Raw genomic sequence first — 72089 nt, 5'->3', positions numbered from 1 at the left:
TAACAGGACTGTTCTTTTTCTTTTTCTTTTTTTTTTTTTTTTTTTTGGTTTTTGGGCCACACCTGGCAGTGCTCAGGGGTTACTCCTGGCTGTCTGCTCAGACATAGCTCCTGGCAGGCACGGGGGATCATATGTGACACCGGGATTTGAACCAACCACCTTTGGTCCTGGATCAGCTGCTTGCAAGGCAAACACCGCTGTGCTATCTCTCCGGTCCCTGAACTGTTCTTACACTTAGTTCAATGACAGTAGTTATGAGAGTTTCTAGTTATGGTGTCTTACACAATATAATGTGATAATGGTTTTCCCAAAGAATCCAGCTTCATTTAATTTGTTTGAATGTGGCACAGAGTATTCCCTACATTAAAGGAATAAAGGCAGTTTTTGATTTTTAAAAAGGATGGAAATTATTACTCTATTAATTTATCACCAATGGTTGCTGTCATGATGAAGAAAAAAGTGGTACCAAATTATCATATATGTCCTGAAGTAAAGATATCATATAACTTAGAAATCTTGCAAGCAAAATTAAAGGAAACTAATAAAACTTTTAGTTCTATCTACCTATTTTCAGCAAATTCAAAGGAGATGAAACAGGTTAATTAATACCACAGAGATTCAACTAGAAATATCTAGACTTTAAGCTATTTAAGAGGATTGAAGCCTTGTTTTCTTTCCTTTTGTTGGGGGGTTACACTTAGCAGTGCTCAAGATTTTTTCCTAATTGTGCTCAGGTTTTACTCCTTGTGGTCTCAGGGGATCTTATGGGATGCCAGAGATAGAACTTAGGTTTGACACAGGCAAGAGAAGCAACCTACTGATGTACTATCACCCTATTAGACCCTACCACTTGTTTTCTTTTAAGTTACACACTGTAAAGAAAAAAATTAAATATCAAACTCATAAAGTATCTATCAACTCTATCTTGAGGTGTTGACATATAATTAAATTGACAAAAGATTGCTAAAGACGTGTTTGATGATTGAAGCATGAACCATGGGTAGAGGGAATAGATAAAGCAGCACAGGGAAATTCTGAACTCAGCTTCTCTCAAAAGCATGAAATATACAAGTATATATGCAATAAATCACTCTGGGAAGAACTAAAAGCACAACCAAGGTCAAATGGAACTCATTGTAATGGACAGGAGAAGAGACCCCACACTTGGCCAGAGCAATAGCTCAGCAGGGAGTGTGTTTACATTGCTTGCATACAGCAGACCTGGGTTCAATCCCTGGCATCCCATATTATCCCCTGAGCACCACCAGGAGTGATGCCTGTGTATAGATCTAGGAGATATTCCTCAATGCCTGTGGATGTTGGCCAAAAAATAAACAAACAAAAATTTTAAAAGGAAGAGATACCAGAGATATTGGTGCTTCTCTCCTCCATGTGAGGATTGAGAGAGGTCATGAAGAGAGTTCTCATTAGAATGTGACAATATTTCATCCTGGTCTTGAATTTAGACTTAAGTTATGAGAAATAAGTATTGATGTTTAAATGTCCATGACACATTGTTATGATAATTCAGTAGGTCACAGCTGTTATCTTTATTAATTCCATAACTACTAACATTTTTTTTTTTTTTTTGGTTTTTGGGCCACACCCGTTTGACGCTCAGGGGTTACTCCTGGCTATGTGCTCAGAAATCGCCCCTGGCTTGGGGGGACCATATGGGACGCCGGGGGATCGAACCGCGGTCCTTCCTTGGCTAGCGCTTGCAAGGCAGACACCTTACCTCCAGCGCCACCTACCCGGCCCCAACTACTAACATTTTTATTCTTTTATTCTCTCATCATTGATCTTGACTTCCGATTCTTTCCTTCATTTTTACATTCATCATTATTTTGATCAGTACTAGTAGGCCCCATGTTTACTGACCTTTTTTTAAACTCTCTCAAAAGAATCTTTATCCTGAATCAATCCCCCTTTCTACTTATATCTGTGTTTTAGAGTGATATTGGAGAGGATAGAATTTATGTAGCTAGTGATGTTGAACATGGGTAGTGACCAACACCAGTTGTGCCTCTAATATCACACATTCCTTTATTTTCATCACAAGAAAATACTTCCTGGTTTACAGAAAAAAATAAAATTAATTAAATGTAAACTTGTTCTACTTATCTCTATAAAATTCATAAACATACATTTGTTTATGTACATTTTTATCTTATAATGAAAGAAGAGTCCCTCCAGTATAAATCATCTTATTCCCTGCATTAAGATCCATCTGATCTCTATTTAAGGTGTGTACTAGTGCTTTGGCAATGTCTTTATACATTGTGTCTACAAATTTGTTCATTGGACTGAATGTTGAACCCATATCAACTTATAGTTTCAGTCATCCCATAGCCTTCATGATGTTCAAGTAAGTGACACATATACAGTTCTTTATCACCTCAGGATTGATAATTCCTCCTAAATTACACAATTACCTGAAACTCTTGAATATGTATCTGGGGAGCTAAAAATTAATTCCTAGATTTGGTGAATAAATAATACATAAGTTGAAAGAAAGAATATTGGGAAAATAACAGATATTGTTATATGTATTAGCAGGAGTTGATGTCCTTATTAATACATTATTAAAGTGCATATTCAGACATTCCATTTGTATTAGACTTGATGAAGACTTGCATTTACTTGCCTACAAATGAGGCATTATTAGGTTAAACAAGCCAATCTAATGTCTATACTATATAATGGAAGGAGACACCAAGCTTCTGAAGGTATTTTTCAAGTTTTCTTGTGAAAAGACAGAATTGAATGAAGGGTATATTGGAAGTGGTGAGTTAAAGAAGTTTGTTTTCTTATCTACAGAGATAAAAACTGAGCCACTAATCTTATAAACTGAGCTAAAAATCTGAGTAGTGTGAAAAAATTCTTAGGACCACCGGCATAGGTGAATAATAGTGTATATATTTTATAAATGTATAATTTATTTTGAATTCACTTATGTTTTGAATGAGTATCAATTAATAGTTAACTAGTAGCCCAATAAATTAGATGATAGCTGACAACTCAGTTATTTTCTTAATCTATACCTTTATATTAAGAGCATAAGAAATAATTTAGATTATAAAATGGCTGTATTTAAACAAAAGTAGCATTTTTGTTGTCTTAGGCCACAACAGAACTCAGGCTTTACTCCTGGCTCTGTGCTCAGAAATCACTCCTGGAATGCTCAGGAGAACATATGGGATGCAGAGGATCAAACCCCGGTTGAGTGCATACAAGGAAATGCATTACTTGCTGTGGTATCACTTTAGCTCCAATAAAAATAATTTTTATATTTCACAAAACTATATCAGATGTTGTGTATGTAAACATTTTTTATGGGATTATTATGTTACTGACCCTACCCTGATTGTGATTGTGCCCTACCCTAGGGTGTGACCTGGCATTCTGCTCCCACCCTAGGGTGGTACCTGATTCTGCTCCCACCTCTGGGTGGTATCTGATCTCACCATTGGGTGGTACCTGATTCTGGGGCATAAAAGCAAGGGTCTGTGGAAGGTGAGGAGCTTTTTTCCTGAGACCTATTCTTAGGCCTTTTGGCTTCGGCCTCTTCACGGAATAAAGAGCTGTTTCCTTCGGAAGCCTGACTGCCTGTTGGCTTTCTTCCTGCCGCATTCTCCTCAGAACCGCCAGCTGAACAGGGTAATAGATGCGTGGTCCGAGCTGGAGGAGAAAGGCCTCATCCTCCATCCCTCCATCAGTCAACCTCATCAGGGGCTGACTTGCAACATCAGATACTAGATCAGATTCATGTCATCATATTTAATATGCTATTATCATTTCCTGCTACATATACTTTCTTCTGCAGATATATAATATTGTCAATATAGTAAAATATAATTTATATAATATTTTTTGTTTCTGTTGTTGGTTTGGGGACTCACCTGGCTGTGCTCAGGGTTTTCTCTTTGCACTGTGCTCAGGACCTCTCCTGGAGCTGCTCAGTGAACCATCTGGGGTACTGAGAATTTGAACCTGCTGCATGCAAAGCAAGTGCCTTACCAGTTGCACTATTTTGCCAAACTCCCAGAAGATATGGATTTTAGAAATATCCAGGCAAAAAATCCTACTGTCTAATTTAATGATTGACATAAATTGATTGCAACATGGTCAGTATGTTCTAGTGAAGGGTAGACTGAGATATATTTCAATAAGTTAAGGCTTTCCGGACTTCTTTATGATATTATGATTGAAAATGGAATTCCTTTGGAAAAATCTTTTCCTTCCTGAAAAAACTTTTTTGCTGAAACAACTCCTGGTACATCCCTGGATTTACAGATAGAGTGGTGATGAGAAAGCTTTGTGGGACTTGAGTCCCAAGAAAGAAAAATCTAAAATCAGTGTGTGAAAACGTCAAAGACAATAAATGTGGTAGAAAGGTTTTGGAAAGTAGAAGCATGACTTTAAGATTTAGCTGATTTATTTTGGTGAAATATATAAGGGAATTTTGGTTTACCTGTCTGAATCTAGGAGTAAAAATGTTAATCATCTGATAATTTAATGGAGACACAGTGAGGCATTATTTTTTTCTGGATCACAGAAGCACTTTATTTAGATTTTTGTCATTCCAAACCATAATCTGGGTTGTTGGCACTCAAGTTATGTTGTGAAGCAATTTGGAAATTGAATGATGATTATAATAGGTTAGAATTCTAGTTTTCATTTCACGCCCATGATTCTTTAGTTACTTAAACTAATCTACTTAATCTATTGAACCTCACAATGAACTTTTTGTGACTGAAACCCAACTACAGTCATGTTTGCAATTATGGTGTTTAAATGAAGATATTATTTAAAAAACTCGGCTTATACAGAGTATATAGGTATCTTTTTCCTTTGCTTCTTCTGTTTCTATATTTACTTTATTACTCATATACAGTTTTTTTTAAAAGGAAAACCTAGCTGAAAGAACTGCCAAAAGAACTCCCCCCACTACACATGTTTAAAACTGTCACTTCCTAAAGTCCTTAAAAATATCCATCCTCAGCTACATGACATCCAGCTCCCTATCTTCCTTTCCTGGCAACTATTACTATTTTTAATTTCCCTGTCTCCTGAATTTAATTGTTTTGTCTTTCCCTTCCTACCACCAGAAAAGATCTACTAGAGAGTAGTAATCTTACCATGATCCAATTACAGAGCACTGACTTTGACAACCACAACTGAGCAGAACATTTCATGGCACCACAAAGAAAAACTTTCCTGTTAGACAATGAACAGGTCTGGAGCCTGTAGCCAGGCTTATGACAGTGTACTTTAATGGTGGAGACATCCTATATCCTCTTAGGCCAAGGGATTTTCTTTCTAATTTCCCAATACTTGATGTGCCTATGCAAAACAAAACAAAACAAAAACAAAAACCAGAGAGTAGTAATCTCATCTAACATATTCAAAGCTAAAATGTCATCTACCTTTAGAATCTTGTAAAGACTCTAATGGGTAAATATATTACCATTGGGTTGTAATGAGTTAGGAAGTACATTAAGTGTGAGGAGCTCTGATTTGTGAGAGACTCCCCTGTATCAAGTCACTCAGAGAATGAAGCTGATAACATCTCTGCCTAATTTTGTTGGTCTGTTTTGAATTTAATATATCTATTATTTTATCACCATGAGATACAGTTAAATAGTTGTCAATAAGTTGAGTTTTGATTGTACAATGTTCCAACACAAACCCTTTCCCAGTGTTCCTGTCCTATCAACAATTTTCAGTTACCTTCCAGTTTTCTTCCCCACCCCTCCAACATGTCCCTATCTATGACCTTTTTTGATGTCACTGTCTCCACACATGATTTCCAGGGCACATGAATCAGGGGATAGAGTAGAGATTTCTAGGCCAATACTTAACCACCCTAAAGTTAAGGAGAGATTTCTTTTGTTTCTTACTGGATTTCTTTGCCCGGAACTAGAATGCAGAGCCTTCCCTTAATGAGGAGATGGCTTTGAGACAAAAGAGAAATATTTGGAATCTTGAGAGTGTTGCCATCTCCACAAGGATTCTTTGATAGAGTCAAGGAAACTGAAGCATAAAGGATAAAAACAAACAAACACGTGTACTCAATGCCACAGTACTGGCAATTGGTGAAAATATACTAAAACTCAAGTTTCCTGACTCTTAACCCTGTCTTCTCAACCAAACACTGGGGCTACAATGCCACCAGGATATCATCTGAGATCCAAATGTTTGGCTCTGCCTCTAATTCTTTCTGAAAGTAGTTGCTTCTTTTGATTGATTGGGTAATAGTGTGTTTGTACTTTGATACTTTGGATGTTTAATCTTCAGCTTACTCTAACCAGACAATTCTAGTTCTGGGCAATGAAATCCGATAGATATTCAAAAAATCACTTTTTTTTAATTTTAGGATGGTTAAAAATTGACATACAATCACTCAGTAGTCATCTTAAAACAAAGGCCTGTCTTGAACAGAATGTTCATCGTGAAGAAATTGGTCAGGGAGGACAAAACACACCCTCTGAAACCAGGTTTTCCCTCACTCCTGCAGAGATTTTCCACATGCCCAGCAAATTTTCGCAAAAACTGAACAGGTAGGGATAGTTTTTTTTAAACAAAATTCACTTGAGAGTGGAAGAAAATGGTACTAGAAGTTGAGACCAGGACACTGAAGATTCCCTCCAGCAACACTCTCCAACTAAAAGCAAACAATTATGGAATGGAATTTTTTTGTCCCCCAATTCACAATACAGACCAGGCAAAGGGACTGTGTTGAGGTGTATATGGGGTGCATTTACTGTGCCTCCTCTTTCTATACAGTGTAAAGAGCACAGCCTGTGGTAAGAATTGGGAGGCCTTATCTTTTCTTTTTATTTTTTGATTATATATATAATCCTTCACCAGTGCAACATTCCCATGACCAATATTCCAAGTGTCCTTCCTCCCCACCCCACACCGGCCTGTACTCTAGACAGGATTTCTACTTCCCTCATTCAGTCACATTTGTTATGATAGTTCTCAGTGTAATTATTTCTGTGACTGCACTAAATGATCCCTGTGGTGAGTTTCATGTCAGGAGCTTGACCCTCCAGTCCTCCTCTATTTTGTCTCTGAGAATTATTACACAAATGTTCTTCATTTTTCTCAAAACCCATAGATGAGGGAGACCATTCTTTGTTTATCTCTCTCCCTCTGACTTATTTCACTCAACATAATAGATTCCATATCATCCATATATAGGAATATGTCATGACTTCATTTCTTCTAATGGCTGCATAATATTCCATTGTGTATATGTACCATAGTTTCTTTAACCATTCATCTATTGAGGGGCATCTAGGCTGTTTCCAGAGTCTGGCTATTGTAAATATGATGCTATAAATATAGTGTGAGAAAGGAATTTTTGTATTGTATTTTTGTGTTCCTAGGATATATCCCTAGGAGTGGTATAGCTGGATCGTATGGGAGGTCAACATCCAACTTTTGAAGAATAACAATATTCCCCAAAGCTTTGTACAGATTTAATGCGATCCCTCTAAAGATACCTGACATTTTTCAAAGAAGTGGATCAAAAAATTCTGAAATTCATTTGGAACAATAAACAACCATGAATAGCTAAAGCAATACTTGGGAAAAGGAATATGGGAGGTATTACATACCCTAACTTTAAACTGTATTACAAAGTAATAGTTATTAAAACAGCATGGTATTGGAATAAAGACAGACCCTCAGATCGGTGGAACAGGGTTGAGTACTCAGAATGTTCCCCAGATATACCGTGACCTAATTTTTGATAAAGGTGCAAGAAATCCTAAATGGAACAGGGAAGGCCTGTTCAATGAGTGGTGTTGGCACAACTGGCTAGCCACTTGTAAAAAAGCAAATTTAGACCTCCAGTTAACATCATTTACAAAGGTAAAATCTAAATGGATTAAAGACCTAGATATCAGACCTGAAACCATAAAGTATATAGAATAACATGTAGGCCAAACACTCCATGACATTGCGACTAAAGCAGGGCTCTCAAACTCGTGACCCGCGGGCTGTTTGTGGCCCTCCGTGCAACATTTTGTGGCCCACGGCCAGCCTTCAAATATCGCAGTATTCGCGATTATTTGCTTACTGAATAATCGCAATAAAAATTGCATTAGTAAGAAAAAAATCGCATTAAACATTTGTATACCCCGAGCAGTTCCGTTCAGGGTATGCAAATGTTTAATGTGATTTTTTGCGATTTTTTTCTTACTAATGCGATTTTTTATTGTGAATATTCAGTAAGCAAAATTCCTTATGCGACTTTGCCTCCTGCGGCCCCCAGATAAATTGAGTTTGAGACCCCTAAACTAAAGGTATCTTTAAAGAGGAAACTGTACTCTCCAAACAAGTGAAAGCAGAAATAAATAAATGGGACTATATTAAGCTGAGAAGGTTCTGCACCTCAAAGGAAATAGTGCCCAGAATACAAGAGCCACCCACTGAGTGGGAAAAACTATTCACCCAATACCCATCAGATAAGGGGTTACTATCCAAAATATACAAGGCACTGACAGAACTTTACAAGAAAAAAGCATCTAACCCCATCAAAAAATGGGGAGAAGAAATGAACAGACACTTTGACAAAAAAGAAATACAAATTGCTAAAAGGCACATGAAAAAGTGCTCCACATCACTAATCATCAAGAAGATGCAAATCAAAACAACTATGAGGTACCATCTCACGCCACAGAGATTGGCACACATCAGAAAGAATGAGAACAAGCAGTGCTGGCGGGGATGTAGAGAGAAAGGAACTATTATCCACTGCTGGTGGGAATGCCGTCTGGTCCAACCTTTGTGGAAAGCGATATGGAAATTTCTCTAAAAGCTGGAATGGAATTTTATCTAATGTAACACCAGTGCCAATTTAGTATCTACATAACTGAATGTTTTGTGCAAACTTTACTTTGTGCAATTCTTTCTGTGACTTCTGGATCAAAATTTATTAACAATTCCCTTTTGACAGATGCGAACAATGTCAAAAAAAATTAAAGAATGCAAAGAACTTGCCCAAAGATACTCTTCTAAGTAGATGAACCAGATATTTAAAATATCAGTAGCCACACCAATATTCCACAGCCTGCACCATATAAATAGGCCAGCTTCATGGCTGCACAACTAATTTCAGAAGAGACATGTAGTCCACAAAACTCATAACTACATGGGTCTTCAGGCTGAAAACTCTGAGGCTTCTTAGGTGGGGACCAAACTGAGAATTATCCCAGTTCTATAGATCCGGACCTGCTGAAGTGAGGAATTGCATACTCAACTACAGAAATCTACAAGTTCCCCAGAGTGACAGTCCGATAGTAGCATAGAAAATTAATGGCAAAGTAGTATAGAAGCCATATATTCCACAGCAAAAATAATAACACAAAACAACTCAATTAACAATAAACAATTCACAGAGCATGAAAACCAGCAAGACTTTGCAAAAGCCGGCTCCCTGTGTGTGACACCAGGCGGGGAAAATCCATGAAAGTACACCAGCCCAGTGGGGCCCAACTGTGAAAAACTGTGAGTTTGACCTGTATATGTCTGTCTAGTGTCCTCTTGCGTGAAACTCTTACGAGTGGGGCAAAAAGAGGCTCCAGAAAACTCGCTCGCCCAGAGGCCATTTTCAGGGAGGGACTACAGATCATGAAAACCGGCAAGACTTTGCAAAAGCCGGCTCCCTGTGTGTGACACCAGGCGGGGAAAATCCATGAAAGTACACCGGCCCAGTGGGGCCCAACTGTGAAAAACTATGAGTTTGACATGTATATGTCTGTCTACTGTCCTCTTGTGTGAAACTCTTGCGAGTGGGGCAAAAAGAGGCTCCAGCGGAGCCTCTTTCTAAGGAAAGAACACCATTGCAACAAGAAGGAAAAATTACACTAAGAACGGTGCTATATCAGAGAAGCAAACATTTCTCTCCGGACTGTCTTCTCTGTTGCATGCTCGAGCCTAAGATTTGACCCAGTGTGAGGCTTCATCCACGGAGGACTCCCCTCCTTTAGAGGCAAGTCAGCCCATCCAGAAAGGGAGGAGCCAGAGGAGTGTGCTGCCTGCATCATATAGACAATGAATACCACCACAACACGTAGAAAAACCCAAAATACAAGTGTGACAATGGGGAAACAACGCAGGCCAGCATCAGACATAGAGAATGAAAATGACAATTCTGAGGACCAGATAATGACCAACCAACTAATCAACCTCTCAGATAAGGACTTTAGACTAGCAATATGGAAGATGCTCAACGGACTCCAAGAAACCATGGATCGAGTTGAACAGAACACTAATAAGAACCAAGAAAATATGAAGACAGAAATCACAAAACTCCAAACTGAAATAACATGTCAACTAACAGGACTGAAAAAGTCAGTAAACTAAGTGAATGACAAAATGGATAAGCTCTGGGACAGGGTATCAGAAGCTGAGAATAGACTTAGTGCTGTGGAAGATGAGATACATAACAATTCCATCCAGCAGTAGAGATTGGACAAAAAACTTAAAGAAAATGAGCAGACAATTGAAAAATTAGTCAAAGAATGGGAACAGATGAAAAGAGAAGTCTATGATAATATCAACAGAAACAACTTAAGAATCATTGGAGTCCCAGAGACCCAGGAAGAAAATTTCCAGGAAGAATCAATGGTCAAGAACATAATTAAAGGGGCCGGAGAGATAGCATGGAGGTAGGGCGTTTGCCTTTCATGCAGGAGGTCATCGGTTCGAGTCCCGGCGCCCCATATGGTCCCCTGTGCGTGCCAGGAGCAATTTCTGAGCCTGGAGCCAGGAATAACCCCTGAGCACTGCCGGGTGTGACCCAAAAACCACAAAAAAAAAAAAAAAAAAAAAGAACATCATTAAAGAGAAACTTCCAGAGCTAAAGAATATATGTGATCAGATCCTGCATGCCCGAAGAGTACCAACCAAAAGAGACCCCAGAAAAACCATCCCAAGACACATCCTAGTCACAATGAAAAATCCCACAGATAGAGACAGAATTCTGAAAACAGCAAGATCAAAAGGGGAAATCATGTTCAAGCAAGCTTCCCTGAGATTTACAGCAGACCTGTCACCAGAAACACTCAATGCCAGAAAGCAGTGGTGGGATATTGTGACAAGACTGAATGAAATGAATGCTTCACCCAGAATACTATATCCAGCAAAACTCACTTTCCAGTTTGACGGAAGAATACATGGTTTCACAGACAAAAAACAGCTCAGAAACTTCACAGACACAAAACCAGTCTTAAGAGAAAAACTGAAAGACCTAATCTAAGACAAGACTACCCAAAAGACACACCAAATTTCGAAATAAAGATGGCGTTAAATCCCAGGACAATTCTTTCTCTCAACGTCAATGGACTAAATGCACCAGTCAAGAGACACAGAGTGGCTAAATGGATCAAAAAACTCAATCCAACCTTCTGCTGCCTACAAGAAACGAACCTGAATAGTCGAACAAATATAGACTCAAAATAAAAGGCTGGAGAAAAATTATCCAAGCAAACACCACCCATAAAAAAGCTGGAGTGGCCATACTAATATCAGATAATGCAAACTTTATACTCAGGAAGGTTGTAAGGGACAAAGATGGACATTTTATATTAATCAAGGGGTACGTAGAGCAGGAAGAATTCACTCTCCTAAACATATATGCACCGAATGAGGGGCTAGCAAAATATTTAATACAACTGTTGACAAATCTGAAAAATAATATCAACAACAACACAATAATTGTGGGGGACCTTAACACGGCTTTGTCAACACTGGATAGGTCAACCAGACTGAAACCCTACAAGAATATACTAGACCTGAGGAGAGAAATGGAAGAAAGAGGCCTAGTGGATATATATATATATATAGGACACTCCATCCCCAGAAACCTGGATACATATTCTTCTCCAATGTACATGGGACATTCTCCAGGATAGACTACATGCTGGCACATAGAACATACCTCCATAAGATCAAGAGGATAGAAATTTTGCAGACTACCTCCGCTGACCACAAGGCTCTGAAATTATTTGTGAACTCCAAAGGGACTCAGAAGAAACACTTTAACACCTGGAAGTTAAACAGCCTCATGCTCAATAACCAGTGGGTCCGAGATGAAATCAAGGAGGAAATCAAAAGGTTCCTGGAAACAAATGACAATAAAGACACAAACTATCAGAACTTATGGGACACAGCAAAAGCAGTACTGAGAGGAAAATTTATAGCTTTGCAAGCACACATCAGGAAGGAAGGAGCTTACCTGAGTAGCTTAATGACACAGCTAATAGAACTAGAAAATGCTCAACAAAAGGACCCAAGAATAGGAAGACAGAAGGAAATAACAAAGCTGAGAGCAGAAATCAACGAAGTGGAAACCCAAAAAACAATCTGAAAGATCAACGAAAGAAGAAGTTGGTTCTTTGAAAAAATAAACAAGATTGATAGACCACTGGCAAACCTAACAAAGAAAGAGAGAGAGAGAAACTTGATAACTCATATCAGGAATGAAAAAGGAGAGATCACTACTGATATGACAGAGATTCAAAGGGTAATCAGAAACTACTTTGAAAAACTCTACGCCATTAAAAATGAGAACCTGGAAGAAATGGATAAATTCTTGGACTCTTATAATCTTCCACGGTTGAAGGAAGAGGATGTAGCATATCTAAACACCCCCATCACCATTGATGAAATTAAAACAGTAATCAAATGTCTGCCGAAATAGAAAAGCCCAGGTCCAGATGGATTCACTAATGAATTCTATCAAACTTTCCAAGAGGAACTACTGCCAATCTTGGCAAGACTCTTTCATGAAATTGAACAAGCAGAAACACTTCCAAATAGCTTTTATGAAGCCAACATCACCTTGATACCTAAACCAGACAGAGATGCTACGAAAAAAGAAAATTACAGACCAATATCGCTGATGAATACAGATGCAAAGATCCTCAACAAAATCCTGGCAAATAGGATTCAATGCCTCGTTAAGAAGATCATCCACTACGATCAAGTAGGTTTCATCCCAGGAATGCAAGGCTGGTTTAACATCCGTAAATCTATCAACATAATACACAACATCAACTACAAGAAAAATAAAAACCACATGATCATATCAATAGATGCAGAGAAAGCATTTGATAAGGTCCAACACCCATTCTTGATCAAAACTCTCAGCAAGATGGGAATGGAGGGAACCTTTCTCAATATAGTGAAGGCCATCTACCACAAGCCAGTGGCAAATATTATCCTCAATGGAGAAAAACTAAAAGCCTTCCTTCTAAATTCTGGCACAAGACAAGGCTGTCCTCTCTCACCACTCCTATTCAACATAGCACTGGAAGTACTAGCTATAGCGATTAGGCAAGAAAAGGATATCAAGGGAATCCAGATAGGAAAGGAAGAAGTCAAGCTCCCACTGTTTGCAGATGACATGATACTCTACTTAGAAAACCCTACAGACTCTATCAAAAAGCTTCTAGAAACAATACACTCATATAGCAAGGTGCAGGCTACAAAATTAACACACAAAAATCAATGGCCTTTCTATACACCAATAGTAATAAGGATGAAATGGACATTAAGAAAACAACCCCATTCACAATAGTGCCACACAAACTCAAATATCTTGGAATCAACTTGACTAAATATGTGAAGGACCTATACAAGGAAAACTATGAAACTCTGCTCCAAGAAATAAGAGAGGACACACGGAAATGGAAACACATACCCTGCTCATGGATTGGCAGGATTAACATCATCAAAATGGCAATACTCCCCAAGGCATTATACAGATTTAATGCCATCCCTCTAAATATACCCATGACATTCTTCAAAGAAGTGGATCAGACACTTTTGAAATTCATTTGGAACAATAAACACCCTAGAATAGCTAAAGCAATCATTGGGAAAAAGAATATGGGAGGAATTACTTTCCCCAACTTTAAACTTTACTACAAAGCAATAGTTATCAAAACAGCATGGTATTGGAATAACGACAGGTCCTCAGATCAGTGGAATAGGCTTGAATACTCAGAAAATGTTCCCCAGACATACAACCACCTAATTTTTGATAAAGGAGCAGGAAATCCTAAATGGAGCAGGGAAAGCCTCTTCAACAAGTGGTGTTGGCACAATTGGATAGCCACTTGCAAAAAATTGAACTTAGACCCCCAGCTAACATCATGTACGAAAGTAAAATCCAAATGGATTAAAGACCTCAATATCAGCCCCAAAACCATAAGATATAGAGAACAGCACATAGGCAAAACACTCCAGGACATTACAGACATCTTCAAGGAGGAAACTGCACTCTCCAAGCAAGTGAAAGCAGAGATTAACAGATGGGAATATATTAAGCTGAGAAGCTTCTGCACCTCAAAGGAAATAGTGCCCAGGATACAAGAGCCACCCACTGAGTGGGAGAAACTATTCACCCAATACCCATCAGATAAGGGGCTCATCTCCAAAATATACAAGGCACTGACAGAACTTTACAAGAAAAAAACATCTAACCCCATCAAAAAATGGGGAGAAGAATGAACAGACACTTTGACAAAGAAGAAATACACATGGCCAAAAGACACATGAAAAAATGTTCCACATCACTAATCATCAGGGAGATGCAAATCAAAACAATGATGAGATACCACCTCACACCCCAGAGAATGGCACGCATCACAAAGAATGAGAATAAACAGTGTTGGCGGGGATGTGGAGAGAAAGGAACTCTTATCCACTGCTGGTGGGAATGCCGTCTAGTTCAACCTTTATGGAAAGCGATATGGAGATTCCTCCAAAAACTGGAAATCGAGCTCCCATATGATCCAGCTATACCACTCCTAGGAATATACTCTAGGAACACAAAAATACAATACAAAAACCCCTTCCTTACACCTATATTCATTGCAGCACTATTTACCATAGCAAGACTCTGGAAACAACCAAGATGCCCTTCAACAGACGAATGGCTAAAGAAACTGTGGTACATATACACAATGGAATATTATGCAGCTGTCAGGAGAGATGAAGTCATGAAATTTTCCTATACATGGATGTACACGGAATCTATTATGCTGAGTGAAATAAGTCAGAGAGAGAGAGAAAAACGCAGAATGGTCTCACTCATCTATGGGTTTTAAGAAAAATGAAAGACACCCTTGTAATAATAATTTTCAGACACAAAAGAAAAAAGAGCTGGAAGTTCCAGCTCACCTCAGGAAGCTCACCACAAATAGTGATGAGTTTAGTTAGGGAAATATCTACATTTTGAAACGTCCTAATAACGAGAATGTATGAGGAAAATGGAGAGTCTGTCTAGAGTACAGGCGGGGTTCGGGTGGGGAGGAGGGAGACTTGGGACATTGGTGATGGGAATGTTGCACTGGTGATGGGTGGTGTTCTTTGCATGACTGAAACCCAAACACAATCATGTATGTAATTAAGGTGTTTAAATAAATTAAAAAAAAACAATAAACAATTCAGTAAATCCTCAGTGACTTTAATAAGACAGTTGTGAGATATAACAATTTTCACAAAATTTTGTTTATTGACCTTTTTTTTAGCATTCCGATAACAATTTTGTTGTAATAAAAATATAAAACAGATAATTTTTGCCCTTTAAGGGAGTAGGGTGGGTGGGATGGATAAAACTGAGACATGGTGGAGGGAAAGTCACACTGGTGGAGGGATTGGTGCTGAAAGAGTGAATGCCTGAAACAATTTGTACACTATTATGAGTTTTAAAAAAAGCTAATAATAAATATATTAAAGAATATAAAATCAAGCTTGTGGCTGAGACTCAACATTTTAAAATAATGAAGTACAAGCAAGGAGAAAATTGAATCTATCAAATCTATCTCTATAACATGCATGTGTTTTCTTTCTTTTTTTGTGTGTGTGTGTGAAACCATTTTATGGATTGTGTTAGGGTCCCTTATCCAAAAGACTACTCAAGGCAATACTCTTTTCAATAAAGTGTTTTACTATGTACAAATAACAAATCAAACAAGCATTGATGCTGAGTGGTCAGGGCCATGCTCTTTTGGAGGAGATCAACTTCAGCCTTGGGTAAGGGGCTTCTTCTTCTTCTTCTTCTTCTTCTTCTTCTTCTTCTTCTTCTTCTTCTTCTTCTTCTTCTTCTTCTTCTTCTTCTTCTTCTTCTTCTTTTTAGTTTTTGGGTTACACCCAGCAACGCTCAGGGTTTTACTCCTGGCTCTATGCTCAGAAACCGCTCCTGGCAGGCTCGGGAGACTATCTGGGATGCTGGGATTCGAACCACTGTCCTTCCGCATGCAAGGCAAACACTTTACCTCCATGCTATCTCTCTGGCCCCACGGGCTTCTTTTTATACTCAAAAACCACAACTCACAATTTCCTTATGACCTTTACAATAATTGGTTAGATCCAATACCCGGATAGAATTTAGTTTATATATTCTTGAGAACAGTCAGACCACCTGTTCCCTCCAGCCTTTTTGATGGATTGGCACTTTGTTCAAGACATGGTTGGGAGGTTTATAACATGGTGGGGAGATGATTACAAAGTTAATTCACTCTGTCTGCTTGCACAAACCCCCATTCCAGAGAGGGGAGGGTTTCAGAATACGGTAGGGGTCAGCCAGTGTATATACAAAATGGCTAATATCTTAAGATGGAGGAACTTATGCTGAGTCTTAATTTAGGATGGTATTACAGTTGTAAGTGTTTGATTTATCAGTGTATAAAACATGGAGTTTCTTACTCTGTAAACAAATTATCTTCAAGAGCTCAGATAACAAAGTCTGCAGTTTTCTGATTTAGAAAAAATTTTTCTTAAGAATATCAAATGTAACAAACAACAACAAAACAATCAACAATGGCTACATAAAATATTGTTCTTTACGCAAATTGTATCATCTAATTCTGAAAACAAGACATGCACAAGGATTACATTGATGTAATTTCCATTTCACAAATAAGAAAACCAAGGCAGAGAGGAAGGGCTTAAGGAATGTCAAAGAGATGATAAATAATTTAATACCAATATATCTTCCCCCAAAATATGTACTTTCAATACCAACTCTTGGTTCTCATTTGTTTTATTTTGTTTTGAGATCAGGCCCACAAAATCTCAGTGGTTACTCCTATCTCAGGTATGAATCCTTGAGGCACTTGGGAGACCATCCAAGATACCAGGGTTCCACCCACAATGCAATGCAAATCTCCAACCTACTATGCTATCTCTGGCCTACATTAAAATGAAGACAGTGGTGGGATAGTGCTCGGAGAGTGGATCAGGTTAGCCACAGAAAGCTAATTCTCTTTTGAAGTTGCCTGTTCGAATCACAAATCATCCTACAAAAATTATTGGTGACTTTTCATGGATAATTTTCTGTATCTATTCAGAAGCCTGTAATTGATTTCTTATCAGTGCACCTAAACAACTCCTCCCACTTCTGGATCATCTGATTTTCACCAAGTTTTCAAAGTCACTTATATTTAGGAGCCAAGCTCTCTAGTGTGCACAGTCCTGGAACTTTAATCTGCAGATACAAAGTCCGGTTTTCTCTAACCAGTCAAGTCCTACATCAACTTTTTCTAAAACATCAGGTAAGATGCAGGTAAATGACAACTTCTGCGTGTGTGCGTGTCTCTGCATGTGTAATATAGTTACCTGGGATACTAAAGTACATGAAGATATTTGAAATTAAAAGATAAAAGTCCAAGCTCATGTTCAATTTCACTCATGGATTGGCCTTGGGCTTACTGTTTAACTTCTCTGAAACACTTTTTTTTTTACTTGATTGAAAGCACAGGAAGATATGTGGCCTGTAGCTATGATATAATTAGATGAGTGGGAGGTTCATAGAAACTAATCAAAGTGGTTAGCAGCTCTGAATGAGGTATTTGTAGGAAAATAAAGGTGTCATTGATATTCAGAGGTGAGCATTTTTAAAGATTCTTATGGAATGTCTTAATTTATACCAGCCTGTAGAAATTAGATACATTATAAAATGGGATTGACTTCAATAAAGAAAAAAGTAATAGCTATTTGGGGATTAATTTCAGGGTTTGCTAACAGTTAAAGAGCACTTGACACTTGTGAATTGGAGATGGTGTTGACTAAATAACTGATGCAGATTAGTTTTTGCTATTTCTTATGTGAAGACAGATGATAAGCAACATTGCTGTGTGGCCAAGTTCACAGGCAAAAACAGAGACCAAGACCACCCAGACAGTAGAGACTGAATTCACCATTCCCTAAGATTCCCCTATGAGGATGAGTTTATTGCATCATAAAATAACTTTTTCAGATCTGAGAGTTTTGGACTTTCCAAGGCATTGTGTACCTGGGAATTTAAGCCAAACCCGGGCCTTCAAAGGCTGCTGAGTTATATTGATTTCAAGACATTTTAAATCACTTCAATATTTGTCCTTCAAGTATTTTTAGGCTCCATTTATTTATTTGTTATTTTTATTTTGTTTTGGTAAGATAGCTACATTAGTGTTAAAATCCTCATGTTCAAATTAATGGCAGCTCACCAATATCAAAGACACACAATTTTATACCACTGTCTCCATGTCAATACTAATCTGGTTTTCATCCCCCACCCTCACTTCTTTGTATTGGTTTTAGAACTAAGGTCAAGGATCTCTGATTATTTACTATTGCCCAATTCCCTGTTTTGTCTCTCTGTATGCCACAGGTAATATTGTTCATTATTTGTCTTGCTTCTGACTTATTTTGCTTAACATAATACCCTCCAGTTCCATTGAACTACTTTATTCAACTTTTCTTATGGTTGAATAATATTCCATTGCGTACTTGTACCACTTATTGATCAACTTATTTGTCACTGATATTTTGTTTACTTCCATATTCTGATTATTGAGTGCTGTAATGAATATAGTACGAAAAACATATTTTTAAGTAAATGCTTTTGTAGATGGCAAGAACTGAAATCTCTGAGTTCTATGAGTTTCTATTTTTACTCATATGGTAGTTAGACTTAGACATGCCCCTTGTTTACCTTCACTGTAATTACTGTAAACCTGCACATGACCCTGGGAAACCCTTAGACATGCCTTCTATCATAATGGATAAAAGAAAAACTTGAACTGCTGAGGAGGCACCCAGAAAAGTGACCAGAACAGTGCTGTTGGTTTGCTGGGGGCCAGAGAAAAAGCATTTGAGAAATGCTGTCTGCTTTGTATCTATTTTTTGTTCTATCATCTTTGAACCCGGAACAAACCATCCACCTCTGGCCAGTGACTTTCCATCTAACTCTTCCTCCCTCTCTCTGAAACCCCTGGGTGGCTGCAGGAGGCCTCAGACTCCAGGAGCAATGAAAGGTGTTCTTAGGTTCTCTCCTCTCTTCTTTCTCTGTCCCAGGTAGGAGGTTGCTAAAATTTGGCGTCACTGGGAGGGCATGAGGCCCCACACAGCAGCTGGGACCCCATGAAACACTGAGAGCCTTACAGCACTGGGCCCTGAAAGCCTTGGCCTCTGCATCATACAGCCCTGCAGCTCCTCCAGTCTTGAGCGCCTTGGGCTTCAGCAACTAGCTCCCAAACAAAGATATTAGTTTTGAGATGAAAACAAAAAATTAAGTAATATTCTTCTGTGTTCTGTGAGCACCATTGGTAAGGTAAAGTTCATTGTGTTCTCCAATATCATACTGTTTTCCACTAAAATTAGGAGAATAGACTCATCAACAGTGAAAGAGTATTTCTTTTCCACTAATCCCCACCAACACAGATTTTTTTCTCACTATTTTGGATATATGCTATTCTCACTGCTATGAAATATTATCTCATTGCTGCTTTTATGTTTATTTTCCTGATAATCAATGAGAATGAGCTCTTCTTCGTATGCCTAATAACCATCTCTGTGTCTTCTTGGGGAAATTTCTGTTCATTTCCACTCCCCAGTTTTTAATGGGATATTTGGATTTTGTGTTCCTGAACCTTATTGTTGAACCTTTATATACCATTTATAACCATTCATAAAGTAGTTTCTATACCCATGCCTTTGAAAATATTTACTTTCATTAAACAGGGTGTCTTCTAATTTTATCTTAGGTTCTCTTTTCATGATTTTTTTCTTCATCTGTTTGCTAGGACTTCCATTAAAACAATCACTTAAGGAATTAAAAAAAGATGTTTAGTGATTCTAGAAGTGAACAATTCAAAATAAAGATGTTAGAGGAGCTGTACAGATAGTAGAGAGGGTAGTGCTAGCTTTGCATGTGGCTGACCCAGGTTTACTCCGACACCTCAAACCCCACAAGGAGTGATCCCTGAGCACAGAGCCAGAGAAGGAAGCACCTGAGCACTGCTGGGGTATGGCATCCAAACAGACAAACAAAAAATTAAAACAAACAAAAATCAAAACAAAATCAAGTTGTTGTCAGAACTAATTCTTCCAAACTCAAGTACTTCCCTGGGGATGGTTATTCACATGACCTCACCCCCCCCCCCGCATGTCTTTTCATATGAAAACACAGTCAGAATGGAAGTTGTCTTCTAATTTATTTCTTAACACATCTTCCTTCGAGGGCCAGGGAGGTTACTTAATGAGCTATAGCACATGCATGTTGGATCTCGAGGTTGAACCACAGAAGTACATGATTCTTTATTCATTGCCAGAAGTTATTCCTAAACACCATGAGTAGCCCTTAGTAAGCTGATGTATACAAAACAAAATATAAAAAGATCCTTTCTCCAAATGTAACTACATTGATGAAATCTGGAGTTCAGACTCCGTTATATGGGATCTTAAGGGGATATACAATCAAGTCTATAAAGAGTTGAATAATTTATCCATTATCTACCTTCCTTTGTTATTTAACCACTATACAGATATAGTTCACTTGATTGTTCAACTGATTATTTTAAAGATTAACCCCTGGTTCTTCACTTAATTATGTTTAAAATAACAGTGGAGCCTGAATTTCTTATTTTAAAGCAGCCTATCTCTGTGGTACGTGTTGGAAAAAGTATTAGGAAAGACACGCATCTAAAACCAGTTACCAAAATTGACCTGCAACTTAAATCAAATTCCTATTCCTTCTGGAGTGTTGTCCAAGATCAGGTACTTTAAACAGCATGTCCACAGAAGTTGCATTGAGCAGTTTGTAGCAGGTGGGTGTGACATAAAGGGAATGGTTAGTTAACTCAAGTCAAATAGGAGAGCATTTTATTTAACTAAAATAGTCAAATCTCAGCTCCATCCAGTTAGTGCCACTTAAACACAGGCAGTGGAAGTAGGTGGGAATAAAATGAGGGGCTTCAGTGAAGGAAATTGTACACTGGTGAAGAGTGTTATACACTATATGACTGAAGCTCCATCATCAAAAACTTTGTAAATGTGAAAAAGGACAACTGTATGAGAAACAACCATGTAAACATTGATGTTTAAATAATTTTTTTTTATAAAAAGGGAGTTCAGATATTGAGAATCTATGTAAGATTTTTATAGAAATATTTTTTGTTTGGTTTGGTTTTGAGGATGGGGTCACACCTGCAGTGCTCACAGTTGGCTCTGAGCTCAAACATCACTTCTAGTGATGCTCTGGAAACCATAGGGTTTGCCAAGGATTGAACCACGGTTGACTGTGTGCAAGGCAAATACCCTATTCGCTGTTTATCTCTCCAGCTCCATCTATAGAAATATTTTATTATATTCTTTTATAAAAATAAAATCTTCCAATTTTTTGTCTTTGATAAGAATAATTTCATTATTTAAGCATCATGGTTAGAAACATGTTCCTAAGTGGATATCTGCTATATAACGCACACCTCCCTTCACCAGCCAACTTTCACACCTCCAATGTCCTCATTTCCCTCCTATTTTCTTTTTATTTTTGCAAAATAATATCTTTAAGCACCATGATTATAAACATTATTGTAGTTGGGTTTCAGTCATAAAAAGAATATACCCCCCTTAACCAGTGCTACATTTCCACCAACAATGACCTCCCTCAACTCCCCACCTCCTGCCTGTATTTGAGACAGGCATTCTACTTCTCTCACTCTTGAACATTGTCATGATAGTTGTTAGTGTAGTTATTTCTCTAAATGCACTCACCACTCTTTGTGGTGAGCTTCATAGTGTGATCTGGTCCTTTCAGCCCTCATCTCTTTTGTCTCTAGGTCTTATGATAAAAATGTCTTTTATTTTTCTTAAAACAAACAGATGAGTGAAACTATGCTATATTTACTCTCTGTTTTAACTTATTTTACTCAGCATAGTTGTTCCTATTTCCATCCCTATATAGGAAAATTTTATGACTGTATTTTTCTTGTCAACTGCATAGTATTCCATTGCAAATATGTACCACAGTTTCTTTAGCAATTTATCTGTTGAAGGGAATCTTGTTTGTTTTCAGATTCTGGGTATTGTAATAGCATTGCAATGAATATAGTTGTGTAGAAGGCATTTTTTTGTATTGTGTTTTTGTGTTCCTAGGGTATATTCCTAGGAATAGTATGTTGGATGATATGGGAGCTCAATTCCCAGTTTTTTTTGAAGAAACTCCATATTGTTTTCCATAAAGGCTGAATTTTATAACATTCCCACCAACACAGATTGTTTCTGTTCTTTGTCATGTGTGCCAGGCTCTGTAGCCTGAGATGGTACCACATTGTTGTTTAGATTTGCATTCCTGTTGATTAAAGATGTGGAGCGTTTTTTTATGAATTTTTTTTGTTTTTTTGTATTCCTTCTCTGAGGAAATATCTGTTCATTACTTCTCCCATTTTTTATGGCTTTAGAACTTTTATTCTTGTTAAGTTCAGTCTTTACCTTGTATATCTTAGATATTAGGCCCTTATCTGGGGGTGTTGGGCAAATAGTTTCTTCCATTCTGTAGGTGGCCTTTGTATATTAGTTACTCTTCCCTTGGAGGTGCAGAAACTTCTCAGTTAATATAGTCCCACCTATTGAATCAACACTTCCACTTGTTGGACAGTGCTGTTTTCTTCTCGAAGATTCCTTTAGTCTCAATGTCATGGAGTGTTTTACCTACATGTTGTTCTATATACTTAGGGTTTTGTGTCTGACACCAAGTCTTTAATCCATTTGGATTTGACCTTTGTGCATGATGTTAGATGGGGGTCTGAATTAACTATTTTGCATGTGGCTGACCATTTGTCCCAACAACACTTGTTGAAGGGGCTTCCCTTGCTCCATTTTAGATTTCTTGCCTCTTGATCAAAGATTAATTGATTGTATGTTGGGGGAATATTCTCTGAATACTCAAGTGCCAGTGGTCCTCAAACTATGGCCCGTGGGCCACATATTGTATTTGTATCTGTTTTGTTTCTTTGTGCATACGAATTCGTTCATAAGTTTTGTTTTTACTATAGTCAGACCCTCCAATGGTCTGAGGGACAGTAAACTGGCCCCCTGTTTAAAAAGTTTGAGGACTCCTGCTGAAGTCTATTCACTGATCTGAGGGTATGTATTTATTCCAATACTATGCTGTTTTAATGACAGACACTTTGTAATACAATATAAAGTTTGGGACAGTGATGCCACTCATATTTCTTTTCCCAAGGGTTGCTCTAGCTATTGTTGGGTGTTCATTATTCCAAATGAACTTTAGGAGTGTTTGATCCACTTCTTTGAAGAATGTCCTGGGTATCCTTAGAGGGATTGCATTAAATATGTATAATGCTTTGGGGAATACTGCCATTTTAATGATGTTAATCCTCCCAATCCATGAGCAGGGTATGTGTCTACATTTTTGTATGCCCTTTTTTTGTTTCTTGAAGCAAGATTTTGTAATTTTCTTTGTATAGGTCCTTTATGCCTTTAGTTAAGTTGAATCTAAGATATTTGAGTTTATGTGACACTAATGTGAATCTAATTGTTAATTTAATTTAATGTCCATTTAAAAATTTTAAATGATAAAATTTTATTTTTTCTTCATAACTGAGAGCCAAAGAGGATATTTGTTAGCTATAGGATAGAAGGTAAAGAAAAGTCTGTCTTGTTTATCTTTGCTTCCACTTCTTTGGACAATGGGATTTCCTCCTTTAAGATGCCTTTATTCTCAATGTTATGGAAAGTTTTTCCTCCATTTTTTGTTTATATACCTTTTATTTTCGGGTCTGATATCATTAGAAACAGACTGCCTTCCTTAAGGAACTAGGGACTAACCTTATGTACAAACTGAAAAAATTCCTATGATTGGTGTCTAGTTCCCCTAGTCCTGAGCATCTTAAAACATTAGAGAAAATCTGTTTCTTAGAGTAACTTTGTTTCATGTTACCCTTGTATCTTGTCATCATTTTTAACTCAGTCTGGTGAACCAGGGAGTATTAGAGACTCTCTGATGAGGTCTAATTTGTGCACCTAAAAAGTAAGAAATAAGAAGAAAAGAGAAAGAGAGATAGCTTATTTTCCTCTGACGATCCCAGAGCTGGGGCACCAGATACCACTGACTAGCTCTAGGGTCCAAATGCACTAGAGTACTTCCTTGAGTCATCTTGAGAGAGTGGATGCACAGGCGATGAAATATGAAGAAAATGAGAGCACACACAAATGTGTGTAGAGAACAGTTTCTAAGTTTTATATCCAACCTAAGGGTTTTTATAAGAGGTATATTGCCTGTCACAAGTATAAAAAGAATGCTCACATATTGTTCCTTTGAAAAGTACAACATACCTCTGTTAACAGAAACTTATCAGTGTATATTGTTTGAACTTTAAAACAATACACATGGCTCTAAGTGGTTTGTAACCATAGAATAGAATACAGTTCAGTTAGAAGCCCAGAGGATAAAAGGAAGGTAAGTTTTAACATCTCAAAGTAGTTCCTCTCTGGACAGGCCTTAGGTGTCATACTGATGTAAATTAAGAGATTAGCAAGAAGCCATGTTTCTAAATAAATTTTCTTTACCTAAGGGAACTATTTTTTTCAGTTTCTGCATGAAGAGCTTGCTTTTTTTTTTTTTTTTTTAAAGGGGTAGGTAGAAGAGCCAGGTCAAAGAAATGCAAATTTTGTACCTGGTAAGGGAGTTTTGACAGCTCACAGCTACATCAAAAAGCCTATCGATGTAAATTCAGAACTGACAGAAAGAGTTGTCTGGTACTGAAAATTTTCAGGCAAAGAGAACTTAATCAAGATTATATTTTGGTCAGTAAATGCATAAGGGAGAATAGACCAATTAAATGTGAAGGAAATATAGTGTCTGAACCATCACATGAATCTCAAAAATATCTCTATGGAATTTATCCAACTCTCCATTCTGTATTTCCACAGCAGACCTTTTGGGGAAATTTCCTGGGGGCATACTAATAGCATCCTCTCTAGAGATGACGTCTGGTGGGCCTTCGTCTATCCCCCTAATAGAAATATAGAAATTCCTATATATGGTGCAACTTCACCTCTCTTCCATCTCCCCTCTATTCTGTTTCTTTCCTTCTCTTCCCTATACTCTGTTAGAAATAATCTTGACTAAAACACACTGACTATGATACTACTACTGTGCAAAGCTTCTTCCCTATACTCTGGGCAATAAGTGATCTAGACATTTCCCTTAAAGTCATTGCATCCCCTCATCTAGTTATCTTAAATACCACATCTATGCCACTTATGTGTATTTATCCTTCCTACTCTAGCTTGCATCTCTTAACATATTTTTCTTTTAATAAATAGTTAATAGAATCACCATGATATACATTTCACGGTTGTTCATTATTGAGTTTCCATCAATATCCAACATCTATCTCTCCATCAATGCTCATTTTCTGCCAGCAATGCCCCCAGTTTTCCTCCTTCCATGCCCTTGCCATCCCCCTAACCTGCCTCTGCCTGTCTCTATGGCAGACATTTTATTCTTAATCTTATTTCCTCCTCTCTCATTCTCATTCAATCTTCTTTTCTTCTTTTTAAACACTGCTTTGCAATATTGTTACTGAAGGTTTATCATGCATATCACTTTACCTCCTATCAGCACCCATTTCTTGTCCAGAGTAACTACCATGTCATAGTGGTCTTTTCTCTGCCTTAACTGTACTCACCTACTTTTTGTGGCAAGCTTCTGACCATGGACCTATCCTTCTGGCTCTCTTTTTAAAAATTATCAATAAAATAGGGTTAAAAAAAGGTAACTTATGATGGTCACATATTATTATCTCAAAGCTAATGACACATTCAGTGGTAAAAACATAAAGCTTTTTATTTAAAATCAAGGGCAAAGTTGTCTATTGCCACTTGTTAAATTTAGTTGTAGAATACTTAAATAGTAAAGCTATTATGAACAAAATGCATAATGATATATATATAATATATATTGAAGTCCATTAGAAGCTATTAAGAAGAGTGAGTATATAGCTAATAGTTGGTTACAAAACAAAACTACAAAATTAGTTACTTTTTATACACAAATAATAAACAAAAAGAACAAATTAAGCAATCCTATTTAAGTTACATTAAAAAGAATCAGAACTTTGAGTAAATATACTTAAAAAATAGGCAAAATCCATGTATAAAAGAAAAAAGGAGAGAAAAAAATATCTTTGCTACTGCGGTGGGCAGTGGAATGGCAGAAGGGAAATGGGCATTGATGGAGGGAAATGGGCACCGATAAAAAGTCTTGGACATTGTATGACTGAAAATTATCATGAACAATTTTGTAACTGCAAATCTCATGGCAATTCAATTAAATAATTTATTTTCAAAAGCAAAGAAACAAAACTTGCTGAAATATCACTATAAAAATATAAGGGCCCGGATAGATAGCACAGCGGTGTTTGCCTTGCAAGCAGCCAATCCAGGACCAAAGTGGTTGGTCCAAATCCCGGTGTCCCATATGGTCCCCAGCGCCTGCCAGGAGCTATTTCTGAGCAGACAGCCAGGAGTAACCCCTACGCACTGCCGAGTGTGACCTAAAAACCAAAAAAAAAAAAAAATAGAGCCCACTATTAAAGACCTCAAATAAGAAATAACAAGATTGCAAGACATTACTTTTACATTAATAGTAAAAATTAATAGAATCAAAATATTCTTTGTACCAAAAGCATTATAAATATTTAATGCAATTCCAATAAGTATTTCAGTGACAATTTTAAGGAAATAGAACAAATGTTATATAGAATCACAAAAGATCTTTTGTCTACAAAGTTAGGATAACTGGAGGAGAATAAAAGATAAATTGAAGCATCTTATTGCCGGATTTTGAACTATCCTAAAACGTAAAATTAATTATAATTTGAATCATTGATAAATTTGATTCATGTTCCAATGAATAAATTGAAAACCCAGAAATAAACATATGCACTTATTAATATCTAATTTATGATATAGGATCAAAACAATACAATAAGAAAAAATCATCACCAACTTCTATTGGAAAAATTTGAAATTCACAAACAAAAGAATACAGTTGTGCTATTCTCTAAACATATATGGAAAAAATTAAATGTATTTAAAACTTAAATGAAAGATCTGAAGGCATGAGGTGAAATATTCCATGACCTTTGTACTAGAGTTACTTTTGGAGAATCAAACTCATAGAAAGAAAATAAAAATAAACAATTGAAACTAAATTAAATTGAAAATTTTTTAAATTTATTTTTTATTTTTTAAATTTTAGTCGTATTTAAATTGAAAATATTTTGTACAGAAAAATATAAATAAAGACAAAGACACTACTGAATGGAAGAATTATGCATCACATATATGATAAGGGATTAATATGTAAGCTATATAAGAAAAGAAAATAAATAAAATATCAATATATTTATATCATCAGGCATGAGGTTATGCCCATTATCACTATTATCAGGGAAATTATAGTAACACGCTGAAGTATATCAGCTCACATCTATAAGAATAGCTCACATCAAACATAACAAAACAAGTCTTAAATTTATTCAAAAGAATAAATTATGGAAATGTAGATTATAGAATCCAGCCTAATAATAGAATGGGCAAAGCTGCAAAAGTTACCAAAATACATGATCCAATAACTTGGATGTCTTTGAGGCTTTCTCTATTCCTAATTTTTACATGTATCGGTACATACATTTTTTTGCTCAGGGAGAGCAGATATCCCCATATAAAAGGAACCATAACCATGCAGATCCCCGCACCCAAAATTGGCATTTCTTGGTATCACTGGAAAGACTGATTTATATATTCCTAAGCAACAAGGAAACGCAGTAAAATCTTGCAGAGGAACTGTGGTTAGCCCAACTGTGTGTTTAAATAAGGTATTGGCAAGAGATGTATCTAAAATTGTACCACACAAGGCTAAAATGTGAAAGACCGTGAGTTCAATATTCCATATGGCACAGCTTTCTGCACACTACCAGATGTGTTCCTGGTGGTTCCTGAAGACCACCACACTCAAACACTGAAGTAATCATTAAGCCTTCATCACTGGGAAATGTATTTTCAGAGCATTTTCAGACCCTCTGAATACTACTCTATGTTGGCCATAGAAACAAACCAATCAATCTGTAACAATATATTTTGTTAGGAATAATCTAAAAATAAGACAATTACCATATGACTAGATCAGTGGGTTAAGTGAGAGAAAAGTTCTTGAGAACAAAGAAGGCCTGATATAGGGTATTCAATATTATGAGTTTCTACCATAATTAGAATTGACACATGGCTGCCATCCAGGATTTGAATCCTGGGAAGAAGTAAAATGGAAGCAAAACCTCAGCAAAGTGTAGTAACCTCATCTAGAAACTACAGTCCTTCCCAATAAGTATCTGCCTTGTTCCTCCTCATCTAGGAAAAGCTACACCACCTCAACCCAAGTGATTTAGCTGAAAGAAAGATGTAACTTCAGCAGTTAACAAGGCACATGGCTGTTTTATGACTGCTCCATAAATAACCTATTATTTTTGTCCTCTCATAACAGGTGCTGACTTTGCAGTTTAGTACCTGCTTCTTGAGGACAGTTTCACCATGCAATGGCTAATGAGATTCTGTGTTGTCCGGAGCATCCACAAGTCCTATGGATTCCATCCTGTCTCTCAACACATGCGCTTCGGATCATTGTCTGGGCCTGGAGTCCCAAGATGGACTGACTATGATAGACCCAAGGAATTTAATTTTGCAAAAGACGTAGTGGACTACTGGGCTCAAATGGAGAAGGTGAGGAAGACTTTCTAATGTGGGTGTGAAAGAAGGGACCTCATTTTTGGTAGTCTGAGCAGCAAAGAATGAAGGGCAGTTTCTACCTTACTTTACCTTGGTCATGACAAAAAGTCCCTGATTCTTTTCAATTCCCTGCTGCTCTGGGGCAAAAACTCCAGTGGTAGAGCATGTGACTAAGATATGAGACTCTGCATTTGTTTCCAAGAACCACCTTGTTTGGCAGTGGTATCCCCAACCACCACTAGAATGGCTCTACTGGCTTCTTGAGCACTCCCAGTCTAAGCACTGAACCTGAGTACCTGTATTGATTATTAAGTTGTATGTGGCCCTTTGAGCACATCCAGGGTTCTAAGAAAAAGAATGATCAAGATGTCAGGTCAGAAGTATCTGGCACATTCAGTGTTTCACACTGGAACCAAGAGCAAAGTTCTAACTACAAGTTCAGTCAGTCTTTTGATTTGTCTTAATTCTTACCTTCAACTAATGGGATGTGAATCTATCAGGTGTTTGCCTCATCAAATTTGTATTTTATTGCAGTCTGCATCCAGAGGGTGAGGAGCATAATACCTATAGCTAAAGTATGTCTTCTAACTACCTCTGAAGATAATGAGTCCAACTGAAGTCCTTTCTCTCAACTCCCTACTTCAGCATGGCTTTAAGATATAATCAAAGATATCAGTTCCTTTGGCTACATGTGGCAATGTTTAGGGATCACAAGAACTATACCAAAATGTTCTGGTAGGGAATCAAATTCATGGCTTTGCATGTGCTCTCCAGCATAAACTATCTTCTTACTAAGACCCCATAATAACTTATTCTAAACTAACCAAAACTTAACTTCAGTTACTTATCTTTACCTTCTCTTTTCCATTTTTTAAATTACTGTAAAATAATAAGTGGAGTTATGAACTAAAACTCAGAAAAAATATATAAATGGGGGTTTACCTGTCTGTTTGTTTAACCTGAACAAGTAAATTTAAATATTCATGGTTGGGCTATCATGTAAGGTCAATTTATTTAAATTTCTTATGGAAAAGTCTAATAATAATATAGTTTCTTCATTTTAGTGTATCCCAAGAATATCTTAATTTATTCCATATATTTTGAAGGAAAAGTTTGCTGGATATATTATTTTTGGTCAACATATATATGCCCAATATTTAAAATATTTAATATTATTTTGTGTTGTCTGTAATTCATTGATAATATTTTTATGAATTTCTGATACATGCTGAGTCATTCTGGACACATTCTTATTTTGTCTTGGAAATTTGGTCTCTCTGGATTTTCTTACTCAGAGTTTATTGAGACACTGATTTTATAATATCCATATTTTTCAACAAAGTTGGAAAGCATGAAACCATTATCTTCAAGTAAGAAGGTTCCTTGTGTCCTATTTACTCACTCTATTTTTCTATAACTCCCATAAGATATATATTATTCTAATTTATTCTACCCCACTGTCCTCAAATATTGCTTGTATTTTATTTATTCATTTTGATCCTCAGAGTTAACCATTTTCAATTACATACATTTACTTGGGGAGAATATCTACTATGCTCAGTGGTCATTTGTGGTTCTGGGCTCAGGAATAATTTCTGGTGGTGTTCAGGAGACCATATGAGATGCAGGGACCAAACCTGGGTCAGTTCTCTGCAAAGCAAGCAAGCAAGCAAACTCCCTGCTGTCTTGTCTTTCCAGCTCCACTTGCATTTACTCTTAATGATCTATTTATTTTTGTCCACTCAAACCTGCTCATAAATTTTTCATTTATTTTTAATTTTTATTTTTTAGAGCACTGTGATTTACAAAGTTATTCATAGTTGAGACATGCAATGCTCTAGCACTAATGCTATCACCAGTGGCAACTTCTCTCCACTAATGTTCTTATGTTTCCTGCACTAGGCCATCCTCCCCAGTCTGCCAGATTGATAGGAGCCTTTTAATGTTCCATTGTTAAAGTTTGGGTCTCATGAGTTCACTACTTATTGCTGGAAGCTTCTTGGGTCTCCCAGCTCTAGTGGGGGATTATCCTTCACGAGAGGAAGGAGGGTGAAAAACAGACTGGCCAGTGGAATAATATTGAAGAAAATGATGACCACACACAAATATTGTATGGGGACCTGCATCTTCTGGCATACGTGAGACAAGTTTAATCTTCCATATTGATGTATATGTAGGGAAAATCCACAGTAGGCATGAAAGGAATTTCCAGTTTGGCAAAAGGCAGGAGTGTAGAGACAAACCAATATTAACAGTAGGTCTGGAAAATATACTTCTAAGAAGTCCTGAAGAAATAGCATAATAAAGAGAAGGGGGTGTATCTGGATTAGAAAGGAGGATCTTATAACAAAAGATGAAGAACTTGTTTGACTGCTTTTGGGGGCTGGGCCTGAATGGCATTCTCTGTAGGCCAGCAGTGAAGGTAGAGACTGTTAGTTTACTACTTAGAAGCTGAAACCAGAATACCAGATTTTGCAAGCTGGCTGACTTGGCTTTAAGATGTAAATGTGCTGAACAGTAGAGAGGAAGCTTTTCTTTGTAATCTTTGGTGTGGAATTTCTCTGAGCAAAAGAAGTTGATTGAGGCCATATTTTGGGCTGTGATTTTACAAGGGAGGAAAAGATTAGAAAATGTGAAAGAAATGTAATGTCAGTACAAGGGCATGAATCTCAGAAATATTGCCAGCAATCCATGTAGGGGCAATAACATCCACAAACAGGTCTGCTGGACAAACATTTCTTTGGGAATTATCAGCTCTCCACTCCAGAAAAATCTGGGGATACATCGGGTGGGCCTGCTGAATTCCCCTTAAATGGAGGTGCCTTATGCATGGTGTGAGAAGTTATGAATCTGTGGTTTGTTTGGATACTTAACGCCACGGATGCATGTGAATCCCTTTGACCTCTGTGTCCCATATCTTCTCATCTATAACTTCTCCATCTCTTCACTCTATTGCCTATATTTTCCCCAAGATACTTTATAGTTTTAGGACCTAGCTTCAGATCTAGCTTCTCTAGACCTTTGATTCACTTTGAGTTGTCTTCTTTAGAAGATGTAAATATGGGCGCAGCTTTAATTTTTTACAAGTAGTCATTCAATTCTCATAGTATCATGTCTTGAGAGTATCTATTCCATTTCATACCTTCAGCTCCCTTGCAAAAATTGGCTGACTTTGTCCTTGAGATGAGATTTTGTCCTTGTATTGTCAGTTCTAATCCATTGCCCAGAGAGTCTGTCATTATTCCAGTTATTCAATTCAAATTATTGAATAGATAATAATATATAATAATTCAAATTATTGAATATATATTCAATATATATACACCACCAGAATTTATTTTTGAGTCCAGAACCACAAATGACCACTGAGCATACTGGATATGCTCACCAAGTAAATGTATGTAATTGAAAATTGTTAAGTCTGAGGATCAAAAATAAATAAAATACAAGCAATATTTGAGGACTGTGGGGTATTGAATAATATTTTATATTGGATTTGGTCCAACCCAGCAGTGCTCAGAGGTTACACATGTCACTGCACACAGAGGTCTTTATTAGTGGTGGTCTGGGGACCATATATAAGGTCAGGGATATACCTGAGTTTACCATGTTTAAAGCAAATGGCCTATCAATTTGTTGATAATATTACTTTTTCTCTGTTGTTTTTCCAATTTGGCGTAGTGGTTGTGTTTTTCTTTAGTTCTTTGGCATACTTAAGACAGTCATTTTATATTTTGATTTAATTTAATTTTGTTGTTCTTGTTGTTTTGGTTCACAACTATTGGTGTTCAGGTCTCATTCCTGGCTCTGCATTCAGGGATTATGGTTGGTGGGCTTAGTGAACTTTATGGGGTATAAGGAATCAATATGCTGAATTGGCCACAGGTAAAACAATAACACTGCCCTGCCCTGCTATGGTTCTGGTCAAAGAAGCCAATTATTTGATTCATTTATTTATTGATTGATTGATTGGCTTGGTTTGGCAGCCAAACTCAGCAGTGCTTAGGGGTTATTCCTGACTCTGCACTCAGGAATATAGACATACATACTCCTTGTGGGCTAAATGGATGTTATGGGGTGCCAGAATCTAATTTCGGTAAACTGTGTGCAAAGCAAATACATCCCCACAATCCTATTGCTCAGGCCCTGCAAGAAAACTATTTTAAATTTTTAGTTTAGTAATGCAAAGTTTTTAGGATGATTTCCAGAGATTCATTTTGTTCCTCTAGATGGGCCATGGTTCACTAATCTCTATAAGCTTTGCAATTGATATTTATAATAGAATACTAGAAGAACACAATCATCACTCCTTTTGAAGGCTGGCTCTACACTAGAAAAGAAATTCCTTAATCTTCCAATTTTCCATCTATAGGTATACCCACATCTTTTTCTGGACTGTGCTTTTTCCCCAAGAATGTTCAAGAGCTTTCCCTCATTCTCTCCACATATTCTTGTGCTTTTAATTTAATAATTTGTGTAATGTATCTGTGCTGTTAAATCCTTTGTTGGGTATTTGTGAATCCAAGAACAGTCCCCAGAATGAGAAATCAATTCCCATCTCCTTGTCCCCTTTCGGGGGGAAACCTTGGTAATATTTATCCGCAGCAAATAATAATTCACACAGACAAGAAGGATAGGGTGTAAAAGATTGGGCAAAGAGAGAGAGCGAGTGAATCCTCTTGCAGCCTGCAAACAGCTTTCGCAAAAGGACCCCTCTCCCCTATCCATCAAGTTATTTATTGCCAACTCCACAGCGCCCTACTGGAAGGTCTAGGTGGGGCAATAGTCACAGAACAATCCTAAGGAAATATTTTTATATACAACAATTCCAAGAATAATCTTATGGAAACTTTTTCATATACTACAAATTTGTTGAAAAGTTTTATTATTAATTCCCGTTGGGACCTAGGATGCTTTCAGGGGTCTCAAACTCATGGCCCGCGGGCCGCTTTGTGGCCCTCCATACAACATTTTGTGACCCTGTCCTAGAGGAATCTTTTTTTGTTTTGTTTTGTTTTAATTGTTTGGGTCACACCCCCCCAATGTTCAAGGCTTACTACTGACTTTGCACTCAAGGATCACCCCGACTATGCCTCCTGCGGCCCCCAGGTAAATTGAGTTTGAGACCCCTTAAAGTTTAAGTTATCCCATGTATGCTAGAGGCTATCTACTTGGTGACAACATATCAATAGATTTCTCATACTCTGGTGCCTTCTCATGCTTTCAGAGATTTTCATTTTTGTATTCATACTATAGCTTTATTCCCATCCATGTCATATAGAGCCAGTGTCAAACTTGTCTGACTCTAGACAAGTCAGAATAAAATAAACAATGCTATGTCAATCTCTGTGTAGACCCTGAGACCAAAGGAGGGCACCAGGTTTGAGAAGGCCCTAGCTGCCCGTACATTTAAGGCATTTAAGGGAGGATGCTTTGAGAAGCCACTATTACTGGCAAGGGAGGGGCTAGAAAAATCCACCTGTGTCCACAAAAAGTTAGGGCATTAGGGTGCTGAAAGACTTTAGTTGCCTATCCATGAGGCACTATTGGAAAAGGGGATGTAGTATAAATATTATTTGAGACAAACTTCACTAATATCCTAAGGACTTTTTTTGAGCCTCTCTTAAGACCACTCAGATTTCTATAAACACATCTTGTCATGAGCATTTGTGTAGATTCAAGTATTCTTTATTTAGTCTTACAAAACTATTAACTGCTCTCAAATCTAGCTTTGCTAAATGCAGTCATCTTAAGGGTTAATATTTCAGGCCTCAGCTCAGACTACATGAATGGGAGGAAGGCCAAAACAACTGACCTTGCTAGTGTTGAAACTTGAGATAGAAAAAGAAGAGAAGGAGCTTGAAACTGTTCTTGGTCAGTAAAATATAGACATACATTTTGCCCTGAACAATTTGCCCTGTGCTTTTAGCTTGGAAAATATAGTTATGTTTACAATTTTGATGTCTTGCCAAAAATTTTTGTTAAGTGTTCTGCTCTAGCTGAGAGAGAGAGAGAGAGAGAGAGGAAGAGAGAGAGAGAAAGAGAGAGAGAGTGAGAGAGAGAAAGAGAGAGAAGAATAAATAGACAAGATGCAACCTTAATTATTTATTTCTTTTTTAAATGATGTTGAAACATGGTTAGTCTGGCTATATTCTACTAAATATCTCCACTGCCTGCCAGAATGGTTTTAATTGAGTACAGCGACTACCCCTAGGTGGGACAGCTATCATAAGCCTGTCCCACCCAGGTTTACATATAAGTCAATCTTTGTCTTGGAATCAGGGGTCTCAAACTCGTGGCCCATGGGCCGTTTGCGGCCCTCCATACAACATTTTGTGGCCCTGCCCTAGAGGAATCTTTTTGGTTTTGTTTTGTTTTAGTTGTTTGGGTCACAGCCCCAATGTTCAAGGCTTACTACTGACTTTGCACTCAAGGACCACCCTGACTTTGCCTCCTGCGGCCCCCAGGTAAATTGAGTTTGAGACCCCTGTGACTTGGATGAAATCAAGTTATAAACAAACAGATACAAAGAAATCAGGGGTGATCTTTGTTTTGGGTAAAATAAGGTGTAACCTAACAACTGCCCCTTCTTTGTTTAAAAACTTGAGAGGGGCACAAAAGTCACATTCTATTGCTCTCTGCAAAATGTAGGAATCCTAGATCAGAACTTACAAAAGTGGTTATTTTGCATAGGAACAGTAAAAGTTGGCTGTAACAATATTAAAGTTTAAACTGTATACATCACTCTCAAAACAATCAACTTTTTCCATATCTCTCTTACTCATCTCACAATACTTTTTCATAGACTTCGCTGAAATTAAACATTAGAACCTTTCTGCAGATATACTTAACTTGAAAATTCTTAAACATTCTTACAGCAAGCACTGTAATATGAGTCTAGCACATCCAAGTTTCTTTTCCATAAATTTCCATAAAAAATCACAGGAAAATTTCTTCAGATATATATAATTTGAAAATAAGTTTGCTAAAACATTTTTTTTTTTGGTTTTTGGGTTACACCCAGTGGCACTCGGGTTACTCCTGGTGCTGTGATCAGAAATCCCCTTTTGCAGGCTAGGGGGATCATCTGAGATGCCAGAACTGAAACACCTTCTCCTGGGTTGGCTGCATACAAGACAAACATCCTACCACTGTGTTCTCTCTCCATTTCCTGCTAAAATATTTTTATAATGAGCACTGTAGTAAGATTTTCTAGCATTCAAATTCCTTTTCCATCAATTTATTTTGACAAAGAGATTAGAACGTTTTTGAAGACATGATTTGAGAATAATTTGCTACATAATTATGAACAATAAAACATCCTAGCAATTGGGAAACATTCGTTAGGATAGCTGAAAACTTTTAAATATATAACAATATATATATAACAAATATATGTATAAATATAACAACATTATACATTTCCATTAAAGCACTAAAGCTGAATACAGTATTTTATGTTTGCAGTGGGACATAAAAAAAACAATAAAATCTATAGAGATAAAACACAATTTAACCAGCAATATAGTGACCGCTGAAAATAGGGCCTAATGATTAACTTAGAAGAAAGTTAACAAGAGGTTCTGAAAGCAGCTTTTCCTCTGTTGGGCTTTGGCTGGGCTTGGGTCCTCAATTTGTGATGACTCCTCAATAAACTGCTGCAGGTTGGGGGCCGTGGTCCTGACAAAGAGTGCCTCCTGTAGAAGAAAGATGGTAGACATCAGCATCTGGGATGCTGTCCAAAGTCTTCATCTCTCTCCCTTTCACTGCCTGCTTCTGAACTGCCTGAGAGGACCTCTTATACATGGGATAGCCGAATGAGGCTGGGATAAATCGACAGAACCTATGTTGATTGGGAGCATATATGCTACCTTTCACTGGCATTCCACCAGGTCCAGATACATTAGCAGTTTTTGGTCCTCTTTCTTCTTTCACAACATCAAACTCCAGCTTCTCCATCACCAATGCTACACAGAAACTTCCTGGAATTGTTTCTCTTATTAGCTGTACAGTGAAAAAAGACATCTTCTTTGGTCTCATTTCTGTTGATAAATCTATAACCATTCTAGACATTGAACCATTTGACCATCCAGAACTTGGATTGTCAGCACCAGCTTGTCTACCTGACTCATTGCTTGGGAAGCAGGGGGATCGCTTGTTGAGTCATTTTCAGACTCTGAGTCTGCAGTAGTTGGATCATCATTCTTGGGAAATGAGGTACTCTCTAGTGTAGTGCCAATAGTAAATGATAAATTATCAGCCCTGGGAAATGCACTCTTTCGACTCTTGTGGCATGTGTGCAGGAGAATCTAGAGCCTGGCACATACAGTCCAGAGTGAGAAATGCAGGTAGTTGGACCAGTGCAACATGAAGCCATTCAGAACAGGAGCCATGTTCACCAATGTTCCAGTGAAAGGCACAGCACATTCAGTCTAGCTCGAGAGGGCCCTCATGGTGATTATCCACCATTCACCATCATTAGGGTTTTCTCAGATCCCCAAGTCTCTGTTTGAGCACCAGTTGTAAAAATCACCCCATGTGCTTATCTCCAACCACAGGTGAATGTGTTTGATTCAGGGTCATGAATGAAAAAATCCAGATCAGGCTGAGGGTGAAACACGGATAGCCTAGTAGTCTTCTACCTAGTATCTCCCACAACTTCACTTCTGAGTGTTTGGATTTTTGATCCCATTTTGCCGATTTTATGCACACACCTTCCTGAACATGAACTCCAAGAATTACCTTAGTGTCCAGATCAAGCAGGCAGTGACAAAAACAACATCAACTTGCTACTTCTGTCTCAAAAAGGGGATTCAAAATAAGGGCACTTCTTCTAGTCATCCTGCATCATTCTAGAGAAAGGATAGAACTCTGGTGCGCAAATACACCACAAAATTCTCTGTGATTTTGAGAATAGGTTTTTATTGTGCACATATATTAGTTGATGAAGACTCTTGACATTGACTCTTTCAAGAACTCTCACAAAGTTTTTTCATGGTTGTTATTACTTGATAATTTTAGGAAGCATTGAAAGCATTAATCTTTTCATATATCTTACCAATTTACCTCTAGAGTTGGATTGCCTAAAATTACAAATTAGCTCTTTAATTAAAATTATAATTATTATCCTTGTCCTATTTTCACAACAATAATTCTAATAATAAGTATTGTGTACTTATTAAGTATCAATCACTTTCATATCCACTTAGACATGTAAATAAATACTTTAAAATTCATTATATTCTATAAGTAGTAGTGTTTTTATAATTTGTTTTTGGTTTTGTTATTTGAAGGGCATTTTTCTTGGATCTGCCATCAGAAAATTCTCCTGTCAGGCTCTGGGTCCATGTGGGATGCTGAGGATGAAACCCGGGTTGGTCCCGAGTCAGTCTTGTACAAAGCAAACACGCCTTAATCACTGTGCTATCATTTCAACCCACAAGCTGTAGTATTGTTTTTTTTTATTTAATTAAAGAAATAATTATGGCAAGAAATGAAACTCACTCTTGGTATGGAATAAAGAGAGACATGTGAGAAATGAAGAATCAAATCTTCAGTGGATGCCATGAAGTTTTACATAATTTAATGTGACTTAAGAGAAGCCAGAAGAGATTGGACAGGCCATACTTCACCGTCTCCTGGGTTTTCAAATGTTCTAAAATGTGATCCCAGTTCTTGAGCTGGGGTTACACTGGAGTGTAATGATGGATTTTGCCCCTCTGCTCTGAATTTGAAAATAATGCTTGATATCTAATTTTGACCAGGAAGGCAAAAGAGAGCCACACCCTGCCTTTTGGTGGGTGAATAACCAAGGAAATGAAATTAAGTGGACTTTCAGAGAGTTAGCAGACTTAACCCGCCGTGCAGCCAATGTCATCACACAGACATGTGGCCTTCGACAAGGAGACCGCCTGGCCTTGATTCTGCCTCGAGTTCCTGAGTGGTGGCTGGTGGCTGTAGGCTGCATCAGAACTGGTCAGTATTTTCTTCTATCTTCTTTCTTCTTCATACGTTTTCTTTTTCTCAAAGATCCTCAAATATTATTTTATGACTTCATGCTCACTTTCTTACCTCATATGTATAATGTCAAATACATTGCCAGAAATTTTTCTCATTCATACATACAATCTTACATATAATCTTTTTTTTTTTTTTTTTTTGGTTTTTGGGTCACATTCAGCAACGCTCAGGGATTACTCCTAGCTCTGTCTCAGAAATTGCTCCTGGCAGGCTCAGGGAACCTTATGGGAGGCCGGGATTCAAACACCATCCTTCTGCGTGCAAGGCAAACACCCTACCTCTATGCTAACTCTCTAACCCCCCCTTTACATATGATCTTATAATATCTCAGACATCCTTGCCTTTATTAAAAGATGAATCATCTTTCCATACTTGACCTCTTTGCCAAATGAATTACTGAAGGGTCAGGTTCAGAACTACAGAGGTAATACAAAGGTTGGTTAAGGGATTAAGCTTTGTTTTAGCCAGTTTTAATTAATCTCCAGGAACACATGGTCTTTCAAACACTGTCAGATGTGGCCTGAGATTTGGTGATGGGAAGGGCTACTAGGCCTCTTGAACATTACTTAGAAGGCCAGAAAAAAATGAAAAGAATAAATTTTAGGATTTTGTATGTAGCTGTACATATACATCATGTGTGAAGCTCAAAATTTAAACATTTAAGCAAAAATTTGTTTTTCCAATATTGTTTCCTATTGAAACCAGATAAGTTTTTAAAAACACTGAAACATTCTTCCAAGATCAAGACTGTTCATTCACATAGCCATTTTTATACCAATTAAGTATTTTAGCAGAAACTTGGGTAAATTTTTTTCTTTCTCAGTGCGTATTATCAGGTATTTGTAAAGTAAAAATTTTCCATTATGAATATTAGGGTTTTATCACTTTACTAGGATTGTACCCACTTTTGTAAAGGTTTAAATTATCCTTTATAGTTAATCTGTAGTGGGTTTACTAGATTTTTTAAAATAATTTTTATTTTTACCAAAGTGGATTACAAAGCTTTCACAGTAATCTTTTAGGTACATAGTGACATTCCCCCTCTTTTGCCCCTTGGGCTGCTAGTATAAGTGGTCCCCTCTGTTTGAACAACAACTCTAGGTTGTTGTAGATTGGGTATCAATTCTGTTGTCATTGGCTTTGGATTTGGTACCTGTTGTATATAAAAATATTTCCATAGATTATTCTTTGCCTGTTCTCCCACCTTGATCTTCCAGGTGGGGGCGCAGTTGAGAGCCGAATAAATAGTTGGGGAGCGAGGTGTTCAGGGTCTTTTGGAGAGTTTTCTGGCTGGCTCCGGTGTTCTTTGGAGCAGCAGGCTGACAGAGACTCTCTTCGCCCAATCTTTTACCCCTTAACTCTTCTGTCTATGTGGATTATTTGCTGCGGGTAAGTATTACCAAGATCTTCCCAAAAAGGGGACAAAGAGATGGGACACAATTTCTCATTCTGGGAGCTCTTTGAGGATACACAAATAAGCAACAAAGGAGTAAAAGGAACCCCACAGGTGGGGCAACAGGTACCTAAGTCTGATCATTTTTTATTTCTACTCAATGTTCATAAGACTGTTTAGTCTTGGTACTTTCCATTATTCCCCCTCAATTTGTGAGGCGGAACAAGATGATTTATGTTATGTGGTTATGTTTGAAGGAAAGAAAAAAGGGGGGCAAAAATCAAACAAGCAAAAAATGGGAGGAATCCTTCTAGAGGCTATAAATATAGATTTAAGAAAAGAAAGGGAGGAGTGAGTAAGAAATGGCTGACTGTGGGGACTGCCAGGTGAAGTGCTGATTGCTACACCTGCGGTGTCTCCGCCCAGCTGTGCTTCCTCTGAGAAAACTGAGGACCTGAAGGGATCCCTGCCCTGTGCTTCTCTGTCTTTTCTGAGTCCTTGAAGCTCTCCTCAGAGCCCTGAGAAGCGAGCCCCCAGAAACTGCATTCTGAAGCTACCCAGCGAACAGGTGAGTGAGTAAGAAATGGCTGACCTTGGGGACTGCCAGGTGAAGTGCTGATTGCTTCACCTGCGGAGTTTCCGCCCTGCTGTGCTTCTTCTGAGGAACCTGAGGAAACTTAGGACCTGAAAGGAGCCCTGTCCTGTGCTTCTCTGTCTTTTATGAATCTTTGAAGCTCTCCTCAGAGCCCTGGGAAGTGAACCCCCAAAAAACTGCATTCTGAAGCTACTCAGCGATTGAGTAAGAAACTGCTGACTGAGTGGGGCCCAACTGTGAAAAACTGTGAGTGCTGCCTGAGTGTGTCTGTCTACTGTCCTGTTTGGTGAACCTCTTGGAAGTGGGCCGAAAAGAGGCTCCAGCAGAGCACTTAGCTCCACTTCGCTATGTGGCCATGCATTCTTTCTAAGAACAGAACACCATCGCAACAAGAAGAAAAAATCACACTAAAAACTGTGCTGGATCAAGGAAGCAAGCATTTCTCTCCGGACTGTCTTCTCTGCTGTGTGAGGCTTCATCCACGGAGGACTCCCCTTCCTTAGAGGCAAGTTGGCCCATCCAGAAAGGGAGGAGCCAGAGGAGTGTGCTTCCTGCATCATATAGCCAATGAATACCACCACAACATGTAGAAAAACCCACAATACAAGTGTGACAATGGGGAAACAACGCAGGCCAGCATCAGACATAGAGAATGAAGATGACAATTCTGAGGACCAGATAATGACCAACCAACTAATCAAACTCTCAGATAAAGACTTTAGACTAGCAATATGGAAGATGCTCAAAGAACTCAAAGAAACCATGGATAGAGTTGAACAGAACACTAATAAGAACCAAGAAAATATGAAGACAGAAATTACAAGACTCCAAACTGAAATAACATGTCAACTAACAGGTCTGAAAAAGTCAGTAAACGAAGTGAATGACAAAATAGATAAGCTCTGGGACAGGGTATCAGAAGCTGAGAATAGATTTGGTGCTGTGGAAGATGAGATACATAACAATTCCATACAGCAGGAGAGATTGGAAAAAAACTTAAAGCAAATGAAAAAATAATGGAAAAATTAGTCAAAAAATGGGAACAGATGAAAATAGAAGTCTATGATAAGATCAACAGAAACAACTTAAGAATCATTGGAGTCCCAGAGACCCAGGAAGAAAATTTCCAGGAAGAATCATCAGTCAAGAACATCATTAAAGAGAAACTTCCAGAGCTAAAATATATATGTGATCAAATCCTGCATGCTCGAAGAGTACCAACCAAAAGAGACCCCAGAAAACCACCCCAAGACACATCCTAGTCACAATGACAAATCCCACAGATAGAGACAGAATTCTGAAAACAGCAAGATCAAAAGGGGAAATTACATTCAAGCAAGCATCCTTGAGATTTACAGCAGAACTGTCACCAGAAACACTCAATGCCAGAAAGCAGTGGTGGGATATTGTGACAAGACTGAATGAAATGAATGCTTCACCTAGAATACTGTACCCAGCAAAACTCACTTTCCGGTTTGATGGAAGAATACATGGCTTCACAGACAAAAAACAGCTCAGAAACTTCACAGACACAAAACCAGTCTTAAGAGAAAAACTGAAAGACCTAATTTAAGACAAGACTAACCAAAAGACACACCAAATTTTGATATAAAGATGGCATTAAATCCCAGGACAATTCTTTCTCTCAACGTCAATGGACTAAATGCACCAGATAAGAGACACAGAGTGGCTAAATGGATCAAAAAACTCAATCCACCCTTCTGCTGCCTACAAGAAACGCACCTGAATAGTCAGAACAAACATAGACTCAAAATAAAAGGCTGGAGAAAAATTATCCAAGCAAACAACACCCATAAAAAAGCTGGAGTGGCCATACTAATATCAGATAATGCAAACTTTATACTCAGGAAGGTTGTAAGGGACAAAGATGGACATTTTATATTAATCAAGGGGTATGTAGAGCAGGAAGAAATAACTCTCCTAAACATATATGCACCGAATGAGGGGCCAGCAAAATATTTAATACAATTGTTGACAAATCTGAAAAATAATATCAATAAAAACATAATAATTGTGGGGGACCTCAACACGGCTTTGTCAACACTGGATAGGTCAACCAGACTGAAACCCAACAAGAATATACTAGACCTGATGAGAGAAATGAAAGAAAGAGGCCTAGTGGATATATATAGGACACTCCATCCCCAGAAACCTGGGTACACATTCTTCTCCAATGTACATGGAAAATTCTCCAGGATAGACTACATGCTGGCACATAAAACATACCTCCATAAGATCAAGAGGATAGAAATTTTGCAGACTACCTTCGCTGACCACAAGGCTCTGAACTTATTTGTGAATTCCAAAGGGACTAAGAAGAAAAACATTAACACCTGGAAGTTAAACAGCCTCATACTGAATAATCAGTGGGTCTGAGATGAAATGAAGGAGGAAATAAAAAAGTTCCTGGAAACAAATGACAATAAAGACACAAACTATCAGAACTTATGGGACACAGCAAAAGCAGTACTGAGAGGAAAATTTATAGCTTTGCAAGCACACATCAGGAAGGAAGAAGGAGCTTACCTGAGTAGCTTAATGACACAGCTAATAGAACTAGAAAATGCTCAACAAAAGGACCCAAAAATAGGGAGACAGAAGGAAATAACAAAGCTGAGAGCAGAAATCAATGAAGTGGAAACCGAAAAAAAAAAACAGTCCGAAAGATCAACGAAAGCAGAAGTTGGTTCTTTGAAAAAATAAACAAGATTGATAGACCACTGGCAAAACTAACAAAAAAAGAGAGAGAAACTTGATAACTCATATTAGGAATGAAAAAGGAGAGATCACTACTGATATGGCAGAGATTCAAAGGGTAATCAGAAACTACTTTGAAAAACTCTAAGCCACTAAAAATGAAAACCTGGAAGAAATGGATAAACTCTTGGACTCTTATAATCTTCCACGGTTGAAGGAAGAGGATGTAACATATCTAAGCACACCCATCTCCATTGATGAAATTAAAACGGTAATCAAATGTCTGCGCAAAAACAAAAGCCCAGGCCCAGATGGATTCACTAATGAATTCTTTCAAACTTTCCAAGAGGAAATACTACCAATCCTGGCAAGACACTTTCATGAAATTGAACAAACAGAAACACTTCCAAATAGCTTTTATGAAGCCAACATCACCTTGATACCTAAACCAGACAGAGATGCTACAAAAAAAGAAAATTACAGACCAATATTGCTGATGAATGCAGATGCAAAGATCCTCAACAAAATCCTGGCAAATAGGATTCAATGTCTCATCAAGTAGATCATCCACTATGATCAAGTAGGTTTCATCCCAGAAATGCAAGGTTGGTTTAACATCCGTAAATCTATCAACACAATACACAACATCAACAACAAGAAAAAGAAAAACCACATGATGATATCAATAGATGCAGAGAAAGCATTTGATAAGGTCCAACGCCCATTCTTGATCAAAACTCTAAGCAAGATGGGAATGGAAGGAACCTTTCTCAATATAGTTAAGGCCATCTACCATAAGCCAGTGGTTTTCAATGGAGAAAAACTAAAAGCCTTCCCTCTAAATTCTGGCACAAGACAAGGCTGTCCTCTCTCACCACTCCTATTCAACATAGCACTGGAAGTACTCGCTATAGCGATTAGGCAAGAAAAAGATATCAAGGGAATCCAGATAGGAAAGGAAGAAGTCAAGTTTTCATTGTTTGCAGATGACATGATTCTCTACTTAGAAAACCCCAAAGACTACCAAAAAGCTTCTAGAAACAATAGATACATATAGCAAGGTGGCAGGCTACAAAATTAACACACAAAAATCAATGGCCTTTCTATACACCAATACTAATAAGGAAGAAATGGACATTAAGAAAACAACCCCATTCACAATAGTGCCACACAAACTCAAATATCTTGGAATCAACTTGACTAAAAATGTGAAGGACCTATGCAAAGAAAACTATAAAACTGTGCTCCAAGAAATAATAGAGGACACGCGAAAATGGAAACTCATACCCTGCTCATGGATTGGCAGGATTAACATCATCAAAATGGCAATACCCCCAAGGCATTATACAGATTTAATGCTATCCCTCTAAAGATACCCATGATATTCTTCTAAGAAGTGGATCAGGCACTTTTGATATTTGTTTGGAACAATAAACACCCTAGAATAGCTAAAGCAATCATTGGGAAAAAGAATATGGGAGGAATAACTTTCCCCAACTTTAAACTGTACTACAAAGCAATAGTTATCAAAACAGCATGGTATTGGAATAAGGACAGGCCCTCAGATCAGTGGAATGGGCCTGAATACTCAGAGAATGTTCCCGAGACATACAATCACCTAATTTTTATTTATTTATTTATTTATTTATTTTTCAATCACCTAATTTTTGATAAAGGAGCAGGAAATCCTAAATGGAGCAGGGAAAGCCTCTTCAACAAGTGGTGTTGGCACAACTGGATAGCCATTTGCAAAAAATTGAACTTAGACCCCCAGCTAACATCATGTACGAAGGTAAAATCCAAATGGATTAAAGACCTCGATGTCAGACCCAAAACCATAAGATATATAGAACAACACATAGGTAAAACTCTCCAGGACATTGAGACTAAAGTCATCTTCAAGAAAGAAACTGCACTCTCCAAGCAAGTGAAAACAGAGATTAACAGATGGGAATATATTAAGCTGAGAAGCTTCTGCACCTCAAAGGAAATAGTGCCCAAGATACAAGAGCTACCCACTGAGTGGGAGAAACTATTTACCAAATACCCATCAGTTAAGGGGCTAATCTCCAAAATATACAAGGCACTGACAGAACTTTACTAGAAAAAAACATCTAATCCCATCAAAAAATGGGGAGAAGAAATGAACAGACACTTTGACAAAGAAGAAATACAAATGGCCAAAAGACACATGAAAAAATGCTCCACATCACTAATCATCAGGGAGATGCAAATCAAAACAATGATGAGATGCCACCTCACACCACAGAGAATGGCACACATCACAAAGAATGAGAATAAACAGTGTTGGCGGGGATGTGGAGAGAAAGGAACTCTTATCCACTGCTGGTGGGAATGCCGTCTAGTTCAACCTTTATGGAAAGCAATATGGAGATTCCTCTAAAAACTGGAAATCGAGCTCCCATACGATCCAGCTATACCACTCCTAGGAATATACCCTAGGAACACAAAAATACAATACAAAAACCCCTTCCTTACACCTATATTCATTGCAGCACTATTTACCATATCAAGACTCTGGAAACAACCAAGATGCCCTTCAACAGACGAATGGCTAAAGAAACTGTGGTACATATACACAATGGAATATTATGCAGCTGTCAGAAGAGATGAAGTCATGAAATTTTCCTATATATGGATGTACAGGGAATCTATTATGCTGAGTGAAATAAGTCAGAGAGAGAGAAAAACGCAGAATGGTCTCACTCATCTATGGGTTTTAAGAAAAATGAAAGATATTCTTGCAATAATAATTTTCAGACACAAATGAGAAAGAGCTGGAAGTTCCAGCTCACCTCAGGAAGCTCACCACAAAGAGTGATGAGTTTAGTTAGAGAAATAACTACATTTTGAACTGTCCTAATAATGAGAATGTATGAGGGAAATGGAGAGCCTGTTTAGAGTACAGGCGGGGGTCGGGTGGGGAGGAGGGAGACTTGGGACATTGATGATGGGAATGTTGCACTGGTGATGGGTGGTGTTCTTTACATGACTGAAACCCAAACACAATCATGTATGTAATCAAGGTGTTTAAATAAAAAAAAGTAAAGTTGATAATAATGCAACTAATTTTTGACAATAAAAACGCAACTGATCTTTGGCTGAAATTCTATGAATATCCAAGAGAAAAAGATTGTTTCATTGTAAATTATATTGCGAAAATGGGTGAGCCACATTCAAAAGAATGAGTTGTACCTTTATCTTAAATAAAAATTTAAACTGAAAAAAAAAAGAAAAGAAAGGGAAAAAATGAAAAACAACATAACAACAATACAAAAATAAATCAAACAAAAAGCCCGAAAAGCACCACAACAATAAAGACAACAACCAAACAATAACCACCGTCCCCAAATAAAAACAAAACAGAGCACAAAAAACCCCGAAAAATAAGTAAAAATAATAACAACAAAAAAAATGAATTTGCGCTTTTTTTATTTTTTTGCATAGGCACAGTAAATATTGGGGAGATTAGAAAGGGAATTCCCATGGCCTAAGAGATACAGGATTTCTCTGCCCGTTAAGTATACTGTCATGGGAATAACTCTAGGCTCTGCACATGTTCTTTTACTCTCCCCTAGGACCTTTTGAGGTGTCTGGAATCTTTCCAGTCAGTCATGGATGATAAGATCAGGCCTCTGTAACTAGAGATCTTGGTATTTGCACAGGTCATAGGATGGAGCCCAGGATGGAGTCTTTCTTTATGGTTCTAGAAGTTCTGTTCCATCACTGTTGTTTTAATCAGTCTTCTGAAGTTGGTGGTCTTGGTTTTTGCACCTATCCTAGGATGAAACCTAGGATATAGTCTTTCATTGTTTCCAGAAGTTCTTCTCGGTTGCAGTCGACTCAGTCAGACCTCTGGAATTAGAGTCTTGGTTATTGTACAGATTGTAGGCCAAAGCCTAGATTAGGGTCTTTTTTTATTGGTCCCAGGACACTTTCTGCCCAGTCATGGTTGTCAGTCAGTCTTTTGTAGTTAGTGATCTTGGTTTTTGCACAGATCAAAGAATAACAAGTCTGATTTTATCTTATTGATAGGTGGTGAAGTAAGATACCTGCTCTTAGATCAAGTTGCCATTTCCTCATTGTCAAGATGTCATATCAAAACTGACTTATGTTGGTGTCAGAACAGTATTAAGAATGTTCCAGAGGGAGTTTGGTACCTGGAGCTGTCGCAGAGAACTGTGTCATTCTATTTCTGAGATCTAGGTTTTGAGATTGGTCACTGAGACTTGTTTTTAACATCCTATTCCCCAATAGTATTTGGTACCTGGAGCTGTGTGGAGAATTGTGCCATTCTATGTCTGAGATCTAGGTTTTGGGGTTGGTCACTGAATAGACTTGTTTTTAACATACTATTCCCCAATAGTATTTCACCATATGGTTTATTTATTTATTTCTAGTCCTTATATGAATTAAATATTTTTATAGGTGCCAAAGTTAGCTTGGAAGAGCCACTTACTGTGATGTTTGGCTTGAAGGACATGCTTGATGGTTTATTGTATGGGCCTGACAGTGCTCAGGGATTTCTAGGACATTTTAGAATGTTCAAAGTCCACTAAGTCTATACCAAACAATATTGGTGTATCAAGGAGAGGACTTAGGCCTTGTATATTCTAGACATGTGCTTTGTCACTTAAGTTGTCACCTACCCCCAAAATGAATCTTACTGCTTTATGAATATTTTCTACTAATATCATCCACTTTATTAATTATATGAGTTAATTATATTTTGTTTATAATATGCTCTATTATTTGCATTATTTTTAAATGTTTTCCCTTATCTTTTAAGTTATATTTTAACTTAGAATCAATATGAGGCTTATGAATAATTTTTATAAACACTTCAGTTCTTTTGTTATGCATGTTCAAGACCTACTTTTTTATTCCCTTGATTGTGTATTTTTTCATGTCTCATTTTGCCTCATTAGTCTCTTTCATTCCCTTGAGTTCTCTCACAAATAAAATAGCTGATTGTGGGCTGGAGAGATGGTTTAGTGAGTGCAAGACTTGTCTTGCATATAGTTGATATGGATTCTGTCTCTGTCACTCCAGATGGCTCCCCAGACCCCACTAGAAGGGGAGTTTATTTTTGAGCACATGTCCAGGAAATAGCCCTGAGTCAAGTTGAAAACAATAAATAAAAAATTATTTTTGTTGATTTCTCAAAGTCACAGGACTCCTGAATGAAGCCAATTATAGAGAGATAAGAAAGAAACCATGCCATCTGCAGGTCTATGCAAAGTTCTAGAAAAATCCAAGACATGATCATAGCCACTTGACACTATATTGAAGAGATATAAAAGAAAACAGCCAAGAATAAGCATAGGACACACAAAAACTTAGATCTAGGCATAGCCTAAATGAAGAATACACACTTTGAAGTAGATAATAGAGTATGAGAGAGAAGAGAGAAAGCATGAGAGAGAAGTGGGGAAAGAATGAGAGAGAAAAGCCATTTTGTCATAGTGATTTGTTCAATTCCTGTAAATGTGAAAAGAGATGTGGAGGTTGGAATAAACAGATGATAGGTTGGAAAGCTGATAGTAGGAAGGTTCAGAACAGGCCATATGCTACAGTAGGTTTGGGGACTTGAGATTCTGTGTTCTAGGTAGCACAGATGCTGCTAGTCTGTGTACCATGCTTGAAAAAGAAGAGGGAGATTCTATGCCACTGAGACATGCCTAATACTGATGGGTGTGAAGGAGAAAACAAAATTTTTATCTTCCTCCTTAGGAATCATCTTCATGCCAGGCACCACTCAGCTGAAAGCCAACGATATTCTCTATCGACTACAAGCATCAGAAGCACGGGGGATTATAACCATTGATACTCTGGCCCCAGAAGTGGACTCTGTGGCATCCAAGTGCCCAGCTTTGAAAACAAAACTCCTGGTATCTGACCACAGTCGTGAAGGGTGGCAGGACTTCCGATCACTGATGAAGTGAGTACCTGGTCTGATGAGCTCATTGTGAGAGGATTCATTGGTGAAGGCCTTCCCCTGCCAGGTGCAATGTGACAACCAAGTGTCAGCTTACCAGATCTGACTCAGAATCCTTCCTTCTCTGTTGTATCAATGATTTGGGTTTTTTACTGTCCCTTCTCAAGGTCACAATTGCTTCAGCTATAAAATAGAGACATTGAACCTCCATGCTTCTGCTCTCCTTAAAGTATAATTGTCTCTGGTATTGTATACAGGGGAGGTGCTGAAGATTATTATATTGTGTCTTTTTGAGATAGGGGACATCTATGTAAATGGTTATATAAAGATGAACTTGAGCAAAAGCCCATGAGGGTGGAGCACATGTTTTATTGGCAGGAAATCTAGATATGACCCCTTGTACTACATGTTCCTTCAGCAGAACTAGCAGTGACTCAAACACTGAGCCAGTAATAGACCGAGAGTACTGCCAGGGATGACCAGAAATCAACAAAAATATACATATATAAATATACATATATGTATATATCTAGAGATATTAGATGACAGATGGAAGCAAAATTGAGACTTCAAAAAAAATTGAGTCTGTACCAGAAAGATTTATATGTAAACACTCTGTCTCTCCCTGGCATGGCTCCCAGCATGGACATCTTGCAGGAAAACTTAGGGACAATTTGGAAAAAAGAAAGGACCCATTTCTCTCCCCAAACACAACTCTAATAGTCTTAGGGTATTTTCCAAATCATACACAGCAACTGAACTGAGTTTGTTTTCTTAAAATAATTTTTGAAGTTCTTTAAACTTCCAAAGTAAACAATGCAGCAGACAAATCTTCAACTATGTTTCAAATTCTGAGAATTGATAAGGAAATAGCTTACATAGAATTTTCTTTAGAGACAAGATAGTGCAGGAGTAATGGTGCTTGGTTTACACATGACAGACCTCCTGAGCTTCCTAGAAATACAGAAAGTCCATTGAGAACAGCCAGAGGAACTACCTGTTCTTACTCATGAGCACAGGATCTGGGATAACCACAGCTCACCACAGGATGTTGCCTTATCTACCTTTCTTCCTCCCTCTCCCCCATCTCAATCCCAAATTCACAGTCCAAAAAACTTAACAAGGTCAAATTGTCCAGCTTCATTAAATGTGCCCAGAAAGATTGGCTGGGATGAATTGCACTTTCTTTGGATGACACCATAAAGAAATTGTCTTACCATCATAGTTGGTTCAAGAGACTCAATCTCAGAGATATTCAAGAACCAAGGCAAAATGAGTGTATGACAGCCTCTCCTGTCAACTCACACCAGGGAAGATTGCAGATATAGTCTGTTTATTCTTATTTTTCCCACTTTATTCCCTACTACCTGCAACACCAGGTAATGGTGACTAAATTGCTAGCAAACTAGTCTGAGTGTATTTTTTAAGACAGAGTAATTAACAGCGCATTTAATTATCAGAATTCCTGGCTTGAATCCAGGCTCAGCTACATGCCTAATCCTTAGGCAAGTTACTATCTTCCCTGAGCTTAAGCTTTCTCATCAACAAAAATGGCTTTTAATAGGTAGAACTTACTTTATTGAAATGAATGTGTTCTTCTTTGAACGTCATGGAAAGCATATATCTGACCCAGGGTACTATTTAAATGTTTGTTGAATTAAAAACCAATCCACTGTATTCTCCCCCCCCCCCCGCCATTTACATAGAGCAAATGTCAGGGTCTACAGGTTTAACTCCTCCATAAACTCTTATATGCAGCAGCAGGAGGACAATGTGTTCCTGAGGCTGGAAGATAGAAACATGACTTCTCCCATTTTCTGTTTAATCCTTTTCCAGGGAAGCATCCCCTGACCACACCTGCATTAAGTCAAAGATCATGGACCCAATGGCCATCTTTTTCACCAGTGGGACCACAGGTTTTCCCAAGATGGCAAAACATGACCATGGTCTTGCCTTCCGAACCTCTTTACCTTCCTGGTAAGAAAAAGGAAAACTGGGGCCAAAGCAATGCACAATGGGTAGGGCATGCAGTCTACCCAGGCTCAATTCCTTGTATCTCATATAACCCTTGAGCCTGCCAGGAGTGATCTGATGTCTGAGTCCAGAGTCAGGTGTGACTCAAAAAAAGATGACATCTCTTTAGAGTCTAATTCACCATTTGGTGATTAGAGGTGTGTGTGTGTGTGTGTGTGTGTGTGTGTGTGTGTGTGTAGAACTAAATTAGAATTCAAGATACTATTTTCCTGTGGGTGTGCAAGTTGATGACATGGAACCCTGTCTAATGACCACAACCTACAAATAACAAAGGAAGTGTATTTAGGTGAGAAAGGATTTAGGTGGTAAAGGCCGCACTGTGTCTTGTCACTGCTTCTAGCAGAATAAAGAATATTCTAGTAATGTAACTTGAGGTACTAGCCCCTCTTCGCTTTCAGACTTGGAGTTCCCAAACACAATCTTTAAGGTAAAAATTTCCTGAAATAGACTGAACTCTGCTGGATCTCAGATGCCAGCACCCTTCTGCCTCTCTTCTCTGCTGTCTTGCATTTTCGGCCTGTTTTCATCCTGGGTGCGGCTCATCTGCAGCCTGCCTTCCCGTGAGCCTTCCGTGGAGGTGAGTCGATACGCCCAGAAAGAGAGGAGCCACTGAACTCCGCTGGATCTCAGACGCCAGCACCCTTCTGCCTCTCTTCTCGGCTGTCCTGCATTTTCGGCCTGATTTCATCCTGGGTGCGGCTCATCTGCAGCCGGCCTTCCCGTGAGCCTTCCGTGGAGCCTGCCTTCCTGTGAGCCTTCCGTGGAGGTGAGTCGACACGCCCGGAAAGGGAGGAGCCAGAGGAGCATGGTTGCTCCACTCCCCTTCCCTACGGTGCACATCATTTAGCCGATGAATACAACTACAACACGTAGAAAAACCCGCAATACAAGTGCGACAATGGGGAAACAACGCGGGCCAGTGCCAGACATAGAGAATGAAGATGGCAACTCTGATGACTTGAGCCTGACCAACCACCTAGTCAGTCTCTCAGATAAGGAGTTTAGAGTTGCAATATGGAAGATGTTCAAAGAACTCAAACAAAGTATAGAAGAGAACACTAATAAGAATCAAGAGAATATGAAGATAGAAATGAGAAAACTCCAAACTGAAATTTCAGATCAAATAACAGGTCTGAAAACTCAGATGAATTGCAGAAAAACATGATTGAGCTTTCCCACAGGTTAACAGCAGCTGAGGATAGAATCAGTACACTGGAAGATGAGATGCATAACAATTCCATACAGCAGAAGAAATTGGAAAAAAGCCTCAAAGCAAATGATCAAAAATGAAAAAATTACTCAAAGAATGGGAACAGATGAAAATAGAAGTCTATGATAAGCTCAATAGAAACAACTTAAGAATCATTGGAGTCCCAGAGACTCAGGAAGAAAATCTCCAGGAAGAATCAACAGTCAAGAACATCATTAAAGAGAAACTGCCAGAGTTAATGAATGCATGCGATCAAATCCTGCATGCCCGAAGAGTGCCAACTAAAAGAGACCCCAGAAAAAACACCCCAAGACACATCCTAGTCACAATGACAAATCCCATAGATAGAGACAGAATTCTGAAAGCAGCAAGATCGAAAAGAGAAATTACATTCAAGGGAACATCCTTCAGATTTACTGCAGACCTGTCACCAGAAACACTCAAGGCCAGAAGGCAGTGGTGGGACATAGTGACAAAACTCAATGAAATAAATGCTTCGCCTAGAATACTGCACCCAGCAAAACTCACTTTCAGGTTTGAAGGAACAATACATAGTTTCACAGACAAACAACAGCTCAAAAACTTCACAGACTCAAAACCATTCTTAAAAGAAAAACTGAACGGCATACTTTAAGACAAGGCTTACCAACAGACACACCAAACTTTGATATAAAGATGGCACTAACTCCCAGGACAATTCTTTCTCTCAATGTCAATGGACTAAATGAACCAGTTAAGAGACACAGAGTGGCTAAATGGATAAAAAAAAAACTCAATCTGAATAGTCAGAACAAACATAGACTCAAAATAAAAGGCTGGAGGAAAATCATCCAAGCAAACAATACCCATAAAAAGGCAGGAGTGGCCATACTAATATCAGATGATGCAAACTTTATACTTAGGAAAGTTGTAAGGGACAAAGATGGACATTTTGTATTAATCAAGGGATATGTACAGCAGGAAGAAATCACCCTCCTAAACATATATGCACCGAATGAGGGGCCAGCAAAATATTTAATACAACTGTTGACAAATCTGAAAAATAATATCAATAACAACACAATAATTGTGGGAGACCTCAACACGGCATTATCAACACTAGACAGGTCAACCAGACTGAAACCCAACAAGAATATACTAGACCTGAGGAGAGAAATGGAAGAAAGAGGCCTAGTATATATATATAAGAAATGGAAGAAAGAGGCCTAGTATATATATATATATATATATATATATATATATATATATATATATATATATATATATATATATATATATATATATACAGGACACTCCACCCCCAGAAGCCTGGATACATTTTTCTCTAATGTACATGGGACATACTCCAGGATAGACTACATGTTAGCACATAAAACATACCTCCATAATATCAAGAGGATAGAAATTTTGCAGGCTGCCTTTTCTGACCACAAAGCCCTGAAATTATATGTGAACTACAAAGGGACACAGAAGAAAAACTTTAACACCTGGAAGTTAAACAGCCTCATACTTAATAATCAGTGGGTCTGAGATGAAATCAAAGAGGAAATCAAAACCTTCCTGAAAACAAATGATAATGGAGACACAAACTATCAGAACCTATGGGACACAGCAAAAGCAGTACTGAGAGGAAAATTTATAGCTTTGCAAGCACATATCAGGAAAGAAGAAGGGGCATACCTGACTAGCTTAATGACACAGCTCATAGAATTAGAAAGTGCTCAACAAAAGGATCCAAAAATAGGGAGGTAGAAGGAAATAACAAAGATCAACGAAATCCAAAAGATCAACGAAAGCAGAAGTTGGTTCTTTGAAAAAATAAACAAGATTGATAGACCACTGGCAAAACTAACAAAGAAAGAAAGAGAGAGAAACTTGATAACTCGTATTAGAAATGAAAAAGGAGAGATCACTACTGATATGGTAGAGATTCAAAGGGTAATCAGAAACTACTTTGAGAAACTCTATGCCACCAAAAATTAAAACCTAGAAGAAATGGATAAATTCTTGGAATCTTATAATCTTCCACGATTGAATGAAGAGGATGTAGCATATCTAAACTCACCCATTACTATTGAGGAAATTAAGACAGTAATCAAATGTCTGCCCAAAAACAAAAGCCCAGGCCCAGATGGATTTACTAATGAATTCTTTCAAACCTTTCAAGAGGAACTACTACCAATCCTGGCAAGACTCTTTCATGAAATCGAAAAAACAAGAAAACTTCCAAATAGCTTTTATGAAGCCAACATCACCTTGATACCTAAACCAGACAGAGATGCTACAATAGAAGAAAATTACAGACCAATATCACTGATGAATGCAGATGCAAAGATCCTCAACAAAATCCTGGCAAATAGGATCCAATGCCTCATTAAGAAGATCATCCACTATGATCAAGTAGGTTTCATCCCAGGAATGCAAGGATGGTTTAACATCCGTAAATCTATCAACATAATACACAACATCAACAGCAAGAAAAATAAAAATCACATGATCATATCAATTGATGCAGAGAAAGCATTTGACAAGGTCCAACACCCATTCTTGATCAAAACTCTCAGCAAGATGGGAATGGAAGGAACCTTTCTCAATATAGTTAAGGCCATCTACCACAAGCCAGAGGCAAATATTGTCCTCAATGGAGAAAAACTGAAAGCCTTTCCTCTAAATTCTGGCACAAGACAAGGCTGTCCTCTCTCACCACTCCTATTCATCATAGCACTGGAAGTACTCGCTATAGCGATTAGGCAAGAAAAGGATATCAAGGGAATCCAGATAGGAAAGGAAGAAGTCAAGCTCTCACTGTTTGCAGATGACATGATACTCTACTTAGAAAACCCCAAAGACTCTACCAAAAAGCTTCTAGAAACAATGGACTCATATAGCAAGGTGGCAGGCTACAAAATTAACACACAAAAATCAATGGCCTTTCTATACACCATTATTAATAAGGAAGAAATGGACATTAAGAAAACAACCCCATTTACTATAGTGCCATACAAACTCAAATATCTTGGAATCAACTTGACTAAAAATGTGAAGGACCTATACAAAGAAAACTATAAAACTCTGCTCCAAGAAATAAGAGAGGACACGTGGAAATGGAAGCACATACCGTGGTCATGGATTGGCAGGATTAACATCATTAAAATGGCAATACTCCCCAAAGCACTGTACAGATTTAATGCGATCTCCCTAAAGATACCCATGACATTTTTCAAAGAAGTGGATCAGGTACTTTTGAAATTTATTTGGAACAATAAATACCCTCGAATAGCTAAAGCAATCTTTGGGAAAAAGAATATGGGAGGACTTACTTTCCCCAACTTTAAACTTTACTACAAAGCAATAGTTATCAAAACAGCATGGTATTGGAATAAGGACAGGCCCTCAGATCAGTGGAATAAGCTTGAATACTCAGAGAATGTTCCCCAGACATACAATCACCTAATTTTTGATAAAGGAGCAGGAAATCCTAAATGGAGCAAAGAAAGCCTCTTCAACAAGTGGTGTTGGCACAATTGGGTAGCCACTTGAAAAAAATTGAAATTAGACCCCCAGCTAACATCATGTATGAAAGTAAAATCCAAATGGATTAAAGACCTCGATGTCAGACCCAAAACCATAAGATATATAGAACAACACATAGGTAAAACTCTCCAGGACATTGAGACTAAAGTCATCTTCAAGGAAGAAACTGCTCTCTCCAAGCAAGTGAAAACAGAGATTAACAGATGGGAATATATTAAGCTGAGAAGCTTCTGCACCTCAAAGGAAATAGTGCCCAAGATACAAGAGCTACCCACTGAGTGGGAGAAACTATTCACCAAATACCCATCAGTTAAGGGGCTAATCTCCAAAATATACAAGGCACTGACAGAACTTTACTAGAAAAAAACATCTAATCCCATCAAAAAATGGGGAGAAGAAATGAACAGACACTTTGACAAAGAAGAAATACAAATGGCCAAAAGACACATGAAAAAATGCTCCACATCACTAATCATCAGGGAGATGCAAATCAAAACAATGATGAGATGCCACCTCACACCACAGAGAATGGCACACATCACAAAGAATGAGAATAAACAGTGTTGGCGGGGATGTGGAGAGAAAGGAACTCTTATCCACTGCTGGTGGGAATGCCGTCTAGTTCAACCTTTATGGAAAGCGATATGGAGATTCCTCTAAAAACTGGAAATCGAGCTCCCATACGATCCAGCTATACCACTCCTAGGAATATACCCTAGGAACACAAAAATACAATACAAAAATCCCTTCCTTACACCTATATTCATTGCAGCACTATTTACCATATCAAGTCTCTGGAAACAACCAGGATGCCCTTCAACAGACAAATGGCTAAAGAAACTGGTACATATACACAATGGAATATTGTGCAGCTGTCAGAAGAGATGAAGTCATGAAATTTTCCTATATATGGATGTACAGGGAATCTATTATGCTGAGTGAAATAAGTCAGAGAGAGAGAAAAACGCAGAATGGTCTCACTCATCTATGGGTTTTAAGAAAAATGAAAGATATTCTTGCAATAATAATTTTCAGACACAAATGAGAAAGAGCTGGAAGTTCCAGCTCACCTCAGGAAGCTCACCACAAAGAGTGATGAGTTTAGTTAGAGAAATAACTACATTTTGAACTGTCCTAATAATGAGAATGTATGAGGGAAATGGAGAGCCTGTTTAGAGTACAGGCGGGGGTCGGGTGGGGAGGAGGGAGACTTGGGACATTGGTAATGGGAATGTTGCACTGGTGATGGGTGGTGTTCTTTACATGACTGAAACCCAAACACAATCATGTATGTAATCAAGGTGTTTAAATAAAAAATAAAAAAAATTTCCTGAAATAAAATTATACTAATCCATTATTATAACCCTGAATACTCCATCATAGAGGTTAAAACTCTAGTCATTAGCCTTTTAATGAATTTGAAACCAAACCTCTCCTTTCCTTTTGTCTCTAACTTGTAATATTTCAGTCCAATTCAGCAGCCAAATCCTGAGGAAAGAAGGAAAGAACTTAGTATGAAATCAGAAGTCAGAAATAATACAAAGACAGAGATACACAAAGTAACATTTAGAAAACCATAGGACTACATCAATTGGTTCTCAGAGTTTCAGTGAGCAATAGAGGACAGGAGATGGGAAAGTGATGAGGGCCTAGATTATACTGAGTCTTGGGATCATTGGTTTAGAGTTGGGGCTTATCAGGAAAACAAATGTGAGCTATTAAGGGTTTTCATGATGATAAAGACCAGGTTCGAGTTAGATTATCAGCATGAAAGACCAAATATCAAATATTGTTTCATATTTTCTCTTTGATTTCAGAATAGAGAATGGGTGTTAAAATGTTAGAAGAGTAGTAAGAAGATCACTTAGAGGGTCTTAGAATATTCTAGGTGCAATATGGAAACAGATTGGTTAGGATGCCTTAAAATATAGTTTATCAGCATATTTAAGGTTTAAGAAATGGGAAGCAGAAGGTCTCTTGGTTAGATGTGGGAATTGGAGAAGGGATGTTATCAAGGTTGATTCCTGGGCTGCTTCAGGTCATTTCTGCAATAATAATGGCTTTCGATAAAATATAAAGAACATTATTGGATGATTAGTCTAAGGGAGACAGGGCAACTACAGAGTTGAGGTGCCTAAGAGATATCTTTCAGATGTATTCTATGGGTCATTGGACTTGAAGCTTAGAAGAGATATAACCATTTCTCAGCTTATAATATTCCTTGGGTGTGCCATAATTCTGAGAGGGCTGATGAATTGGGAGTGGGAATGACTCCGGTAAGCCAGAACTAATCACACTCTTGTGACTGCTGAAATGATTGTACACACATGGATACCACTGAAGTGGAAAGGATAAGAAAAGCAACATCTATTTTCCTCCACCTTCCAATTATTGCTCTTTGATTAATTCCAATACTTAACCTTGATTGGAATTCTGTCTTCTCTTTCCAATGCTCTGTCTAAGAGGCCCAATTTAGTTAAAGAGGGAATATCAGACATCATTAGATTTTAATACAGGAATCTAGATTTGTGTTTCAGCAATACTCCAGGACCTTCATATGAGGTTTTGGTCTCTCCATTTCTCAATTCTGATTCTTCTGTGTTTTGAAGATATTCTTAGAAAGTTACATTCTTCATTATCTCAGAAAAGCTGCTAGGATCATACTAGATTTAAATCAAAGAAAGACCTCGGATTTAATGTGACTCTTTATATTAATCAGCTGATATCATTAATGAAAGAAAATATGGTCTAATACACTCTGGGGACCTGTAATGGATGTGGGTATGAATTCCCTAGAACCCACATAAATGAAGAGAATGAGATGATGTTACTGAGTTCCAGCCTTGAATAATCATAGAGTTGATTATATTGCTGTATTTTGGAGTTAGCAGGAATTTGCTGAAGCTGAAGATGTCTGATGTCCTCTGGTGCATGTCAGATCCAGGTTGGATTCTAGCTCTCTTGGAGGCACTGCTTGAACCATGGACAGCAGGGTGTACACTATTTATCCATCAGCTGCCCCAGTTTGAGCCTAAAGTGATTATACAGGTAAGACTAACCTTCCAATATCAACCAACTCCTAGAAGAAACTTATGTTTGAAGCTCAACATTTGATTTTGCTAAGAATATTTTATTTAGTAAAGAAGTATAATAGCTTGATATAACCTAGGTCCTGAATTTCACAAAGAATTTGGAAGAATGAAGCCACTGAATTAGTCATTATACTAAAAACTTATCAAAATGTAATCTTGAAGAAAATGACTATTTCTATATTTCCAGACCTACAGACTGAAATTAGTAGACTTAGGATCAGGATATATATATATATATTAAAACCCCAAGACAAGCTAAATTTCTCTTGAATTCTGCCAGGAAACTGATGTGTGTGTATGTGTGTGTGAGTTTATGTGTGTATTTGCATGTGTGTGCTATTAATATAATGGAAGATCTAAAAATATAGTACTTCAAATGTGATAGATCTAGTGTTTTCTCCCTCCCATGTTTGACTTTTCTCAGTTTATTTACCTGTCTGAGCCTTACATGTAAAGTCAGTTTTCTTTATATGTAAATCAAGAGTTTAATATTTACTTTCTCCTAAAATTGTCTGTAATAGAGACCACAAAGACACGGGAAGCAGGACAACTTCTGCTTGGCATCTCTCTGAGGGTTGGCATCTTTCTCTATTTGCAGGCTCGACTTTGCTTCTTTAACTATACAGAGACTATAAACTTTCCAAATGACCAGGCAAAACCACTTAGAAGCTGAGTGGCTCAGCTGATGGCAACACTGTATTACCTAGATACCAAACAAAATTATATATCTGTGGTCAGGTTATAGGAACAAACATGCTGGAATGAGGGTAACATAAGTACATGGAAAGGTGATTTCTAGGTTTGGAAAAGGTACTCTATAATCGTAAAATCATTCTTATAAAACTGATGGTTTGAATGTAAAAAAATACCAGAAGTGTAAATCAGACATTAAATAATGACTTGGTTCAGAAAAAATCTAAAGCTGAGTGATGGCAGATTTCCCCGAAGTGTTTATTGCATCACACCATATCCTCCATGAAAAATATGCTCCCATTTTATAGCAACAAAGTTTCAGAGAAATTCAGTAAAAAATTTAAATTCAGGAAAGAAGAGACACAACTCACTTTCTTCTCATTTGTGTGATTTGCACTTCCAACCTATCTACACTTATCTGAAACTCTCCCTCATTTGGGTCGATAATGTGAATAAAAAACAACTTAGATTAATCTGACTTAAACAAACCCATATTTCCTTAAATTGTCTTTTACCCCTATCTTATTAGTCTAAATAAATCGTATATTTGCTAAAGGAATGCTTATTTTTGCTATGTTCCCTTAGAAGTTACTTCAATATATATATATAGTTATACATATATATGGTGGGTCACACCCGGCAGCACTCAGGGGTTCCTCCTGGCTCTGTCTCTACACTCAGAAATCGCTCTCAGCAAGCTTGGGGACCATATGGGATGCTAGGATTCGGACCACCATCCTTCTGCATGCAAGGCAAATGCCTTACCTTCATGCTATCTCTCTGGCCCTACTCACTAATATTTTTTTAATGTTCATCATTTGAGTTCTGATTTATCTCCTCAAGTAATGCCTCTTTGCCATAAAAATTGGTGCTTTCTCTCCTTTTCTGTCCCTATACTATCTGTTATGTACATATAAAATTCTTACATTGAGGGGCCGATGAGGTGACGCTAGAGGTAAGGTGTCTGGCCTTGCAAGCGCTAGCCAAGGAAGGACTGCAATTCGATCCCCCCACGTCCCATATGGTTCCCCCAGCCAGGAACAGTTTCTGAGCGCTTAGCCAGGAGTAACTCCTGAGCATCAAATGGGTGTGGCCCGAAAAACCAAAAAAAAAAATTCTTACATTGAAAAAGTTGTACGCTGAAAAGGTGTACATGGAAAACATTAAATCATTTAATTAATTGACATGAATGCATTTACCTAACTGATGGAGATTACTTACAAGGAAGATTGAAATTTAAAATGCTACTGAAAATTTTGATTGATAATCATTCATTGATATTTTAAAGCTTACCTGAAAAAATTAAACTATTCTTACTTTCTAGACTCTCTCAAAATACCCCATCACCCAAACGGTTGCTGCACCAATGGTTTACAGAATGATTTTGCAGCAGGACTCGGCCAGGTGAGGTGAATGAGAATATGTATGCTAATAATTTTGGGAAAAGATTTTTAAGAAATTTTATTTATTTGGTTTGGCTATATTTAATTCTTTTTCTTTGATGTGTTTGTGTGCACAGTTGGCATGATAATTATTAGCCAGTTAAGATAGTTTATTAATCAGAACTCAAGGGTTGGTGTAAAGCACATCATGATTCTTGCACGATTGTAGATTAATTTCATCTTAATCATCTGCATTGTAAAATATCCCACAAGCAGAAGTGGGTTAGCACTTAAATTTGCAGGTTATTAAATGTTGAAAATAAATCACCTAAACTACTAAACAAAGACTTGACCAGTACATCTAGAGACCTCTTCATGGCTTCTTCCTTCCTATACCTGAATCTTCTATGTTGATATGTATGGTCTTCACATCCTTCTTTTATTTTGTTTGTTTTTTGTTTGTTTGTTTGTTTTTGTTTTTTGATCACACCTAGCAGTGCTCAGGGGTTCCTCCTGGCTCTATGCTCAGAAATTGTTCCTGGCAGGCTCGGGAGACCATATGGGATGCTGGGATTCGAACCACTGTCCTTCTGCATGCAAGGCAAATGTCCTACCTTCATGCTATTTCTCCGGCCCCTCACATCCTTCTTTTATCTAATAATGTACTTACTAAAATTATTCACAAGTTTTATAGGACACATAGGAATAGTACCAAGGTTGAGGCCAGTAACCTGTATGTGTCTAATCCAAGTTCAATGTTTGGTACTCTGTAAAATCCCATATACTACTAGAAGTGATCCCTAAACACAGAGCCAGGAGTAATCTCTGAGTGCAGCCAAGAGTGACTCAATACTCTTTCCAATCCAAACAAATTTTATTATTTCACTTATTATGTAATACCTGTCTTCTAACATTAGATATTTGGGGCCAATTATTAATGCTGCTTTGAATTATTGCACTTACACCCTGATGAACACAAGCAGACATTTCTGTAGAGTTTTTCTAGAAGAAAAACTAGTTTAGTTTCATAGCTGTTTCACTTTAACAACTCTCTTTTCTAAAGTATTGAACAAATACAGAGCTTGATTAGATTGTAAAAGATTTCTGAATCCACCTTCAATGATGATTATTATTATAAATTGTAATTTTTATCAATTTAATTGAATACAGTTTTATCTTTTTAATGCTTGCAATAAAATTTATGTAGCACCACATTTATATAGCAATGTTAGGTAATCTAAAATATGTTTTTGAAACTTATGGCCATTTTTTATTTTAAAAGCTTTTAAAATTAAAATTTGTACTTCAAAAATAAAAGCTGATACATTTTAAACATAAGTTAGAATGCCAACAGCTCAGTGACTACCCCTCTGAAGAGAACTCTGAAGCAAGTGTGCTTTTATTCAAAGTCCTCAAGACTTTTTTTCTTTAGTATTTCTTTTTTTTTCTTTTTTCTTTTTTGTTTCTCTTTGGTTTTTGGGTCACACCCAGCAGCGCTCAGGGGTTCCTCCTGGCTCTACACTCAGAAAACTCTCCAGGCAGGCTTGGAAGACCATATGGGATGCCGGGATTCGAATCACCGTCCTTCTGCATGCAAGGCGAATACTCTACCTCCATATTATCTTTCTGGCCCTTTCCTTTAGTATTTCAAAGCTCATATCACAGCCTTATTTTGCAATGTTCATCAGCTATTAATATCAGTCCAAACCTAGTTAATTCAATCAGGGCATGATTATTGCCTCCATGGGAGATTCTACAAATTATATAACTCAGGTAAAGCTCTATGAGGAAGGTCTCTCAATGAAACCAACCTAGTGCTGATCATAATTGATGCTGTATGTATCAGGGGAAACTGAAGACATGAAGTAAGTGTCTGGCAACTACCCTAACCCCAAGATCTGTCTGTCTCAGTCCATGCAAGATACAAATAAAACCACAATCACTTCTCATTTCCTTCAGGAACCCACACTATTTTCATAATTGTTTATGTAGTATTTATTAAACATTTGGGAAATACAGAGAGTATATCCTATGTCTTCTACTACTAAGAAATGTTCATATTACAATTTTCTGTTCCTTTTGAAGTTCTTTCTCTGAGTTATCCTTTTTTTTCTTCACCTAATTTGGTCTTCTCTGTTGTTTCTGAACTATTCAATCCCTAACTTGCATTCTCCACTCAAAACTGTGAAAACTTTTCAATGGACAAAACCTTACTCTCCCTAAAAGACAGAACCATCATTATCCTAGCAATCTTTGGGGACTTATCCCTTTATGATTTAAAAGCATTGCTTTAAGCCACATAGAATGCATTCCTACAGGTGATTTCTGAAAAACACATGTTACCAGATACAAAGTTCATCTGAACCTAACTTAGTTCTCAACCTTACCACCAAACAGAACTCCCAGTAACAGAAAGCAAGTGACTTAAAGCTGGCCCTACACACCAGTAAAATGACAAGAAAGTAAGAAAATAAAGTAGTGGAGGATGAATGGTTTAGTTTATAAGGTGTGAGCACATAGCACATTATACTGGCAAAAAACGGCCTAGCCTATTCAGAGTCTCTGTTGACCAATTGTCTTCTCCTAAGTCTCAAGTTCCCTACCCTGGAGTACTGCGCTACTGGTGGAGAGGCCCTGCTCCCTGAAGAGCAAGCTCAGTGGAGAGAAAAAACGGGTGTTGAGATTCACCAGGCTTATGGACAGTCAGAAACGGTAGGTTGGGGTTTGTTGAAACCAATCAGGATGTGCTCAGCCATCGAGTTCAGCAGATAAGAATAATCGTGTCATGTGTGTGTCCCAGGACTCCACTGTAGGAACTGCAATGTTGAAAGCCAAGAGAAGGTTCCAGAGTTGTAGAATAATTTCTCCCTCAATTTTTAAAATGACAATTTATCTAAAAATCACTGTGCTAAAAGTAGTTTGGCAAAAATATCAAGGGGGATTTGGGTCATATTACACCTCCTCTGTACTTATGATTAGCTCAAAAGAGCTGAGAGGAACCATGTGATAGGCAATGCTCTCCAGCAGCTCAGAGGCCTCCAATAGTAAGTTGCTGCTGCACTAACTCTTCCAGGGCACCAACCACATGGGAAAGACAGAGTCATCCCTAGAAATTCAACTGTAGATTTTTCAGGTTGGCACAAAAGCATGATTGTGCTAAAGCACCACAACTAGAGAAACCTTAATTTTTCTGTTATGTGCTATGGACACTCAGACATACAGCAACAAAACATACACACACAGAGATAAAATGCAACCTCAAAGAACATCACTAAAGATCCTATAGTGACTGAACAGTCCAGGTAAATTGGACTGAGACGTATTGCCTACCCCTGCCAAATAAAAACATGTGTGGCATACACAGGAAATACCATATTACATACCCATAATCATCATTGCTTCTTTTTGAATATAAACTAGATCACATAGAATATGGGCCACTGGATTCGGTTGCCATGTCACCAATTAGAAGCCTAGCCTGTGTCAGGTACAGTGAATGTTTGCTAAATAGGTTGGTTGCTGTTGCCTGAATGCCAAGACTTCCTCTTTATATGCAGGGAAATAGCTTCACATGACTCAATTGAACAGGCATGCTGTGGTATAATTCTTACTTCTTTATGATTATCCTGGACAATTTAATTATAATTTGCCTTCTCTTGTACACAGGGGCTATGTTGTGGTGTACTTCGGGAAACGAAGAGCAAGCCAGGCTCCGTGGGGAAAGCCATCTTACCCTATGACGTTCAGGTCTGACTCTAAAGGCAGAAAAAAATTTAGGCTTCAACTGAACTTGGGCTGTTCCATGACTCTAGGTGACACAATGATCCAGGTTCCTGTTATAGTGTTCTTTTTCCTCTGTTGTCCTGGGATGTTTCTGTTGATACCCATAATATCAATGCATGAGTATAGCTCATAGAGATAGTCAAGGGCCTCACACAAAGATTAAGAGTTTCTGAAGTCTAAGCAGTGGACTCACTCCATCTGCTAATGTTTTTAAATTTCCCTGATTCATAATTTCAGCTCATAGAAAAATTTGTGGTACCTATGCATTCATGGATTTATGATTTCATAGAATATATATGAATTTGTCCTATTTTATGACAGGCCCCTTTCCACAATTATCCCCACTAGTTTCACATGAATAATGTAGGTAGTGTAGGGTTAGGTTTGGAATGCTGGGAAAATCTGTAGAATGAAATTCACTGGCATTTTGTTCTAGATCATTGACAACAAAGGCAACATTCTGCCACCCAATACAGAAGGCAACATTGGCATCAGAATCAAGCCCATAAAGCCCTTTGGCATCTTCATGTGCTATGAGGTAAGGGCATGACATGTTTTCCCCTCTAAAAATCCCTACAGGTGCCTGAGTTTATGATAAATGTCACCTGAGACCTCCTATGTCTTCCTTATTCAGTCCACCGAAGTAAAGTCTAAGCACAAAGTATCTAATTGTCTTAACTTGTTAGCTATGAACTAACTTGTAGAAATAAATCAGATTTTAGAACCAACAGACTTGGGCTCCAATGTTCTTCTGTGGATGATTTGAAACCTAGACTTTGAGTCCAAATCTACAAATCTAGGCACCAATGGGGTGAGTACATGTCAGTGAGAACACTAAGCATTTTTGAATTTATTAATCTCATAGCTGAAGAATTTAAATGCAAAGTCCAGGACTGTAGAGATAACACAGAAGGATAGGATGATTGTATTGCATGGAATTGACTCCGGTTTGATATCTGACATCTGGTGTGGTTCAAAACCTTAAGAAGAGAGATCTCTGAGTACAGAACTAGGAGTAAGTCCAGAGTACTGCTGCGCATAAGGCAAAACCCTCCAAACTATCCAAAAAGAATTGTGGGTTATAAATATTTTGTCTTCCCACCACAGTCAAGATATATTTAATATTCAAGCCTATCTGTTCTTGGCACCAGTACTTAATTGAATCAAAAAACTCAGAGAGACTGGAGTGGTGGTGCATAGGTAGGGCATTTGCCTTGCACATGGCTGAGCTAAGATGGAGTGCGGTTCGATCTCCCAGCCTTCCATATAGTCCCCCAAACCAGGAGTAATATCTGAGTGGATAGCTAGAAGTAACTTCTGAATGTACCGGGGTGTGGCCCAGAAAACAAAAACAAAAAAACAAACAAATAGAATAAGAACTCAGTGATTATAGAAAACTGTGATAGACAATGAAACAACAAATTGTACACCTCCCATGCTGGTTCTGTCTACTAAAAGTAAATTTTCAGCGTCTGAGATGGACCATGAAAAAGTGAACAGATCCAGGTATTTATCTAAAACCATATCTATTCTCTAAAGTGACAGCACTAAAAGGGAATTTGATGTAATTGCTGTGCCCACATATATCTTTAATGAGGGCTCTGAATTGTGTGCCCAAAAGCTAGGATGAAGCCAAGGAATAGTTTTAAATTTACATAAAAGAGAAAATAGACAGACTCAGGTGTATATATACACCAGTGTTTCTCAAAATCATCTGTATGCTAACCTCATTCATTTGATAAGAATATATGAATATTTATTCACTAATAATATCTGCTTGGATCTAATCACAATGTTGCAACGGAGATTCTGGTTAAAGTGAACTTGGTGGCTCAGAGAGATATTGCAGAGGATATGACACTTGTCTTGCACACACAGCTGACTCAGGTTTGATTTCTGGCACCACAAATAGTCATCTGTGCTTACCAGGAGTGATATCTAAGGAGACACAGACAGCTGGGTGTGAGCCCCCCAAAAAACAAAGAGGGCTTGGTAGTCCAGAGCAATGATACATTTTAATTGAAAGTGATATATTTTACTTTGCAAATATATCCTTGTAGAAGCACATATCTGTCTCCCATTCCATATGTTCTCATGCCATGTTATTGCTCTTTCACTAAGATATACTTAAGCTTTTCTCTTCTTGAATTCAAACAAGTATTACATTTTAAATAGCCATTTGAGCATAAAGTTCAGTGGCAATGAGTAATACTCTGGCACTGTGCCCACATTCACGGCTACACGTTTGTAAAAATCTTTCATTTCAAACCAAAAGACAAAACTTGATTGGGAATGTAGATAAAAGACAAATTGGATCAAGATCTCTGTATTATTTTTATCACTGCTCGAAAATAAAGTATTTTAAAATGTCTTACATCTATAATATCAACTAAACAAACAAACCATGAGAATTCAAATTAGGCAATTTGGGGGTAGAACACTCATTCAGCAAGTATTTGATTCCTCTCATTAATGCTGGCAACATAAATACGGAGCTTGGGAGAGTGAATAAAATAAACAGAGCTCATGTTCTAGGGGAAATGATATTGTGCTGAAGGACCGCCCAAAATTTTTCATTTTTTACAATTATAATGAAGGTAAGCTTACCATTCAGATATGTTCACTACTTGAACTATAACATGTAAAAAAAACAGACTCAATGATTACAGAATTTCTCAGGTAGCATCAACCAAGTGTGACTCAGTCGATCAAAACTCACTGAATGACACCACTCTCTTTGCAGAATGACCCAGTGAAGACGGCCGAAGTGGAATGTGGGGACTTTTACAACACTGGAGACAGAGCCACTATTGATGAAGAAGGTTACTTCTGGTTCCTAGGTAGAGCTGATGATGTCATCAATGCCTCTGGGTAGGCGGAGCTGACTCTGAGCCAGGAGTTATTACCCTCACATGTCCAATATTCTTTGTGCCTTTGTGAAGAGACCCTGAGCCTAGATCTGCACAGAACCAAACCCAGAGAACTTAGGGAGCTCAGTGCATAACTGCCTGAATCCAGAGGAATCAATCACAACAGAGTTTAAGAAAGTCTGGCAGGCAGCCTTTCAGACATCATGCATTTTAAAAAGGGTGTGATTAAAACCTGACCTTACTTTAGTCACAGTTCATTTTCTCTCTCCCTCTCTCTATCCTGTTTATGTCTCAGTATCACTAGGTATGTGTTCTCATGTGGACTGTGGTGGGGCACAACATGTCATAGTAAAACACCAACATAATACAAATAGTTAATATAGAGTTCTTACTATGTGAGAATATCTCCTTTTTACCTTGTATAAACTAGCAAATATAACTTTTATATTTTATAGATGAAAAACGTGAGCCACTGTGCACTAAAAATGACTGTTAAAAAATTTCAAAGATAAAAAGCAAACAATTTCAAAGATGATAAAGCAACCTAGATTTGAACCACAGTAGTAAGCCCTGAGAATAGTATAAAAGAAGGAAGAGATGAAAAGAGGAAGGCAGGGAGGGAAGAAGGGAGGATAGAAAGAAGGAAAGAAGAAATGTAGTAACAAAGGAACAGAGGAATGAATGAAGGTAGGAAGTGAGTAACTAGTTCTCTATGTATTTCTTAAAAAATGACTTATTTTAAATTTCTGTGAGTATTTTTTGTTTTGTTTTGTTTCTCTTTGTTTGAGGGCCACAACAAACAGTTCTCATGATTACACTTGATTCTGTGCTTGGTGATCACTCCTGGGACTGCTCCTAGTGCCATATAGGGTGTTGAAAACTGAACTTGGGTCATATGCGTATCAGGCTAATGCCCTACCTGCTGTACTATATATCTGGTCACTTAAAAAATAAATTTCTAAGACAATGATAACCTGAGGAATATGATACACAATTTGCATTATGTGCAAGGTAAAGTTTGAAGTTTCATAACACATTCCCACCAATATTGGCTTATTGAACCTAGCCCCAGAGCTCTGAGTCAAAGACTCCTTTAAGGGACAGAAAAGTCAGCATCCCGGGGAGCATCTAGTCTGTGTCTTAAGGATAACATTCAGTTGTCCCTGTGAGCTCACACAGTGCAGATCCTTTCCAGTCTCTGACTCCTTGTGACAATGACCCTCAGTGCCCAGAGAAGATATGTCCTTGAGAAAGGGAGGTTTGAAGCTCTATGTTGCCCAAACTATAGCATCTATTTACAGAGGAGAATCTGTTCATCTTCTAGGTACCGCATTGGGCCGACCGAGGTGGAGAGTGCCCTGGCAGAGCACCCAGCGGTGGCAGAGTCAGCTGTGGTGGGCAGTCCTGACTCAAAGCGAGGGGAGGTGAGGAGGACACAGTGAGGCCATGGTGTGTGTCTTGGGAACACTAGAAAGACAAGGAAATGTCTTGGCATATCTAGTTGTGGACATAGCAGTGGTCCTGAAATGTTTCAAATAAGGGGCTACTTCTTGTTCTTCAGACCATTTAATGTTTGTACTATAGTTAAAATAACATATGAACTAGGGTTTGAGCAGTGATGCAAGGGGTAGATTGCTTGCGTTGCATGCACTAACCTAGGACAGACCACCATTTGATCCCCCGGTGTCCCATATGGTCCCACAAGCCAGGAGCAATTTCTGAGCACATAGCCAGGAGTAGCCCCTGAGCGTCACCGGGTATGGTCACAAACCAAAACAACAACAACAACAACAACAACTTATGAACTAATTCCTGCACACTGCATATAGAGTTAAAAAAAAAACAACAGGCCAGAGAGATAGCACAGCTGCAGGGCTTTTGCCTTGCATGTGGCTGATTCAGGACAGATGGTGGTTCGGATGGTGGGAATCCTGACATCCCATATGGGCCCCCATGCCCTCCAGGAGTAATCCCTGAGAACTGTTTGGTGTGACCTAAAATAAACAAACAAAGCAAGCAAACAAACAAACAAAAAAAAAACAAGAGCAAATACAATATTTTCAATGAAGAACAGGTAAAGTTAAACCAAAAATCTTGCCAGTAAGTTGATGAGAACTATAGGCCTAACAGTAAAAATCATGATGATAGGAATACTAATCTATTTCATCTATTTCATATTTCATAACTATTTATTATATAAATTGTTACATCAGCCAATGGGGAATAATAACCTGTAAATTAAAATTCACAAAGAACAAATGGAGGGGAGGGGAAGTCTATCATTTTTTGAGACAAAGGGTGATGACCAAAAGTATTGGATTTGAACTTGTTCTTGTATTATCTAGAGGTCCAACTGGCAACATCTGCTACTTTTCCCATTATTCAGTAAGCTTTTCTTCCTCAGGTCTATAACCCACTGGCACTCATTCTCGGTTTCTCCTCTGGCTTTGCCCTGCAGGTGGTCAAGGCATTTATTGTCCTGACTCCAGAATTTAGGAACTATGACCAGGGCAAGCTCACCAAGGAGCTTCAGGAGCACGTGAAATCAGTGACAGCCCCATACAAATACCCCAGGAAGGTAAGTGAGGAGCTGAGGAGTAAGCTGAGGAGGCGGGGGTCAGGTCTCTTCAGGCTTGTATAGGCTTTGCTGCTCTACAATCTGGAAGGAGGCCCCAGTGAAGTTAATACACGGCTGACAGAACTGATATAATTCTTTAGAAAATAAATCTTCTTAAAGATATGGGGCCAACTTTCTTGTCCATCTGATAAAACTGCTACCCTGGATCAGAATCTAAAAATTGTCTGTTGCTTGAAATATAAAGGGAAATTTAAATTTAAGCAATGCCCACAGATATTCAAAGAGAGTTTTTAGAATTATTCAAAATTTGCCAAAGAAATCTAAATCAGCTACTTGGAAGCCATTTTTAATTTTTATTTTTGGGGCTACACTCAGATGCTCAGGGCTTATTCCTACTAGGCTCAGGGACCATACGGGATTGCCCTGGATTGAATCAGAGCTGGCTGTAAAATGAGTAAGGAACTAAAATAGGAGGGCTTTGTTTAATTCAAAACCAGGTGGAGTTTGTCCAAGAGCTGCCCAAAACTGTTACTGGCAAGATTAAAAGGAGTGACCTTCGGAAAAAGGAGCTTGGTCAGATATAAGCAACAAGAAACACACAAGTCAGTTACTGTAGCCAATTCCTTGGCCACCTCAATTTCCTCCATGCTGTTGGTGAGTAGGGATGTGAAGAGAGATTTGATTTGGAAGATTATCCATACAAACTTGACAAAATTTTGTTTATTTTACATGATTCTCCTTCACCATCATTCCTCCAAATCCATCTCTCAGATTGCACACATGAAACCTGGGATCAAGTTGGAAAATAAACTATTGACATCAGTATCTAAGGTGACATGGTGTTGTGCATTTATTCTGAATAAATTCATCTGTGCAAAATGCTGTCACGGTAATTTTCCTGGCATAAAGATCCCAGGTCTGGTCCTACCACCCTCCTGCCTCTGACCACAGCATGGAAATGTGCATCCAGTTAAGATACACACATTCTCTTAGGTTCATAAAGGGCTTTCATTTCCCTCCTCCCACTATTACTTACACATACCCACATTTCACCTCACACATCCAGCCAGCTTTTGAACTGCAATGGAAGGCAAACAGGCAGGAACTCACCTAGTGTGACCCATCCTCAGC

The 72089-nt window shown here is 38.0% G+C and overlaps 1 protein-coding gene and 1 non-coding gene across 2 annotated transcripts; one reads left to right on the top strand and one right to left on the bottom strand.

Moving 5' to 3' along the window:
* Nucleotides 1-6697: 6697 nt before the first annotated feature.
* LOC126031982 (small nucleolar RNA SNORA51) lies at nt 6698-6826 on the bottom strand. The gene has a single exon (XR_007503784.1). It is a non-coding gene; the product is annotated as a small nucleolar RNA SNORA51 (small nucleolar RNA).
* A 22032-nt stretch (nt 6827-28858) lies between these two features.
* On the top strand, nt 28859-71788 carry LOC126031289 (acyl-coenzyme A synthetase ACSM1, mitochondrial-like). Its single transcript, XM_049789587.1, has 13 exons — nt 28859-29091; nt 38862-39072; nt 49578-49785; nt 51619-51759; nt 59449-59608; nt 61670-61749; nt 64316-64439; nt 65394-65474; nt 65947-66048; nt 68254-68381; nt 69705-69804; nt 70839-70958; nt 71456-71788. The coding sequence occupies exons 1-13, from the start codon at nt 28903-28905 to the stop codon at nt 71540-71542; spliced, it is 1731 nt and encodes a 576-aa protein (XP_049645544.1). The 5' UTR covers nt 28859-28902; the 3' UTR covers nt 71543-71788.
* Nucleotides 71789-72089: the final 301 nt, after the last annotated feature.

Source organism: Suncus etruscus, chromosome 15, assembly GCF_024139225.1.
Source record: "Suncus etruscus isolate mSunEtr1 chromosome 15, mSunEtr1.pri.cur, whole genome shotgun sequence".
NCBI lineage: Eukaryota > Metazoa > Chordata > Mammalia > Eulipotyphla > Soricidae > Suncus > Suncus etruscus.
The sequence above is the reverse complement of the archived record's forward strand: the minus strand, read 5'-3'. Positions and strand labels throughout refer to the sequence as shown.

What these genes read in the sequence shown, in the direction of transcription:
- LOC126031289 (XM_049789587.1), top strand. Translation starts at nt 28,903, where the DNA reads ATGCAATGGCTAATGAGATTCTGTGTTGTCCGGAGCATCCACAAGTCC. An exon ending in AGCCTAAAGTGATTATACAG is followed by an intron (nt 59,609 to 61,669) that starts GTAAGACTAACC and finishes CTTACTTTCTAG; the next exon opens with ACTCTCTCAAAATACCCCAT. An exon ending in CTGACTCAAAGCGAGGGGAG is followed by an intron (nt 69,805 to 70,838) that starts GTGAGGAGGACA and finishes TTTGCCCTGCAG; the next exon opens with GTGGTCAAGGCATTTATTGT.